General features: G+C 35.2%; 4 protein-coding genes, 1 long non-coding RNA gene and 1 pseudogene across 5 annotated transcripts; 4 read left to right on the forward strand and 2 right to left on the reverse strand.

The window, feature by feature from the left end:
- Positions 1–1,235: 1,235 nt before the first annotated feature.
- On the reverse strand, positions 1,236–2,968 carry LOC145960066 (uncharacterized). The gene is made up of 2 exons (XM_083079338.1): positions 1,394–2,968; positions 1,236–1,310 (listed from the first exon to the last, which is right to left on the reverse strand). Exons 1-2 carry the CDS (start codon positions 2,966–2,968, stop codon positions 1,236–1,238), a joined length of 1,650 nt encoding a protein of 549 aa, XP_082935464.1.
- A 22,081-nt stretch (positions 2,969–25,049) lies between these two features.
- On the reverse strand, positions 25,050–32,224 carry LOC145960067 (uncharacterized). Its single transcript, XM_083079339.1, has 3 exons — positions 32,049–32,224; positions 25,964–26,266; positions 25,050–25,812 (listed from the first exon to the last, which is right to left on the reverse strand). Exons 1-3 carry the CDS (start codon positions 32,222–32,224, stop codon positions 25,050–25,052), a joined length of 1,242 nt encoding a protein of 413 aa, XP_082935465.1.
- A 6,111-nt stretch (positions 32,225–38,335) lies between these two features.
- LOC145960789 (uncharacterized) lies at positions 38,336–39,374 on the forward strand. The gene is made up of 4 exons (XR_014435468.1): positions 38,336–38,419; positions 38,523–38,607; positions 39,012–39,108; positions 39,199–39,374. It is a non-coding gene; the product is annotated as an uncharacterized LOC145960789 (long non-coding RNA).
- Positions 39,375–52,414: 13,040 nt separating this feature from the next.
- On the forward strand, positions 52,415–54,376 carry LOC145960068 (uncharacterized). The gene has a single exon (XM_083079340.1). The coding sequence runs from the start codon at positions 52,415–52,417 to the stop codon at positions 54,374–54,376; it is 1,962 nt and encodes a 653-aa protein (XP_082935466.1).
- Positions 54,377–55,152: 776 nt separating this feature from the next.
- On the forward strand, positions 55,153–56,751 carry LOC145960069 (uncharacterized). The gene has a single exon (XM_083079341.1). The coding sequence runs from the start codon at positions 55,153–55,155 to the stop codon at positions 56,749–56,751; it is 1,599 nt and encodes a 532-aa protein (XP_082935467.1).
- A 4,433-nt stretch (positions 56,752–61,184) lies between these two features.
- On the forward strand, positions 61,185–66,560 carry LOC145960070 (uncharacterized; annotated as a pseudogene).
- The last annotated feature ends 5,529 nt before the right edge of the window (positions 66,561–72,089 follow it).

The raw sequence follows: 72,089 nt of genomic DNA on the forward strand, positions 1-72,089 counted from the left end.
CTTTTCTCTTCTTCCTCCCAGTATTTTCCTTCCTTCACTTCATTTCCCAGTCTAAATCTCGCCACCCTCTGCCATCTGCTTTCCCCCCAGTCCTTCTTTAAGTACTCCGGTATCCCCTTCCCTTTCACCTTTCCATACTACTTGCTATACCTTGATTCTCTTATTTTCCCCCATCTCTCCTTCCTCTGCTTCTCCTTATCCTTGCCTTCTAACTCCCCAAACCATCCTTCTTCCTCCCCTCTTCTTCTTTCCACTTCCTCTATTTCCATCCCTCTGTCCTCAAAGAATGCCCTCCTTTCCTTCTCCCACTCCGCATCCCCCCTCCCCATCCTGACCTCTTCCCTCATTTTCTCCCAGCACCTTCTAGCCAGCACACTCCCCTTACCTTCCTCCAATCTTTTTTCAAATCCCCATGTCCGTCGCCCTGCTCTTCCCCTCAGCTTTTCTCTCTGCAGTTCCTCTCTTACTAAGTAACCTGGCGTTCCTCTGTCCACTCCTAACACCCATCTCAAATACCTCTCCTCCAATTTCTCCATTCCTTCTCTCTCCCTCCATCCCCACACCTCTACTCCGTATCCTAACACCGTCCATACTAACTTATCAAACATCCACAATCTTCTTCCCCAATCTTTCCCAAATCTTCTTTTCCCTATTCCCCATACCTGCCCCATTACTACTGCTGCCCTTCTCACCCTCTCCTTTACGTGCGCTTCCTGTCCTCCATTTTTTTGTAGCGTATACCCTAAATACTGAAATCGTTTCACCTCCTCAATTACCTTTCCTTTCCACCGCCAATCACTTTTCTTTATCCTCCCTCCCCCCTTCCTAAATCTCATAATTTTTGTTTTATTCGGATTTAATTCCAATTTCTTCCTCTCTAAATATCCCTCTAATCTTTCCATCATGCTCCTCATTTCCTCTTCCTTCTCCGCCATCAATACTACGTCATCCGCATACGCCAATGTGTATATTATTCTCTCCCCCAGTTTAACCCCTCCCCATTTTACCCTCCCCATTTTACCCTCCCCATTTCCTCTTCCAGATCCGCCAATACTATATTAAACAACAATGGACTTAACGGACACCCCTGCCTCACCCCCCTTGCTGTCCAAAAACTTTCCCCTATCTCCGTTCCTACCCTAACCCTACTCCTTGTCTCCCTCACTATCTCCTCCACTCTCTCTATCAATCCCTCCCTAACTCCCCTTTCCCTCATTGCCTCTACCATCACCCCCCTATCCACCGAATCGAATGCCGCTTTCAGGTCTATGAACATAGCCACCAGCCTTCCTTTCTTTCTGCTCAGCTGCCTATTCACCAAATAATTAATTATGTATATATTATCCATAGTCCCCATCCCCTTTCTGAATCCCGTCTGATTTTCCGACAATACCCTCTTATCCTCCATTTCACTCCTCAGCCTTTCCGCTAAAACTGTTACATATACTTTGTAAATCGCTGGCATTAATGTGACTCCTCTATATTCCTCTGCCCTCACCCCCTCCCCCTTTTTTCTAATTGGTACTATTACCCCCTCCTTCCATCTTTCTGGCCATCCCTCTCCCTTCCACACCCTATTACAAAACCCCCACACCCACTCCTCCATTCCTTCTCCTCCATATTTCCATGCCTCACTTGGTAGCTCATCTATCCCTGCTGCCTTCCCATCCTTTAACATCCTTATAGCTTTCCTCACTTCCTCCATACTTAATTCTTCCTCCTCTTCCCTCTCTTCTTTTCCCCTCTCCCTTTTCCTTCCCCTAACTACTCTCCTTTCCACTCCCCCCAATAACCTCATAAAATGCTCCTTCCACTCCTCCATCTCTATCCCATCGTTTATTCCTTTCCTCTTTTTTCTTTCTCTATTGATAATCTCCCATACCTCGCTTTCTCTTCTTGCCTCTGCCACTTGCTTCTCCCACCTATCGTTTCCCTCTTTCTTTTTCAATTCACATAGTGCCTTGTATTCCCTCTTTATTTTCCTGTATTCCCCCCCATTCCCTCCCTTTCTCCTCCATCCTCTTAGCTTCCTTCTTACCTCCTCCTTTTTCTCAATACATTCCTCGTCCCACCATCCCCCTTTTCCCTTAGTTCCTCCCTTTAGCACCCTTTCCGTTTCCCTTATCGCTTCCTTTACTTTACTCTCCATCTCCTCCCATTCCTCTCCTATTTCTTTTTCCCCCATTTCCACCCTTCCCAGCTTACTCCTGAACACTTTGCAACCCTCCTCGTTCCATACTCCCCTATTACTCCTATACTTTTTTTCCTTTCCTTTTCCTCTTTTTTCCCCTCCCCTTATCCATACCTCCAACGGATGGTGGTCTGACTCTACTCTGTCTCCCACCCTCATTCTCTCCACTCTTTCCTTTACATCTTCCTCACCCAATACATAGTCTATTACCGTATTTCCCCTTCCCCCTGTAAAAGTAAATTCCCCTTCCTCATCCCCTCTCACATTTCCATTAAATATTCCCCATCCTCTTTCCTCTAAAAAATCCACCAATTTTCTTCCTTCCCCGTTTATTTTTCTATCCTTTGACTGCCTCTTTTCCCTCTCCCCTCCTTTTCCTTCTTCTTCCTCCACTATCACCACTCCCCCTCCTTCCCTCCCCGTCCTTGCATTAAAATCTCCCCCCACTATTGTTTTTATTCCTTCCTCTTTTTCCCCTATCCAAAACTCCAGCTTCTGTACCATTCTATCTATCCCTCCACTTGCGTATACCCCTACAATTTTCCATTTTTCCCTTCCCTGCCTTACCTCTCCCACTATGATCCCCTCCTCCTTAACTTCCATCTTTATTCCCTTTTCCGTTAATTCCCTTCTAATTCCCATTAGCATTCCTCCCATTGCTCTTCTCCTCTTGTTCTTTCTACTTGCTAACTGCACCCCCCACTCATATCCTCTTGGTAGCCTTTCTTTTATCTTCTCCCATCCCTTTTCGTCCACCCACGTTTCTGATAATACCATTACGTCCCATTCCCTCAAATCCCTCCAAAAATTCCTGTCTTTATCTCTCAACCTCACCACATTCCAAAAAACTACCCTCCATCCACCTTTTTCCCTCTCTTTATCCTCCTCCCTTCCCTCCCCCATCCCTTCGATTCCTTCCTTCTTCTCTCCTACTTTATAACCCCTTTCTCCTCCTCCTTGCCTTCCCCCTGCTCTATTCCCCTCATGTTCCCTCTTCCGTCTTTCAACACCTCCTCCTTCTCATCCCATCTCCACCAATATCCATCTATCTTTACTCTCCTATTTCCAACCCACACTCTCTTCCCTTTTTTTTCCTCTATCCTCGCAAATTCCTCCAGTCTCCATCTTAGTCTTCTCTTCTCCCATGTTAAGTCCTCCATTATCCTTTCTCTCCTCCCTTTTAAAAGCATCTTCTTTCCTAGTACCTCCCACCTCTGCTCCTCATTTTCTAACCTAACCAAGACCATCTCTCTTCCCTTTTCCTTATCCCCTCCTATTCTAATTACTTGTCTTACCACCACTCTCGCTCCAATCATCCCCAATATTTCCTCCACTGTCTCCCTCCTTTTTCCCTCCTTTATTTCCAATTCCCTTATTATTATGTTCTTCCTTCTTTCTTCTTTTTCATTTCTTTCTAATAACTTCTCTACCTCTTTTAATCTATTCTCTACTCCTTTCTTTTCCCTTTTTTCCTCCCCCTCCCCCCTTCTCTCCCTTCCTTTCCTCTAGCATTTCTATCCTTCTTTCCATTTTTTCTATATCCTTCCTTATACCTTCCCTCTCCTTTTTCCCTTTCTCCATCTCCTCCCTAAATTCTTTTCTTACCTTCTCCATCTCTTCCTTCCACATCCTCCCTTGCTCCTTAAATCCTTCCCTCATCTCCTCCAATTCCTCCCTTAACCTTCTCCCTTGTTCCTTTACTTCCTCCTTCACCTCCTCTATCTTTCTGCTAAACTCCTCTAATATTCTTTTAATCCCCCTTTCCATCCCCCTCTCTTCTCCCCCCTCATCCTGGCGATCTAAAAGTTTTTTTACTTGATCTAAAAACTGCCTTCTCCTCCTCCCTGCTCCTATCCATTTCCTCCCTTTTCCTTTTCCACATCTCCTCTATATTACCCATACTTTCACTCCTTTCCCTTCCTTTTCTTCCCCTCTTTCCTTCTGTCCCTAAATCTCCCTCCATACTTACCACTCGTAATCACTCCCCCTACTCAAGTTTCCTCTCTATCTACTTTCTACCCCGCGCCTAACCTCTAGTCCGCTCCCTACCGCGCGCTGCCTGTCTATACAATCTATGCCCCGCGTGCTACCTCTCTACACTATCTATACTTCGCGCCGCGCCTGTCACTGTTACTTCTCTTTCCTCTCTCCCTTATCCCTTTGTCCTTAACCCTGCCTAACTCCCTTCACTCTCACTCACACCTTCGCACCTCCACTCTCTCCTCCGCCCACTCTCACCTTCTCCACCCCTTTCTTTCACTCTTATCCCGTCTCCAAAAATCACGTCTATACAACCACGTGTCACACTCTAACGCACCGGAAACGGAAGTCTCCAATATTTTATATTTATAGATTATTCACATTGGTGGTGCGAAAGCAAAAAAACCAAAAATCACAGATTTTAATATTGGAACATTACCATACGAATTATTAATACGATCTAACACTATTATAAACAATTTAGGCATATTTGATTTGAAAAAAAATATTAATAATATAAAACCAAAATTAATAAAAATAGAGGATATACCAGAAAATTTAAACAATTATATAGGTAAGAATTATTTTAATATACTGAATTTAAACATTATTTAATAAATTATATCAAATATGCAATTAAAAATTCTTAATTTATTATTTATTTCTATAATTAATATAATTAATATAATATAACGTAATTAATATAAAATATGTTTTAGCTGTACAAGGCTATGTAAAAACAAATTTTAACACGTTCTCTAATAATTTAAAAACATATGGCTATGGATCCATTACCGATGGATATTACAAACTGGAAATTCAAGTCATAAATTATGAAAATACTAATTGCTTTGAAAAAGGACAAAAAATCGAGGTCAAAAGATATGTGAAACTTTCAAGTTGGTTATAAATTTAAATTATAAAAATATAAATTTAAATTTAATTTTTATATTTAATAAAATTAATTTAAGATCATATTTATTTTACTTTTTATAAACTTTTTGTTTTCAAACGTTTATTTAATTAATTTATAATATTCTTTATCTTTTCCTCTTTCACGTTAATATTAAAATTTATTTTATAGATAATAATATTTTCCACTTAGAAGTCGATAAAACTTCTGATATGAAATTAACAGAAATCTATGAAACGATAACTTTCGCTCAATGTTTACAAGGATCGAAACCAATTATAAAAAGGACACAAAATAATATTGAATCGGATTTACCAAACAAAATTTCTCGAATTTAATAAGTTAAAAAAATTAAAATACGTTGTGTTTTACACGTAAATAATTTATTATATATAATCATATATAAATTGATTAATATATAATTTATACAAAACTATATATAAAATCTATCCATATATATATAATTGGATATAATTATATTCCATATAACACAGAAAGATTGCAGACATAATTAAAATGTTAGTGATGCAATTTACATATTGTAAAATGATCTCATATATAATTATAGGTTATATATAATATACAAGACTATACTTTATAATATGTTGCATCACCGTAACATCTTAATTATGTTTGCAATCTTTCTATGTTATATGGAATATAATTATATCTAATTATATATGGACAGATAACTCTCTCTCACACACACACACACGCACGCACGCACGCACGCACGCACGCACGCACGCACGCACGCACGCACGCACGCACGCACGCACGCACGCACGCACGCACGCACGCACGCACGCACGCACGCACGCACGCAATACAAAAATGTCGAAGCTACAATAGTTTTCAAACTAGAAGCAATTATATTTCACGAATGATAGGGCTGAGATTTCGCGCTCTCAGGTACACATTTAATTTAATTTTTTTCTCTTATTTTTAAAGTACTATTATAATTACATTAAAATTATATTTATTTGTTACGTTTTTTATTTATTACATATATATTATAATTTATTTATTACATATATATATTATAAGTAATCATTTACGCATTGTACCTATAAATATCACTTTATTCTATTATACAAAATCTAACAAATAAATAATTTATTACAGTTATAAGTAAAAAAGCATAAAGAAAAGGGTTTGAAAACCATTAAAAGAGAAAAATAAAAAAGAAAAATAAAAAAAGATAAAGAGAAAAGAAAACAAAGAAAAGAAGATTTTCATCAAGAGAAGAAGATAGAGAGTGGGAGAGTGAGTGAGAAGAGAGAGAGAGAGAAAGAGAGAGAAGATATAAAAAAAATAAATATCCCTTTTATTATATCTTTCTTTATAGCAAAATTATGTCATACAGTTTATTCCAAATAATTATTTAAATTTTATTATGTTTAAAAATGTATTATTCTGCTTTTATATTTATTATGTTTATTAATATATATATTATCAAATTTAAGTTGATTTAGATTCAGTTAAAAATACGTTTTTTTAATTTTTTGTTATTATACTAAAATCGATTTTAATATTGATTATTAAATTAAAATTAACTTAATAATTTAATTGTTGGATTAATTGCAATTGATTTTAATTAAACTTACAGATTAAAATTTATTTTATTATAAATTAATATATTAAAAATAGTTTAATTTTAAATTATATTGAAATTAGTTGCGATTAAACTTATTGTTAAATTGATTAGTTTTGATTATAATTATTTAATTAAAATCAATTAATTATAAAATTTAGATTTAAAAATAAAAAAATTAAGTTAAATTAAAAATTAAAAAATATAAAAGTAAAAAATAAATTAAAAAATATTAAAAGTAAGTAAAATAAAAATATTAATATTAAAATTTTAAAAAATTATAAAACGATTTAATTAAAATTGTTTGGTTAGGATTGAACTAATTTTTATTTTTACCAAAATTGAATTTTATTTGATATAAAATTGAATGAATTTGACATTACTTGAATTGAAATTGGTTGTGACTTGGATTGTTTGACTGAAATTAATTGTGACTTGGATTGTTTGATTGAAATTAATTGTGATTTGGATTATTAGATTGAAAATAAACTTGAATTGAAATTGGTTGTTATGGATTTGAAATTATTATTGAATTGAAATTTGACTTGTGAATGGAAATTGGTTATTACTTGGATTGTTGGACTGAAATTGAATTGAAATTGGTTAAACTTGAATTGAAATTGGTTGTTATGGATTTGAAATTATTATTGAATTGAAATTTGATTTGTGAATTGAAATTGGTTATTACTTGGATTGTTGAACTAAAATTGATGATTTGAATTATTTGATTGAAATTTGATTGAATTAAAATTAATTGTGATTTGGATTAGTGATTTGTATTAAAATTGATTGTGAGGTTTGGATTGTTGGATTGAAGTTTGACTTAAATTGAAATTGATTATAATTTGAATTGTTAAATTGAAATTGATTATAATATGGATTTTTTATTAGATTAAAATTCGACTTAAATTGATATTAATTTTTACTTGATTCAAATTAATTGTGATTTAAATTATTAAATTAAAATTAGCTTTTATTTAAATCGCCGCGCGTGCGTGTTTCCAAAGATTCTTTACAGCAATCTATCCCATTAGTTTCCTTTAATTTTCTTCTCGATATAAATATATATATATATATATATATATATATATATATATAAATAATTACTTCTTCAAATTGTGATCGGATATATTTCAAATGAAAGGATTGAACGATAAATAAACCTTGAAGATCATTTCTTGATAGAGACCTAATATACCTGATCGATCATCTGTCTTCATTAATAATTACCGTATCTAAATTGCGTATCTTCAATTTTATTAGTGTCGCCTCGCAATTCGCGGTCAAACATAAAGCGTTGGCGGAATCGCCGGGAATCTCCGTAAGACGATTCGCGAACAATTCCTTATTTCTCTTTATTAGCTCTTTCTGATTTATTTACCGAGAATTTATATTGTTTTCTATCTTTATATCTCGTTTCAGCCCTTCTTTATATACAAGGTGAGCCATTTTAATTAACGCACGCAATTATTTCGGAAACAAAGCATTTTAGAGAAAAATGTTTCAGACAAAAGTTTTATGGTTTCAAGGGGGCCATAAGATGGTATCATTGGTTTGACACTGAAGAGTCATTTGAAGGTCACGTGAAGGTCACTTCAATTTTTTTAAATGGAACATCCTATATATTTTTGCACACTCTTGTAGCTTATCTCGAGAGCTTTCCAAAACACTATAATTAAGTACCTTTTCGTTAAGTACTTTTTGAGTTATGAGCTTGAAATAATTTCTTAATTTTACATAAACCGTAAAATATCTTGTAAAATATTCATTTTTCGATTATCTTACCTTAATACTTTTACGTACAAAATAATGAGAGGAATCAATTGGTCTAAAGAAAACACATAGTTGTTTTGAATGAAAAATATGTAATTTGCAATTAACAATTCCATATTTTTTCTTAAAAACAACTATGTGTTTTCTTTACACCAATTGAGTCATCTCATTATTTTGTACGTAAAAGTATTAAGGTAAGATAATCGAAAAATGAATATTTTGCAAGATATTTTACGGTTTATGTAAAATTAAGAAATTATTTCAAGCCTCATAACTCAAAAAGTACTTAACGAAAGGTACTTAATTATAGTGTTTTGGAAAGCTCTCGAGATAAGCTACAAGAGTGTGCAAAAATATATAGGGTGTTCCATTTAAAAAAATTGAAGTGACCTTCACGTGACCTTCAAATGACTCTTCAGTGTCAAACCAATGATACCATCTTATGGCCCCCTCGAAACCATAAAACTTTTGTCTGAAACATTTTTCTCTAAAATGCTTTGTTTCCGAAATAATTGCGTGCGTTAATTAAAATGGCTCACCCTGTATATCTTTTCATTTCTACTTTTTCTTTACTCCCTTTCGTTTTCTTTTAATTTCCCATCCTTATATTATTATTTTTATTATTATCTTTTATTTTCTCTTTATATTATTTTCCTTTGAATTATCATTACTTTTGGGAGAAACCGTTGAAATAGATGAATAATTTTCGAACTTAGACTTAGCGAATCTCTTATCTTGATTTTATTATTGTATTTTAATTTACACCTGTGTTTCAGCGAATTTAGAAAATTTTAATTCTAACTATAACACATATGCGCAAGCGACGAATTCTATACTTCCCTTAATGAGTAAGCGTTATTCATATTTTTATTACACATTCACTTTTTACTTTGTTTTATTTCTTATATTATATTAATTATATGTATATTGTATTAACCAGTCAGAATTTAATTCTTAACGTAAATTCTTCCCTGTATATTCTGACTGATGACCTCCGAACGATTGTAACACCCGCGAGGATATATACATACACACACAGATACCTACTCACGCATACCTACAACTGCTAAGATGTATTTTTCTTTCATTATTTTTTTTTATAATATATGTATTTTTAATTTAATGTATAATTTAATTATTTAACCCGTTCTCTTCCCTAAATCCTGAGATCGCACTAGGTCCCATCCCGCGTAACAAGGATTAAATTCCTTTGCCGAAAAGGGACCACCGAACGAATAGGCTTAAAAACGCAGCGTTAAAGAGACCTTCGGTCGCTGACCTGTGTCAGGCCCTTCACATTCGTTCGACCCGATCCATACACACGCCCGAATAAAGTGTGTCACGGGGTAAGTAAGTTGCGTCCTTCCATACGGCCCATCCATTCCAGGGTCTGGACGTAACATAGAAAAGCATGTAAAAAAATTTTAGTATCTTTTTAATTTTAAAATATAAGATATAATATATCATATTAAAATTTTAAATTTTGAAACCATTTTAAATTTAATTATTGTAATATGTAGTAATCTACGTAAAATTAACACCTAAAATAAATGCTAATATAATTGTAGTATTAGCAAGAATTATCTTAGCACATTTATTGGTGAATACATTTTAGAAACTAAGTTTGTACTTGTGAAAATTGTTATAGCATAAAATTATACAATTACACAGGTCTACAAAAAATGGGGTCATGATTGTTGTTGGGCAGCTGGGGATCATTTCCGAAGTAATTTTCTGCGTAGAATCCGAATCCGAGGTCAGAATTGGCCCATCACGTCAGGATTTCGAGATATTTGAGGTTATACAGGGTGTCCTAGACCACCCGTACACCCCTTTTCTTTCAAAAACTAAGCATTTTAGAGAAAAACGTTTTCGACAAAAATTGTATGGTTTTGAGGGGAACATAAGATGGTGTCATTGGTTTGACCTTGGATGGCATCGTTAAGGTGAGGTCAAGGACACCTTTAATTTCTTAAATGGAATCACCTATTTTTTATTGCATATTCTTATAGCTTATGTCGAGAGCTTTCCAAAACACTATAATAAAGTATTTTTTTATCAAGTACTTTTCGAGTTATAAGGCTTGAAATAATTTCTTAATTTTACATAAACCATAAAATATCTAGTAAAATATTCATTTTTCGATTATCTTACCTTAATACTTTTATGTACAAAATAATGAGAGGAATCAATTGATGTAAAGAAAATACAAAATTGTTTCGAAAAAAAAAATGTAATTTGCAATTAACAATTACATTTTTTTTTCGAAACAATTATGTGTTTTCTTTACACCAATCGATTCCTCTCATTATTTTGTACATAAAAGTATTAAGGTAAGATAATCGAAAAATGAATATTTTACTAGATATTTTATGGTTTATGTAAAATTAAGAAATTAATTCAAGCCTTATAACTCGAAAAGTACTTGATGAAAAAATACTTTATTATAGTGTTTTGGAAAGCTCTCGACATAAGCTATAAGAATATGCAATAAAAAATAGGTGGTTCCATTTAAGAAATTAAAGGTGTCCTTGACCTCACCTTAACGATGCCATCCAAGGTCAAACCAATGACACCATCTTATGTTCCCCTCAAAACCATACAATTTTTGTCGAAAACGTTTTTCTCTAAAATGCTTAGTTTTTGAATGAAAAGGGGTGTACGGGTGGTCTAGGACACCCTGTATACTCGAAAAATGGCTTTTTGGGCTACTTTTGAGGTTATGTACAGGACGCACAAAATTTTTTAGCTTTTTTCTTCTAGTTGCATCATTTAGTACTACTATTTCCCTTCAAAATGAGCTGTCGAATGGTCATCTACGATTTTTCCTTGCAAAGTTACGGCCATTTTAAGATGACATGATGAATTCCAAACCCTGCGCCGTTATAGTTCAACAACCTCATGAGCATTCACATTAAACCTGTAAACTTTGAACTATAAACCCGAAAACCTAGACTGAAAACTGTATATATGGGTTTGATGGAGAATCTGAAATCAGATTTTGAAAATTCAAGATGGCAGATCCAATATGGTGGACAAAAATTTTAATTTCGCTCAAATTTGAACTGAGAACTGAAAACATGGATTTTTGAATCTGGAATCTGATTTCAGATCAGCGATCCCAAAAATCCATGTTTTCAGTTCTCAGTTCAAATTTGAGCGAAATTAAAATTTTTGTCCACCATATTGGATCCACCATCTTGAATTTTCAAAATTTGATTTCAGATTCTCCATCAAACCCATATATACAGTTTTCAGTCCAGGTTTTCGGGTTTATAGTTCAAAGTTTACAGGTTTAATGTGAATGCTCATGAGGTTGTTGGGCTATAACGGCGCAGGGTTTGGAATTCATCATGTCATCTTAAAATGGCCGTAACTTTGCAAGGAAAAATCGTAGATGACTATTCGACAGCTCATTTTGAAGGGAAAGAGTAGTACTAAATGATGCAATTAGAAGAAAAGAGCTAAGAAATTTTGTGCGTCCTGTACATAACCTCAAAAGTAGCCCAAAAAGCCATTTTTCAAGTATATAACCTCAAATATCTCAAAATCTTGACGTGATGGGCCAATTCTGACTTTGGATTCGGATTCTACGCAGAAAATTACTTCGGAAATGACCCCCAGCTGCCCAACAACAAAACCTTGTAGACCTGTGTTATTATTGAAGTCTTCTTAAATGAAAATTTCGAAAAAGAAATTTGAAGATTTTATCTCGGAAATAGAGCATTTTAGAGAAAAATGTTTCAGATAAAAGTTGATTGATGATTTCTAGGGATATATAAGGTGTCATTGATTTGATCTTGCATAGTTGTTTGTAAGTCATATAAGGTCATGATGATTTTTTTAAATGGAACACTATTTTTGATTGCATATTCTTGCAGCTTATTTCGAGAGAGCTTTTCAAAATACTATGATAAAATATTTTTTTCATTTTATGATTTTCGATTATAAGGCTTCAAAATTGCAGTATTTTTAACATAAAATACAAAATATCTTGTAATATACATGTTTCGTATTATTTTCAATTTGCTTTCATATATTTCATCATGTATTTATCATCCTTATAAGCCTCTAGAACGAGCTATTGAAGATAAGGTGGTCTAAGAGGAAGTCATAAACATATCGAATATTGATTTCTCGGAGATGTCAACCGACACCTCCGATGAAATTCACGTACTACTCTTTGATCATCGCCGCGCTTCTATGAAAAAGATATATATGTCAAAACAATTGATAAGTAATTCGGCAGTGCTTCCGAGAATGACGTGGTCCGATGTAGAGATCACCTTACTCGAGGATTCCTACGGCTAAAGATCATGCAAGGAACAAAGAAATCGCCAGTATATAACCCCGGATTTTAGGCGAGAGCGATTCATTCAATCATTAATAACACAGCCCCACAAAAAAAAAAAGTTTCTGACCTGGAGGTCTCACTATGCTAATTATATGTTTTTGGGGTCGCTGAATCCGAATCCGAGGTCAATTCAGCTCCATCGGGTCTGGGTTCAGCCATAACCTCAAAAAACCCACTAGTATAGGCTTATTAGTGTTAAAAAAATTTTTTTTTTGGTCCGGGGATCAAACTATGCTTATTATATGTTTTTGGGGTCGCTGAATCCGAGTTTGAGATCCATTTAACTCTGTAACGTTAAGGCTTAGCCATAACCTCAAAAAAACCTAATAATGTAGGCTATTTAGCACTAGAAACATTTTTTCTGGTCTGTGGATCAGACTATGTTTATTATATGTTTTTGAAGTCGCTGAAACCAAACCCTATACTCCATAATGCTATACTTCATACAACTCTGATACTCCATATTTTAAAATATCACGATTGCACTAAAGCTTTTTTGGGCCAGTTTTGTCTTAGCTAGATTATTTCATCGTCACATAACTGTTCAGCCCAAAGTACTCAACAGTTCATTTTTCAATCGATCCATACAATGTGTTCCGTTTATTCTTGAGCATCCAATATGTTTCCTTTCTCAAAGACAAAAATGACGCAAGGAAAACTTTGATGCAATTAAGATATTAGAATCTTGAGTATTCAGGGCTATTATTAGGTTTTTTTGACGTTATGGCTAAGCCTTAACGTTACAGAGTTAAATGGATCTCAAACTCGGATTCAGTGACCCCAAAAACATATAATAAGCATAGTTTGATCCCCGGACCAAAAAAAAATTTTTTTAACACTAATAAGCCTATACTAGTGGGTTTTTTGAGGTTATGGCTGAACCCAGACCCGATGGAGCTGAATTGACCTCGGATTCGGATTCAGCGACCCCAAAAACATATAATTAGCATAGTGAGACCTCCAGGTCAGAAACTTTTTTTTTTTTGTGGGGCTGTGTAATTAGCCAATATAGCAGACTCGCTGTTAGTCGTTATTTTAGTAATCACTTTATCGTTATTCTTTACTATTCGTTAACCATTCATTATAACTAAAAATTAATACTTTGTATCAATCTGCTATATCGTTCAGTAAAATTCAAATAAAGAAGTTATACTTGTGCAAATTCACTGTGTCAATCCTTGGAGACTCCAAGACGAAGGCGATCGAGACCAACAGAAATCGACATCTGAGTGGTAAGTACCAGATTCTTTTATGTCCCACTTCATTCTTGTATATTCAATATTCGTGTGATAATATTCACCTTCCTTGCATTCACAACATTTCCTGAAACAAGACATCGAGGATTAAATAAACAAGCATACTGTCAAGCACTAGCACGTCGCTGGCAGTATTCCTTCCTCTTACTCCAGCACAAATTGTTTTAGCTTGTTATTCTATTCTGATAAGCGTCAAAGCAAAAATTAATTAGAACTCCAAAAATCGCCCTCATCAATTGAGCGTCGCAATTTCCCTTCTCCGAAGATTCCTTCATCTCCAGGCATCCTCTGCTATGCCGGAGAACTCCTCACTCTCCAATTCTTATTCTTAAAAATTCATTACCACATTTTAACCCAATCCCAGATTTCCATCGTCTCCGGGCATCCACTGTCATGCCGGAGGCAACCGACATCCTAAACCAATTCGCTTAATCGACGCTTCATTGAATATACCAACGATATTTGGATTTGCATAAATTTCTAACGTTGCTATTAGGATAAAACGTCTTTCCACACACATAGGTATAGCATCTTCGCGGTGCTGTACACAGATTTTATTATCCATTCACCCATTCTTCCGTCGCTGCCGGGCATCCACTGTCATGCCGGAAGCATCCTAAGTTCCCTACCCTTATACGCAAATTCCGCTATCATAACTTTATTCTGCCCTCAAGTTTCCATCGTCCCCAGGCATCCACGGTCATGCCGGAGACATCCACATATCCTTATAAATTATTCCTTCATTGACGTTTTAGCTGAAACAAAATTACAAGAATAAATATACAACGCGCTAATGTGCATCGACGCTGATTCAGTCAAGAATAAATAAAATACCAATTTCCTTAACCAATACTATATTCTACCTGCCTGAAAATATATATATTGACATTAATATTACCTCTTTAAATGGTAAACCCACCGTCAGAATTCAAAAGAAAAAGGCATAGAGCAGGAAAAATAACCCGCGAATATCGTGATGCTTCTCGATTCCGTCGGATCAAGAGATTAGAATTAAACTCAAGGCGTAATCTTGTCAAATCAGATATAAGGGTTTTCCTTCCAGAAAGTTTTATCTCCGCTTTAAAGGTTAAGGCTAAATTCCTCTTTTACTTACCGGAAAATTTTACTTCACAGAAATTTCCTCGAATAGTTACCTCAACCATAGAATTTGACTCTTTCTGTAACTACTATTTGGAAACTATAAAAAATAAAGATACGATTGAAAACCCTTCATTAAAATCAATAGATCTGATAACTCAACTAAAATCTCAATTACCGGAGAATCATTGTGAAATAGAGAGTTACTTACAGACTCTACAATGAGGCCTTCTTGCAACGATAAAGATTTTTTCGCCTTAACAGATGATGAGCAAACTCGAATTCTCAATGTACTCTTGGAATTCATAGATCAATATATCGCAGGTAATATCGATATTGACCAGTTAATGGATTTGATAGAAAATATCGAAATTCCATTTTAATAGATTTACCCTTTACATATACATATATATAAAAATATTTCAATAGTCACGACTCATTAAACATTATCCCATTATAGAGTTTCGCGGCTTTCTTATACAGGGTGACCCATTTTAACTTAGGCAGCCAAATAACTCGAAAAATAAGCAAGATAGAGAAAAATGTTTTAGACAAAAGTTGTATGGTTTCGAGGGGGCCATAAGATGGTATCATTGGTTTGACCTTGAAGAGTCATTTGAAGGTCACGTGAAGGTCACTTCAATTTTTTTAAATGGAACATCCTATATATTTTTGTACATTCTTGTAGCTCATCTCGAGAGCTTTCCAAAACACTATAATTAAGTACATTTTCGTTAAGTACTTTTTGAGTTATGAGGCTTGAAATAATTTCTTAATTTTACATAAACCGTAAAATATCTTGTAAAATATTCATTTTTCGATTACCTTACCTTAATAGTTTTATGTACAAAATAATGAGAGGAATCAATTGGTGTAAAGAAAACACATAGTTGTTTCGAAGAAAAAATATGTAATTTGCAATTAACAATTCCATATTTTTTCTTAAAAACAACTATGTGTTTTCTTTACACCAATTGATTCCTCTCATTATTTTGTACATAAAAGTATTAAGGTAAGATAATCGAAAAATGAATATTTTACAAGATATTTTACGGTTTATGTAAAATTAAGAAATTATTTCAAGCATCATAACTCAAAAAGTACTTAACGAAAAGGTACTTAATTATAGTGTTTTGGAAAGCTCTCGAAATAAGCTACAAGAATGTACAAAAATATATAGGGTATTCCATTTAAAAAAATTGAAGTGACCTTCACGTGACCTTCAAATGACTCTTCAAGGTCAAACCAATGATACCATCTTATGGCCCCCTCGAAACCATACAACTTTTGTCTAAAACATTTTTCTCTATCTTGCTTATTTTTCGAGTTATTTGGCTGCCTAAGTTAAAATGGGTCACCCTGTATATTTCCGTAATCGATAAGTCAGATCTTCGCTCTCGGCATCCCCAAGGTATAGCCGGTGTAAGCAGGTTGCCTTGAAAACAAAGAGAGCGCGCTTTTCTCTGGAACCGAGGCATCTAGGGGAAAAGTTGGTCACTGAGACGTGATCAAAGTTATCACTAGAAACCGCCATATTGGATCTGCCAGTTTAAATTTTGCAATTTTGTCTATAGATTCATCATAAGAGACTCGAAAAACGCGAACATATCGAATTTGATCTTCTCCATAATGAAATAAAATTAGTCCGCCATATTGGATTCGCCATTTTGAATTTTGAAATTTCGACCCTTGATTCGTCACCAGCGACACAAAAAACCCCTTATAGATAAACTTTCATGTAAAATACGAATTTATTTGCTCTCACCAGTTTTGGCACAAAACGTTGATTTCGGGTGTACTAGTGAACTGGTTAATTGTGTGGTGTGAAATAAAAAATCAGAAAAATACAAAAAAATACGTGTCGTGTAGAGTCTCTGTAGCTATTAAAAAACTGTCGTTTCCTTGTCCGTCGCGCTCGTTCAAATCCTGCGCTGTCGCGACAAAACCGCTTTCACCCGCGAATAATATCACTTTTTTTTATAGTATATGTTAAATATCTTTAAATAAATAAGCAAAGAACCCGCTACCACCCCCATCGTATTTTATTAAAATACAACGGTCTTCTTTGCTTAGATAGAGAAATATCTTTATACTTCTTATACTTCTTTTGTTAGTTTTATTTTCAGTACAATACAACAATAAACACTGGCGCCAAAAGATATTACCATGGTAACTACATCTAAACTATAGGCATATATTTTACAATTCGTCTAAATAGGCCTTTAGATTGGATGCCATATCATGGTTACCACATTTTCTCTAGATTAATACGTAAGCTGTGTTCCGAAATGCACTACTAGTACTAAAAATCTATAATATAAGTAATATGTATTATAAATTTTCAATATTGGCAGTGAATTTCGGAACGCAGCCATAATCTCGATATCTTTCCCAGTATAACAAAGAATGAAGACTTCTTATAACGAAGAAAATTTTCCAGCTCATAATAAAAACGACAGTAACATAACATCGATATTATGATAATTTTCCACTCAGCAATGTAACTGTAACTTGTATGTAACGGTTACATTATTGAAAGGAAATAATACATCAATGTTATGTTACTACTTTTTTATTATTTCATTATATAGGGAAGATTTTTCCTTTGTTATAAGGAAGAGATTGTCGAAAGCGCGATTAACCGCGTATGTGCTGCTATGTACGGCAGTGTCAATGATAATAATGCTTGCCGGTAATAATGAAATAATAATGCCGGTAATATCGTAGAACGCTACTAGCGTTATCTATCGTCAAACGAGTGTACTGTACAAACAGGCGCATCCCGTTTGGACACGTAACGATTGGACACGTAATATTGGACACGGAACGATTGGACACGTAATATTGGACACTGCACGATTGGACACGCACTCTGCACGATTGGACACTGCACGATTAGACACCGTTCCACATGGGTTTGCAATATTCCACGCGAAACGAGGTTCAACACACACCGCCGTGTGCTTTCAGTATTAAACGAGGTTTATTATTGTACGGTTCCACATGGGTTTGCAATATTTCACGCGAAACGAGGTTCAACACACACCGCCGTGTGCTTTCGGTATTAAACGAGGTATATTATTGTACGGTTCCACATGGGTTTGCACCAATCGTGCAGTGTCCAATCGTGCAGAGTGCGTGTCTAATCGTGCAGTGTCTAATATTACGTGTCCAATCGTTCAATGTCCAATCGTTACGTGTCCAAAGAAGTGTCACCCGTACAAACTGCATACATTGCTATTTATTGTGTAAGTATATACGTATGTACGTGTGGCGCAATACTCTTATATATTTATGAATGTGTGTGTACATGAGTATACGTATTGCGTTGATGATAATGATGACATTGGTGACGTTTCTTACATAAAAATTTCCACATTTCGACTTTACGTCATGATTTCTCCGTTTATAGGACACGCAGAACAAAAATAAAGATACTTTCATTATATAATTCGCCAAACTATCGATTAAACCTAGTAAGAATTCGATTCATTTAGCCGTTATTAAGGACTGATAATTTAAGGTATTCTCAACTGGCCGACTCACGTATAGATACACGGGGTACATCGCTGTTGCTGCGCATGAACTTGGCGCGAGACACTACCGTGTCTCTTGATTTCGTAAATATCCACTACTACGTCGTGTTTCGCAACTGTAGTAGTAGTAACTGGTAAACGCGATAAGCAATCCGCGTTACAATGTAGTTTTGTGCTTTTGTACTTTATTTCGAATGAGAACCCTTGTAAAAATATTGCGTAATGCTGCATACGCATAGCTGAATATGCAGGTAATGCTTTGGACGGCGAAAAAATCTGTACAAACGGTTTATGATCCGTATGTAATATAAATTTATTCCCGTAAAGGTATTAATGAAATTTTTTTACTCCGAAAATTATCGCGTAAGCTTCTTTATCGATTTGAGCATACCATTGTTATGTTTTGGAGAGAGTCTGCGATGCATACTGTAATATGCGTTCTGTGCCGTCGGGATAGCGATGCGACAATACCGCGCCTATCCCGTAAGGACTCGCATCCGTAGTAGCTAAAATCAACGGTAGTTTGGAGTCAAAATGTACTAATATCGTATCGCTTTTAAAATTCTTTTTCCCGCATTGAAATGTTTCCTCGCATCCTCGAATCCATTTAAAAGGAACTCCTTTTTGTAATAATTCGTGTAATGGCGCAAGTATCGAACTCAAATTTTTAATGAATCGCCCGTAATAATTTACCATTCCCAAGAACGAATGTACTTCTGTCATGTTTTTCGGTCGGGACATAAAATCAATCGCTTGAATCTTTTCTGCTATCTTATGTATTCCCGACTGGTCGATTCGATAATCGCAATACTATATGCTGTTTTGTAGGAACTCGCTTTTACTTTCATTTATTTTAATATTAGTATCCTCTAGACGTTGCAAAACTTGTTCAAGGTGTTGAAGGTGGATTTTATCGTTAAGTCCCGTGAATGTCCTCCAAGAATACTGATACTCCCGATATATCTCGTAATAAATGCTAAATTTCACGTTGTCAAATAGCCGGCGCCGACGCGATTCCATACATTAAACATGTACTTCGGAAAAGACCTCTATGAGTGCTAAGCGTAAGTAACTCGCGATCTTCTTCTCGGACTTCTAATTGTAAATACACTTGTTGCAAATCAATTTTGGTAAATTTTTTTCCTCCCGCCATGGTCGCGAATAATTCATCAATCGTGGGCAAGGGCTCATCAATTAATAAATTCGGATTGATTGTAACACTAAAACCTCCGCATATACGTATTGTGTTATTTTTTTTAACACGAGTACAACGGGTGTAGTCCATTTTGCAGTATTCACTTTCTCAAGAATGCCTCTCTAAACAAGCGACTGTAACTGATCAACTAAATGGCGATAATTTAAACGGAACTGTACGAGCTTTTAGGAATACCGGTTTAACGCTTTCTTTTAGTGTAAGCTTAGCTTGTAAGCCTCGAACCTTTGTCGAATGTAATTCTTTACTTCGATATCGTTGTAAAAGTTCTGTAACTTTATCTTTGTAATTACACGGCGGATTTATTGTATTAACTCGGAATCGGTTAATCGTATGTGCAATTATTGAATCCACTCGCGGCCTAACAAAGGTTTGTGCTTGTTATTTGAGATGTCTAAATTTAATTCAACTCTTTTCCCCTGCTAACCATCACGGGTACGACGTCTACAATACTAATTTATGTTTTGCAAAATGTAATTAATTGTAATGTAGTCGGTTGCAATTGCTTGAATGGAAAATATTTCTGTAACGTGTGCGTACCCACGATGATTACGGCAGCTCCGCTGTCAATCTCAAAACGTAATCGCTCACCTTCAACTGTAATTGTCTCGAAAAACTTATCTCTAAACCTTTGGTGTTCCACGATTATTTCTTCAACCTGATTTGCCGGGACTTGCTTAGCTTTCATGCATACTTTTCGTAGGTGGTTTGGCGTACCACAATTATGACATTTAACACTTCTATCTTGTTCAAAAAACAAGCGAAATATCTGATCGCCAATTAATGTGACTATTCGCGCAGTAGATTTCGCGCGATAACGCTGATGCCCGCGCTGAGACCGCGCGAACCGCTTCGCTGCGTTTACCTCGAATTCAAAATTCAACCGATTCAGAGAAATAACAAACACAATCGACCGCCGACTTTCGAGAAGATTTTCTGTTTTCATCAATTTAACTCAAAAGTGATTTCTCACTGTTAAGAATCTTCTCGAAGGACGACGATATAAAATCACGCACCCGATGCCTTCTCGAACCACTTCACGTTCTTTCGTCGATCTGAAACCGCGTCGCGTTAGAAACAACAAGTAATCGATTTTCACGTTTGTATCGCACTGAGTCGGCTACTCTCGCTACTTGCACGGCTGTGCACTACTTGCATCGCGTTTGTTCGCTGCCTTCTTCTATATCTTCTTTGTACTTTTTTTGTGGAGCAAATATAGTCTCGTGAACTAATTCGCTTTCTTCTCTTCCACCTCTGACTAAACTACCCAAACCGAGGGTGCCTATTCGTACATATCTAGTGTACATTTTGTTACTAAATAACTACTGCCGCACCTGAAACAAGATAGATTAGAAGGGTGGTTTACATTAGTTTTGTTATTCTTATTGCTTAATCCGCTTTTCCCCTTTGTATTTTTTGTTGTAGATTTTCGTTTTCGCAATGCTTTTTTCTCTATCCGCTTGTCCTTGATACCGATGTACTCGACGGTTGTTGTGGTTCCGTTTTGTAATTGTAAGGTGTCCTTTTCCGATAATTCCATCGATGTAGCTACTTGAATTGCCTTTTCGAAGGTCAAACCCTTCATCTCCAGTAACCTTGATTGCGCACGGCTGCTCGCCAATCCAAACACAAATTGGTTTCGTAATGCAGTCTTCAGATATACGCCAAAGTTACAATGCTCAATTTATGTAGTGCGGCCACAAAATCTTTAACGTTTTCCCCCTCTTTTTGTTTTCGCTGATGGAAACGGAAATTTTCTGCAATCTCAAGAGGTTCCGGGGTGTAGAATTCTGCTAGAGTTGAAATCAAGGTATCGAACGTGGCGGTGTACGGGTCTGTCGGCGTTAACTTATTGCAGATTACATCGCGGACGCATCAATAAAATGTAGCAAATACAAGACTTGATGCTCAGCCGGTATCTTAAAAATTTTAACCGCCACTTGAAATCGTTGGAGCTACCTCGTCCACTCCGTAGTGGTAGGATCGAATACTTCGATACTGAAATTTCCGTGTAACACAATCGACGCCATGGCAGGGGTCTATATTCGTATCCTATGTACTATCTCGAAATTTCTTGTCGGACTAATGTCTCTCGTCGTAAACGAAAATGTCCACAGTGTACCGTTTCAAAACTTCTTGAACACCTTCGAATCATGTATCTCATTGTAAACGGAATATCTCGCGCCATATATGACTAGCACAAAAACATCTAGCACGTAGAAAATGTATTATCTAACACGTGAGAAATGTGCCGGTACCGTTGAAACGGACGCCACGTGTGCACCGCGTGGTGATACTTTGCTATTGCTTTCACGTGTTTCTTACCAGCCGAAATTTTTGAGATAATTCCATCCTCGTCGCCAATTCTCTGTGGTGTAGGAGGCTGATAAGATTTATTATCTTTGTAACAATATATATATAGATATACTATACAATATATATATATATATATAGATATACTATCACACGAACTTGCGTACTAGATGCATTTGCTCTCGACGAGCGCTCCGATCAGAAGGAAGGGGCGAGCCGCGATATCAAAACACGGCCACCTGTGATTACCGCGCACTCGCATTCACGTATGACTCGGAAGGGATTCAGTATAATATCCGCGACTAGGCGCGATTTGAAAAGCGCGAACATAACAATATGTATAATAATATAATTCAATATATGTATTGTGACATGGCCGTCCCGACGCGCGTTCATCCGCCCCGAATATCTTGACGGGGCGCGAGCCGAGCGGCCGCGCCAGAAAAGAGATAGCGAGAGCCGTATCGAAATCTCCGGAGAGACGAGCTATGGTTATACTTTGCGTCATTACTAATTATTTTTATATTATTTTGTATGTCGGGCAACCCGCCGGAGAAAATCTAAAGAAGAGAACACCGGGAGGAAGAAGAAGAGGGATCTTTTTTGCGACAACCGACACGGCGCTCCCAGCCTTCGAGTCGAGAGCGGAGATAGCGCCCGAGGATCAGGACAGCACAGAGTCGCGGGTGGAATTCGCCTCAGCAGCAAGAGGAGAAGAAACTTTAAAGAAACCGCTGTCTTGGACCGGGATAACAGGGCCCAGTCGGCGCTACCCTCCGAGAACGGAGGACGAACGATCGGCATCAAGAAGACCGCCGATAGCAGGGTCGCCGAAATTCAGATTTTTAAATTATCGGGGCCGTTCCGACCCCCGATACGGCGTTGTCGCGGGGCGCAGTAATACCTCGCGTGTCGCGGCCATAGACTTATACTAATAGACTGCGCAACCCAACGGCCGCGCTGTCGTCGGGACCAGAGAGAGAGAGCATGAGCGATCGGGGCTCTGTCCTTGTCTAACGGTGCGAGTGGTGGGGATGACGATCACTCGGAGGAGATATCGTGGAGGATTGACGCCGCTATCGACCCTGGATCGCGAGATCCAAGGAGACACTCTGGTGCGGGCGCTCTTAACGAGTAGTTGTGTCTCGTTCATTTTTTCATTGTCGTTAAGTGTGTCGCAGTCGAGATCCGAACGAGAGGACGAGACCGAGGATCGTCCCCTGGTCACGGGAGCAAGAATCGGTGAGGTTGCCCATCGCTAAATTGTAAGCCACGTACGCGATTCCGTCCGTAGACCGACCGCTCTGTCGCCGTCGTCATTTTTCGTGTCTCGTTGTCGCTCGGGCTTTGTGCCGAGCTTTCGTTTTCCGTGTATTTCGGGCGACCGGAGACAAGCGACCGAGGCATCAAGGACGATTGTAACGTCGTCCGTAGTCGATAAGGAACCGTTCGTCTCTCTCCGGGATCGGGGTGTCGTGAAACGCGTAGCGATTGGCTCTCGTATATCGACCACGTGCGCGGCAAATCGCGGGGAATGCGTTCGCTATTCGTGCTGTCGAAAAGAGTTGTCGAAGCCGCGTAAGGCATTCTCGCAATCGATCTTCGGGCGATTTTCGTTATTAATTAGCGTGTAGGTGTGTGTGTGTGTGTGTGACCGTTGTGTGTCGTGACTTTGCGAATATCGTGCTGTCTTTGTCGCGCTCGTTACGTGTATGATTTGCGCTTATTTCAAGATATTTGTCGTGCGTGTGAGTGTGTCGCGGTGCGTAATAGATTATAACGAACTAAGAAATTGCCGAAATTCGAGAACTGCGCGTGAGTATAGAGCGTTACGCCGAAGGGAATGTAAGCGGCGTCCGACGGCTGTCGAATATCGATCGCACTGAGCTCGTCGCAAGCGAAATTTTCCGTCTTCGTAAATTCCTTAATTATTCTCGCACAATTATTAAGCCTCCTGTCGAACATATGGCTGTCGATTAGAATAGCGAGCCAAAGATTACAGGGAAAAGACCGATACGATAAGTCGACGATTTGAATGCCGAAATTCCGTTACATTTTCGAAACGCCGTTCGGCCTCGCAGAATCTAGCCATAAAAACGGGCTCGAATAAATACCAGAAATGACTTATCGATTTCGTGTAAACATTCGATCCATCTGATTTATTATTATTACCGTTATCGAATTGATATTTGTTATATATTTCGTTATTTCAAATTTCCGAACTTATTGTTAATATTCTTTCTTTCTTTAATTTGTTATTAATTTTATTTTTTTATATTATTTTCTTTTTAATAAATGTATTATATTTTTCTTTATTAAGTCCGCGTAATTTATTTGAGTGTTAGCCTTTCGTGGTTGTTAAATTCCGTTGTATTTGTCGAATTTCGAAATTGCCAAAACCTCGCATAGAACAAATAACTTTTCCACAGACCCTGCCCCTCTACCGTTAGGTGAGCTAGTCGGCCCGTGGCGAATCAGGTAAGCGTTTTTCGCTTTATTTTGGCGTTTAGCGAACTGATACGTGAAAGACCGTATCTGGCGCCCAACTTCGAGATCTCGAGACGGCCTTCGCTTCACCGCGGCTCGCGCGAGAACACCCTCCATCCCTGTTCCTCCGAGCGCGAGTATTTTCTATCCGCCTTGTGTTTTTGACGACGTTTTCGCTTCCCCTCGCATCCTTCTCTCTAACACCTCGAAGAAGAATATTGTATAAAATTAAAAATAAAACGTCGCAGTATAATTCAATATATTATTTAATATACAAAATTTAATAAAAATAAAGTTCTTTTATATAATCAATATATTCTTCTTCTTCTTATGCATATCCACTAATGGATGTTCGCGACCACACTTTCTATCTCTTCCCGATTCCTCGATGCGTGAATCAGATCTTCCACAGTGCGCAATCCAGTCCAGTGCCTTATGTTGCGGAGCCAGGACATTTTCTTTCGTCCTACTCCTCTCCTGCCCTCAACCTTTCCCTCAATGATCAGTTGTAGCAATCCATACTTTGCGTTGCGCATAATGTGCCCCAAATATGCTGTTTTCCTCCTTTTTATTATGGTCAGTATCCCTCGATTCCTGTTTAATCGTCTCAGAACCTCGTCATTGGTTATCCTCGCTGTCCATGGTATTTTGAGGATTCTGCGGTAGACCCACATCTCGAAGGCTTCCATCTTGTTCATCGCGGGTATCTTCAATGTCCATCCCTTTACGCCATACAGAAGCACCGACCATACGTAGCTTCCGATGAACTTCATTCTAAGATTGAAATCGAAATCCGTGTTCGTGAGGACCCTTTTGAGTTTCGTAAATGTCCGACGGGCAGTTTCTATGCGGCATTTTATCTCCACCTCCGATGTCCAATCCTCGCATAGCCATGTTCCGAGATATTTGAATTTGTTCACTCGTTCTATCGGCGAGCCCTCGAATGTTAAATTGGCGTTCCTGAACGTATTTGGTTCCCGAGTGATGACCATGAATTTCGTTTTCTTAGTATTGATGTTCAGTCCCACATTCCTGCTACTCTGTCCTACTGCTGAAGGAGTTGTTGAAGATCGTTTACATTGTCGGCAATCAGCATTGTATCGTCTGCATAACGAATATTGTTCAGCCATACCCCGTTGATCCTTATTCCCTTCTCAACATCTTCCAACGCTTCTTGAAAGATGCTCTCCGAGTAAAGATTAAACAAAAGGGGCGAGAGAATACACCCCTGCCGAACTCCCCTGCAGATTCTCACCGTGTTAGACATTTCTCCGTCGATCTTGATCTGTGCCTCTTGATTCCAATATAATATAAATTTTCTATGCACCGGATGTCCTTCTGATCTATGTCCATTCTTCTGAAAACATCCATCAGTTTATGATGCCGCACCCTGTCGAAGACCTTCTCGTAATCTATAAAGCATAAACAAACGTTTTTCCTCTGATCGTAGCAGTTTTGCACTAGGACTTGTGTCGCAACTATTGCTTCTCTTGTGCAATCCCTGTCTGAATCCAAACTGAGAGTCGCTGATGGTCCTCTCGCATTTCTTGAATATTCTCTGGTGTAGGATTTTAAAAAATAGTTTTAGAGTGTGGCTTAACAGTCTATGGTCCTCGCATTTTTTCGCGTTGGTCTTTTTCGACAAAGGGACAAAGACCGATGAAAGCCACTGAGTAGTGCCCCGTATCATAGATTTTATTGAATAATTTGTGGAGGGCTGTTATGCCTCTTTCATTCAGTAATTTAAGAAGTTCTGCCGGAACTTCGTCTGGACCTGCCGCTTGTCATCAATCAATATATTGAACTAATTATTTGAATGATTAAAATTTTCAGCACGTTATAGATATATTCGACGACTGAAAAAGTATTTTGTATAAAATTTGTACATCATATATATATGGATAATGGATAATGCATTGGAATAAACAATAATGAATAATTATAACAATTCAGTTTCATTACTCTCAATAATTTATTTATCAATTAAAATTATATATATTCAAAGAATTAAAAATTATATACACTTTTTACATTAATATTTAGATATGAAGAGCAATAAATAATTACAATAATTCAGTTTTATTATTCTCGATAATTTAAATTGTTTATCAATTAAAATTATATTCAAAAAATTCAAAGAATTAAAAATTATATATGCTTAAAATTATATATATTTTTTACATTAATATTTAGATGCTCTTGATAATTTGTTTATCAATTCAAAGTGTTTTATTTTTGTCATTTAGATTTATCTTTTATGCAAATAAATATCAAACATTTCTCATCTTATCAACATTATTATTATATTTCTTAAACTATTCTAGTTATATTTCTTTCGATCATTTTTAGGACAGAAATATACAATAATTAATTAATTTTTACTTTTAATATTGAATTAAATAATAAATTTATTTTTTTCTCAATACTTATACAGGGTGTCCGATTAATGAGTGATCAAACGAAAAGTAGTGGTAGATTGGATCAAATTGAGAAAAAAAGTTCTCTACTATTTTGCAAAATTCACAATAATGATTAAGTTATAGGCAAAAATGTCTCAACGCATGAGAAGCGATCTGTCTACCGCTTCTTATACTCTGAGACATTTTTGCCTATAACTTAATAATTATTGCGAATTTTGCAATATGGTAGAGGAATTTTCTTTTCAGTTTGACCCAATCTATCACCACTTTTCGTTTGATCACTTAATAATCACACACTACAAGCGGTTTACCGCTTCTCATGTACCGAGATATTTTTGCTTATTTTTTAATAATTATTGCGAATTTTGCAAAATGGTAGAGGACTTTTCTTCTCAGTTTGACCCAATCTACTACTACTTTTCGTTTGGTCACTCAGGAATCGGACACCCTGTATATTTTACCGTCATCAAGAAAATTCTATTAAATCAATTGTCAGATCAATTATTATAAATGATTCTGCATGTTGATTAGGCGAATTTAATAAATTTTATTAGTTGAAGTGATAATATGTCAAACGTGACAATCACATTAACAATTAATATGTTAGACGTTGGATCTCTGCCATACATTAAATTATTTATATTAAATAGAAAATATATATATATATAATCCTTTCAATAATATTTTATTAATATAAATAACTGAAACTAAATTATTAAAGAAATTGTTACGTCCCGGACGTTCAGGCCCGGAAAAGGATGGGTCAAAGGAAGGACGTAACACAGATGTTTTTTCCCGAGTAGGAGGTAAGCGACTCGGGTCGAACGAACTTTGAGGCTCGAAAACAGGTAAACGACTCTCGTTAAGTCGCTGTTACTCCATTTCGAGCGTTCGCTCGGTGGTCCCCTTTTCGGTAAGGGAATCTAATCCTTTTTACACGGGGCGGGACCAATGCGCGACTTGTAATGACTAGGAATGAGTGCAGGGTAATTAATTAATAGAGAAATTTAGTTACAAATTTTTACATTTATTTATGTAAAAATAGTTGATTAAATTTAGAAATAAGAAAAATATGATATAAAAATTTTTTATAATTAAATGCGGTATATCTTATGTGATAAGAGTGTGTGAGTGTGGATGTATGTGTGTTTTCTCGCGGGTGTTACATGAGTACGGAGGTCATCAGTCGAACAGATTAAGGGGGAATGCTATTTTTATCTTTATGCTCGACTGGAGGTTACAATAATTTTCGTTCACCTTGAATAACAAATCATAATTAATTGTGGATGTGTATAGAAGATGGAGAGAAAGAAGGAGGATTTCATTGAGAGTGTCGATGTCAGATTTTAAAATATAAAAATTATAAGCAAAGAAGAGGGAAAAGAAATAAATTAAAGATCAGATTGACTTACAGTTTTGCAATAAAAGACGTTAGTAGTGGTTAAGTTTCGACTCTCAGTGGACTCCTGGTCTTCAGCATCGAAGATGATACGATGCTTGTGGCGCTTGTTCGATGACCGAAAGTGTATGTCCGCATCACGCAAATTGCATATGGACTGTTAAAAACCAATGACGAACTGAACTGACTGATATGATCGATTGAACTGACTGATCTGAAGTGATTGACTGAAATAACTGACTGAAGTGACTGACTAAAGTAACCGATTGAAGTGACTGACTGAAGGGACTGACTGAAGTGACCAACTGAAGTGATTGATGCTTCTTGAGAGCTTCTCTTTTTATACCCGATTCGATTTACTTTTCGGTACGTATCTTATCCTTCGATTAGATTTTAGATTTACAAAATTTGTTCAGGTGTCTGAGATTCCGAATTTTTATAAGATTTATCTAGCTATTGTTGATTAGATTTGTCGGTTTAGATCGGCTAAATTCGTCATCGATTTCTTATTTTCCTCCCTGATAAGTTTCGAAATGTTACTATTTCTATTTACAGAGGAAGATTTATGTTGTTTTATCGTCGATATATTTCTCTATTGCCCTGCCTGTATTTTTTATATTCAGATAATTATTTGTTAAAGGGATCGGTGTTGCTTCATTGTTAGCATTTCTTGCGTGTTGTTTCATGAACTCATAGATATTAGATAACAAATATAGATTATTATGAGGCACGAGAGGCCCTATTTGATCAATGATTTTGCTTATCATTAATCGAACGATCGTTGCTGCAACTTCGTGAAAGGAAGGAATCGTGGAGTCAGCTGGACGTAACAAAATAATAAAATAGATGGAAGAAGTTAGAGATATGTTAATATTAATACAGTAATTTTTTAATACTTACATATAATTTATATAAATATTGCAAAAAAAACTTGTGATTTTAAAATACACATCCACTAATAAATTATACTACTACAACAATAGATGCTTATTGTAATTAGCACGATTGACTAATCACGAGATTCTAGTACTTAATTGGTCAATTGGTAATATGGACTACCGCATCCCTCCTTCAACAACCAGAGGACAGCTGTTATCGTTGAATGATTGTCGGTTAAATACACAACTTAATAAACATATTTATTAATTATAAATAATTTAGAGAAACTACAAGTTTTTAGCGTTATTACAAAACTACAAACAAAATACAATCTATTAAAGAAAAATTATTTTATAATACTTGTCGGCTAGTTTCATGGTTTCTTAATTAAATAAATAATTAAAAATTAATTATAAACTAACAAACGAAAATGATTGCACTACAATAATCTACAAATGAAGTACAATCGATTTCATAGTTTATTTTTTAAAAATAGTGTTAGTCGTTGGCAAATTTCATACGAATAAAGAAAGTGTTGTGATATGCAACATCTGACTCCGCACAATAGGCAAAATATAGAAATATACTATTATCGCATTAATTATGTCTCAATCAAACGTGCGAAAGAAGAAAAACACCTCCGAAAAGCGACAACTTAGTAGTGTATCTAGGAGAGTTCTAACCCAGGTCCTCTTGGAGGGGGAAGGGGGGTGACGTCACACGGCGCAGGTAGTGATGTCACGCGGCGCGGGGAATGACGTCACGCGTGGGACAGGGGGGAACTGCGATGTGTCCGGTGGACGAGAGGTCTGCGGAGAAGGAGGAAAATAACGGAACTTATCCATAGGCGCGAGAGAGATAGCACGAAGGATGAAATGATGAAAGGAGCGTGTAAATAATTAGATTTTTTTTAATAAATTAAAGATATATAAATATATAATTTATTAAAATGTGTGTTATTATACATTTGTTTGTGTGTGTATGTGTTAATAATAATGATAAAATATAAAATTATAAAATTTAAAAATATAAGAAAAATATAAAAACATAAAAAATGAATAATATAAAATAAAATATAATAAAATAATAGTAGTGATACTAGAAGGTTTCTAACTCAGGTCCTCTCAGGGGGGGTGAGGCGCGCGGGGAACCGCGGCGCGGGGGGAGTGACGTCACGCGCAGGGAAGGAGGAATTACGGCGCGCGGTGAGTAACGTCACGCGCGGGGAAGGGACCGATGGACGAGGGGGTCCGCGCGGGGAAGGGGGGATCCGCGGCGCGACCGATGGACGAGGGGGTCCACGCGGGAAAGGAGGATCCGCGGTGCGATTGATGGACGAGGGGATCCGGGAGGAGAAGGCGGATCCGCGGAAAGAAGACGGTGCGAAGGTGTGAGAAGGATAGCGCTACGTGTGGGAAAAGGACAGTGCGACAAGAATGGCATCAACGTGTGACAAGGATAGCGTCAACGTGCGACAAGGATGACATCAACGTGGGACAAGGACGACGCATTGTAAGATGGCGCATAGGTGGGAGAAGGATGACGCAAAGGTAAGTGAGTGAGTGAGTGATAGCGACGAGCATATGAAAGAGAGAGAACGATAATATCGCGAACAACGCGTGCGAGAGAGACAACGATAATATCGCGAGACAACGCATACGAAAGAGAGAACGATAATATCGCGAGAACAACGCGTGCGAAAGAGAGAACAACGCGTGCGAAAGAGAGAACGATAAATTCTTATAACTAGCGCGAGAGAGATAGCGCAAGGGATGGGAGCGCAAGGGAAAGGTGTGTAAATAAATACATTTTTTTTTTCAATACTAAATATAAAATTTATTAATGTGTACATTTTTTGTGTCATAGCGCGTACGAGAGAGATTACTTATTCTAAGCGCGAGAGCAAGAGATAGCGCGAAAGAGCAATGACGAAGATAGAGAGAACTTAAGATTAACGTGCGAAAGAGAACGCAACGAAGATATCGCGAGACTTACAGCTAACGCGCGAGAGAGAGATAGCGCAAGGGATGGGAGCGCAAGGGAAAGGCGCGTAAATAACTGCAATTTTTTATAAATTACAAATATAAAATTTATTAAAAATGTGTGTTATACATTTGTGTGTGTGTGTGTGTGTGTGTACTTAAAATTAAGAATAATAATAAAAAATATAATGATAATAATAATAAAAAATATAAAAGTAATAATAATAAAAATATAAAAATAATTAAAATTTAATATAGGGGGAGGGGGCGATGCGCCGGACTGAGGGATGCCGCTCCTAAAACAGAAAAGACACACATTTCATTAGATTTAATAATTTATTTTAGGATACTTTTGATGTATTATAAATTGTAAGTTACTTACAATGTTATCCATATATTTTAATTTGTGCAAATGGGACACATATTGCGTGGTATTATTTGGTGCAAATTTTTCCTGCACTCTTTGCAATAACTGCCTATTAATAGAGCACAATAATCCGTTTTGTGTTTCCGGACGGAGTATACGTTTCGACGATGCCAATCTCAGAAAACAGTCTGAACAATACTTAATTCCTTCTTCCGCATCATAATAATAGTATGCGACAAAATTTTATGGTAACATCCAGATTATTTATTTTCATCGCGTTTAAATGTCTATACTTTTTCAGTCTTAATTCTTCATCATTATCACTAGCATAATCTGAATCCACTAATGATGATGTTTCTGTTACTGATGTCCTCGTCGACGATAATGACATTTTCGTCATCGATGATAATAACGTCGTCTTCAGCCATTCGTCAACTGTGTTTCGTCGGTCTTGTGTTTCGTTGGTCATTATACGTGACCAACGAAACACAAGACCGACGAAACACAGAACAACGAAAGAAATAATATTCTAATGCTGCAGACTCCTCTTCATTATATATCTTTTAATATCTTTTGTCTCATTCTAACTAGAGCATCACGTCTCATCTACCTCAGCATTTCTCTACATCTTTGGCGGAGCGTGTTAAGAAAAGTATCAACTATTCTTATTCGTATGGAAGAAAAGATTTAAAATCACAGATGGAATAAAAATAATTATTTATTGCAAGCATCGTAAAGAATATCATTTACAGCGCATGTTAGTAATTCACAATCAATTAATGATTCGCTGTTAAAGACATCACTCTCGCGTATCGTTTTTACAGCATCGCATACAGTAGTAATATTGTTACGTTGTAATACAGTTTCAAATTGTTTAAATTTTTCATTTACGAGATAGGTATTCTCGCATAACCAATTGTGCATATGATCGATACAATTTTCAAAATTAAATAAATGTAATAATGTTTGTGGTTTCATATACAAAGAATTTTCGCATAATGCGAGTTTTACAATTTTCGATTGATGCATTTCGATCGTTAGATCTCCAATCCTTAATGGGAGAGCAGTCGATTGTAGAAAACAGTCAATGTCTGCTTGTTTCTGCATCAACAAATTCCACGTTGAAAAAGGCAACACTATTTGATTGCCTCGATTATCACCGAGAATGAGCTCCACGTACGATACAGCTCCAACGCTTATTCCAATGTCCAAATATTTATACGACGTCGGGGTTAGAGCGTATCTTCTTCCAAGTATGCGAGCCGCACGACGAAGCTGAATGCTATAAAAATATATATAAATTAGACCAATATTTAAGAAAATTTTAATATATAACAAAATTTTTAAATCTTTTTTCTTACATGTCGCATTTTTGCTTCTTACACGGTGGAGTTTCGCCGTTTCGAATCGGAACGTAAAAATTCATATCGATTTCTTCAGCAGTGAACCTTTTACACGCGCGATTGATGTAATACTGATCGTAGAATTAATATCAATTCAAATAGTATCTCAAATTGCGATGTAGAGGGGATTATTGCCGACGCATCATTTTAATTTCCTCTAAAATTTTGTCGCGCCGATGTACGGCTGCGATGACATCATCCTCAGAACAAAGATTTAGCTGAATATAACAAAAATTTTCAAGCGCCGATGCACGGCTGCTCCTGATGCAATCACGTTAGATTTTTCAAATGTACGTGACAAAAAACGTGAAAAAAATAACCGTCAAGGTTAAAACGCACATCACCTCTAGACAAAGATTTAGCTGAATGCGCTAAAATCGAGCGCCGATGTACGGATGCTTCTGATGCAACCACGTTAGATTTTTCAAATGTACGTGACAAAACATGAAATTATCAAGGTTAAATTGCACACGCTATTCCGGGGAATTTTTTAAGATGAAATCATTCTAGATGTTCGATGATAAAACAATGTATGAGACAGTATATAAATCATGATAAAGAGGCACACCCCGCCAGTATTTTCACTAAAGTACATCAGAACAGTCATTGGAAACGCTAAATTTCGCAAGTGTGTTACAATATGGAGGAACAAAATTTGCGAGAGTAATCTACTTTGGTGAATTCATTGGAAGATTACATTGTGTGGGAACAACGATGTGATACGTATATCGAGTCGTTGGAAGAACAAAGTCGAATCAAACGACCGCGATTATCGATCGGAAATCGACAATCGCTGATTGCTCGGATCGCGTGCCTCGAAGGGTTGAAAAATTCGGTACGTAGACGTTTCGTACACACGGGTGCCGGATGTAGCGCGCGTCAAAATGGACTTGTGTGGCGCGAGATTGATACGGCGTTCGAGAGTCGCGTATCGACTGGTGCGGTGATAAACTATAATCACATCGAACCTCGTCAATTTCTCGAGGACGCCAAAGACATTGTGATAGAACATGTGAAGAACATTATGAAGAAACGTTATAATGTGAAAGTGAACACTATATTTAACGGTGAATTCGTGACCGGAGATAAACGTGCCAACAAAAGTATCAATACGAGAAACTATGAACTCTTTCGCACGTCCGATTTACGCGAGTGGTACGAACGGTGCGTTATCGAACCCACCCTAGCATCGCTGGAAGAGTTTCAGGAACGCGATAGTGGGTGGGCATTGTCGCGAATACTAAATTTAACTGTTAATGTAAATAAGTATAATCCTATGTGCGCGGGATGTCATGTTAAATTGCCGCGGGAGATTATGATGAAGAGAGCGGTGATTAATGTGCAATCAAAAGACAATGCGTGTTTCGCGTGGGCAGTGGTCGCCGCACTATACCCCGCAGAAAGGAATGCGGAACGGGAATCATCGTACCCGCATTACGCGACAGTGCTGAATCTCCGGGACATTGAGTTTTCAGTGACTGTGAACCAAATAAAAAATTTTGAACTTGTTAATGACATTTCTATAAATGTGTACAGCATCGAAGACAAGAACAGCATTGTCCCGATACGTCTTTCGCAGCAGAAGCGGGACAAGCATGTCAACTTGCTGTACATTGAAGACGACAACAGCGTCGGACATTTTGCGTGGCTCAAGAATTTATCCCGGCTAGTGAGCTCGCAATTGAGCAAACACAAGAATCCAAAATATATCTGCGATCGGTAAGTTTAATTTATATTATTTGAATAATTATAGGTTATACACTTTGTTATATAAATCTTAATTAAATTTTTTCTTTTACAGATGCTTACATTGTTTTAATTCGGACGCCAAGTTGCAGTCGCATACGGTCGACTGCGGAAAGATGAACGATTGCGTTGTCCGATTGCCGAGCGATAAGGACAAGTGGTTATCGTTCAACAACTTTAATCGGAAGGAACGGCTTCCATTTGTGGTCTACGCTGACTTGGAATGCGTTCTGGCCAAGACGGAGGAAGAACAGCGAAATTTGTGCCAGCATCACCAAGTATTTAGCACAGCTTACTATGTACATTGTTCGTTCGACGAATCGTTATCGGCATATCATTCGCGTCGCAGTGCCGATTGTATAGTATGGTTCGTTGAAGATCTTAAAAATTTAGCGTTACGTGTAAAAAATATTTTAAAAACAAGTGTCCCTATGGTAGATTTGACGTCCGAAAAGTGGAAGAAATTCCATAGCGCCACTCAGTGTCATATATGCGAAAAATCGTTCGCGAAAGACGATACACGCGTTCGCGATCATTGCCATCTGACCGGACGGTACAGAGGTCCCGCACACTCAAATTGCAATTTAAATTATAAAGAATCTTTTTGTATTCCGATAGTTTTTCACAATTTATCCGGTTACGATTCGCATTTCATTATTGAGGAAATAGCTACAGCATTCGAAGGAGAGTCGAGTTACTTCCGATAACAAAAGAGAAATATATTTCGTTTACCAAAAATGTTTGTATGGAAGAAGAATCAAAAATTCATATAAAATTATGTTTCATCGATTCATTCAAATTTCTCGCATCGAGTCTCGACAAATTGGCATCATTTTTGGACAAAGACAAACTTAAAATTTTAAAATCAGAATTTCAAAATTTATCAACAGAAAATTTCAATTTGTTAACGCGAAAAGGTGTATTTCCGTACGAATACATCGATTCTGTTGACAAGTTGCAAGATACGTGTTTACCACCGCGCGAATCATTTTACAGTTCCTTGACCGGTGACACTGTATCCGAGAGTGATTACACGCACGCTGAGAACGTCTGGAACCGATTCTCCATTCGGACACTAGGCGAATATAGCGATTTGTACCTCAAAATTGATGTCTTGTTATTAGCTGACATTTTCGAAAACTTTCGAGATAAATGTATCGAAAGTTACGGACTCGACCTCGCGTATTACTATACTCTCCCCGGATATACGTGGGATGCCATGTTGAAGCATACGAAAATTACGTTCGAGTTGCTTACTGACATCGACATGGTTATGTTCATCGAACGTGGTATACGCGGCGGTCTGAGTCAATGTTCCAACAGATACGCTCGTGCTAATAACAAGTACATGGAGTCGTACGATCCATCGAAACCATCGTCATACTTGATGTATTTCGATGTAAATAACTTGTACGGATGGGCAATGTGTTAACCGTTGCCTTACGCCGATTTTCGATGGGTCGATGACGTGACCAATTTTAACGTATCATCGATCGCGCTAGATTCGCCTACAGGCTATATCCTCGAAGTCGATCTCGAGAATCCGCAACATCTTCACGATGCGCACACTGACCTACCGTTTTGCCCGACACGCGACAAACCACCTGGCAAGCGAGAGCTCAAACTGCTTGCAACGCTATACGATAAGAAGCGTTACGTGATACACTACCGCAACCTGCAGCAGTGTACGCGTCATGGTCTTCGCGTTACAAAAATACACCGAATTTTACAGTTTTCTCAATCTCCATGGCTTCGAAATTACATAGAACTAAATATACATTTTAGAACATTGGCTAAAAATGATTTCGAAAAAAATTTATACAAATTGATGAACAATGCGGTATTTGGCAAAACGATGGAAAATGTGCGGAATCGTGTAGATGTTAGGCTCATAACGCACTGGGACAGGCGGTACGGCGCAGGGGCAATGATCGCAAAGCCAAATTTCCACAACAGAAACGTCTTTTCGGAAAACTTAATAGCTGTGGAATTGCGCAAACTCGAGATGAAATTCTACAAACCGATTTACGTGGGTATGTGTATACTCGACATATCCAAGACATGTTTGTACGAATTTCATCACGAGTATATGACGCCAATGAATCGCGACAAATGCCGGGTAATGTACACCGATACGGATAGTCTCATATATCACATTGAGTGCACGGATGTGTATGAGAATATGAAGTGTGATATCGTCAGATTCGACACGAGCGATTATGCGGTGGATAATGCGTACGGTATACCGCTTGTAAATAAAAAGGTACCGGGCCTGATGAAGGACGAAAACAACGGCGCCATAATGACCGAATTCGTCGGGCTCAGAGCAAAGATGTACGCGTTACGAGTGAATGGGAAAAAGGACACGGAGAAAGTTAAAGGTGTCAAGAGTAACGTTGTCGCGAGAACGATAACATTTGACGATTACACGCAGTGTTTAAACGAAGGAATTGAAATGACGCGTCAGCAGTCGTGTATACGATCTAAACTGCACCAAGTATACACGATCTGCGAGACGAAAATTGCTCTGAGTCCGTACAACGATAAGCGGTATATCGTACCCGAAACCACCGATACGTTACCGTGGGGACATTATAGAATACCTTTGTAAATAAATGTATATTTTGTTTATTATTAATTGTATATTTTGTACATAACCATGTATATATTTTTATATTTTATACATTTTATATATTTTTATATTTTAATAAATTTTATATTTTTTATACACATATTTTATATATTTTAATGAAGAGACACGGTAGTGTCTTGTGCTAAATCCGCGCAAGCATCAAGACGTGCTCCGTGTCTCTTTACGCGAGTCGGATAGTTGAGCGTACTTGATATTTTCATTTCTTATATATCCGCTGAACGGATCGAGTTTTTACTAGACTTAATCGATAGCTTGAGTCTAAATTATATAATAACGTCTTTTCGGAAATAAAAGTGTTTTTGTTTTTGCGCTACGTGCTCTAGAAACGGAGCTATTACGACGCAAAATCGAAATAGGAAAATTTTCATTTAAGAAACATCTCCTTGGTCAACGCTCAAATCCCCAATGCGCAAGCGCACAATTCAAAATTTGTACGGTTGACGCAGTCGACATAAGATTGCGCTAGCGATGCTCCATGGTTGTTTACTGCTCGCAGTTTATAACCTGGTTTTGACAGTATCATAGGTTAATTATTATTATTTTATTATTAAGAACTACATTGAGTGTTGAGTGAAAAAAAGCAATATTTTTTAATATTAATATAACAAAAGGATAAGTATTTATAATGAAATTATATTTATTTGTATATATTATATATTATTTATATTTTCTGTTCTGAGCTCTTCGCAGAATAGATATTATTCTATGTATGTATCTATGTATGTAATTATCTCGATTTTTCAGGTGACAAACATTGAAATTAATATTTATTTGCAACAAACAGGTTGACAAATATTGAAATTAATATTTATTTACAACGAACATATAACAGCAAAACTATGTCAGCGATGCTAATACACAAGTAAGTGTCATTATATACTTTATACTCTTATAATATTATATTAATATATTTTTTATAAATAGTGTAAGAAATAATATTTATCTTTTATTTGCCTTTATTTCAGAATAATTAAGAAGCTGTGTTTCGTATAACATAAAAGAGATATATTTATATCTGACCTCTTTCTGAACTCTTCGCAGAATACATATGTAATTATACATATGTCATTATCATTATACTTTATATACTTTTATAATATTATATTAATATAATCTTTAAAAATAGTGTAAGAAATATACAAATTTGATAATTCTGTTTTCTATATATTATATATATATATATATATATATATATATATATATATATATATATTATAACATTGCTGACATATTTTATTGTAGTATCTTGTTTTTCTACGTTATATCAAACGCTTCTTAATTATTCTAAAATCAAAACAAATAGAAGATTATAATTTCTTACATTTCTTACATTTCTTACACTATTTTTAAAGATTATATATATACACGCACACACACACAAGTAATTGTCAACATTAATATACTCTTTTAAAATCATCAAACATATTTGATAATTCTGTTTCCTTTTTTTTCAGAGCAATAAAGAGGTTGCATTTAATGATTTTAAAAAAAATTATTATAATTGATGTCGCAGATCCTGATCCTGATGCAATGAGAAAGTATATCAATGATGTTAGTATATAATAGACAATTGTCAATATTAATATATTTTTTAAAGATAATCTAAATAATATAATAATTATTTTTTATATTTTCTTCCAGGGCACTCATTGGATTTGTAATGATTGCAAGTCTTATAATCAAAGAAAATTGGATTGGATTGCATATTGGATTACATATCAAAAGAAGAGATTTGAATTACATATTGTTAAATAAAATTAAAAATGATAGTAAAAGTGTATAAAAAAATGTAGTATATTATAATTATTATATATTATGTTGTGCTTAAAAATGAATGTATTATAAATATATATATATATATAGTTTAATATACCTTTAATTAGAGTAATGTCTAATAATTAGTAATAAAACATATTTATTGTATCATATATTTATTATATATAATTTTTTTAAACGCAAAGTTTATATATTACATGTGTATTTATTATTATAAACGCAAACTTAGTTTTCTATATATCACATGTACTTATTATAAATTTAGTAATGCTTATAATTAATTAAACATTATATACGCAAAAACAATTAATATTCTGGCATTTTTGTGTTCTCCTTATTCCTATTCACGTTTTATATACTACATTATAAAATATATATAATAAAAAAATAAAGAACATTATACTACATTACATATAATAAAAAAAATAAAGAAACAAAAATAGCGAATTTTTATCAATTTTCAAATTAATTTTATTTCTGTTAGAATAAACGTAAACGCAATTTACGTGACGTAAGAATCGTCTCATCTTAGCTCGATAAGATAATAATAAGATTAAAATGTTTGAATGTTAAATTCCATGTGTTTTTTGGTATTGCTTAGTTCAAAAAGATGACTCAATTAGTATGTATAACGGATGCTCTTAAATATACTCTGTGTACATGGATTTTTATATTAATAGATAAATGCAAAAAATGGAAAGTTAAAAATAAAATAACAAATTGGCAAAAAATTAATAAAAATTAAAAATAATTAGCAACTGCCGCTTTTGCAAATTATTGCAGTATATACGCGCTATAATTCAATGCGTATGTTTGAATGTAAATTTTATGTCGTTTGGATTTGTCATTGTGTTCAAAAGTCGAATCTTTGAGTCGACTTAATCGATTATTTCTTCTCGATCCGTGTTCTGTAACATTAAAATATATTTTTTTACACATACAAATTATTTTTATTTTAAAATTATTTATCTAATTATATAATAAATAATGTTTTTTTTAAAGATATATAAAAATAAAATAATTTTTTTTTTTAAATGACTTACTACATATTAATAGTTATGCTGTTGTTGTGCCCGCGCCGTGGGGGGGCGGGCCTTCGAGATTATTCGCCCAAAGGATTAGAACCCAGGCAACAAATGTAGACACTCCGCACTTGATAGTAAAGGAATATATTTCGGTCGTTCTTCTTACACTGGCCTTACACTACTCTTGTGTTTGTCTTATACGCTAGGGCTAGGCGTAGCGAGCTTACTTAGTCAATGCGGCGGCTTGTATTGTTGATGACTTCAGGTTTTCTTCTGCCACCCCGTCGTGGTGATCGGTTTATATATCGTTGGGTACAGAAAGGATGAGGTGTCCCTGGGCCGGAGCGCGGTTCGTGCTCCGTTTTGTTATGCTTATTCAGCTTTGACCGTGACTTGCTTTCTTTTCGTCACGTTTTTTTATTTTTATTTCTTAATATCTCTTACTTTTAGTTTAATTAAATTATTATTTCGTCGGGTTAGGACACTGTTCTGTTTTCCACGATAACTTCCTTTTCGACCTCGACTGCCTGCTCGTTGCCAGCGAGCAGGTCTTTGTTTCACTACAATAAAAAATTAATATTAAAATGTTACATATTTATAATTTATTTTTATACTTACATTTTATTTGTTTTATTGATTCTGACGGTTGTGTTAGAGTCAGTGAAGCATTTGAGTGCGATGGTTGTGTCGGAGTCTGTAAAGAAGTTGGTTGCAACGAAACTGGATTTTCTTGTGGATCCGATTGTTCTGGCGGATTTTCTTGTGGAGCCAATTGCTTATGAGCTACATGAGAAGAAGTCGTCGGTGTTTCTTTTTGTGCAGAAACCGATTTTGAAACAACTGTCAATTGTTTCTGCATATCTAATAACTGTTTTTTCAGATCTGCCAATTCGCCTTGTGAAGAAGCTGATTTGGATTTCTCTTGCAATTTGTTTGCAGAAACAGCAGCAGTTAGGTGTTCTTGCATGTCTGCTAGTTTTTGTAGCTGCGCCATTTTGAGTCTCAACATTTCATTTTTTGCATTTATATTAACTGTTCCACTAAAATCCTGAAAAAGTTATAAGTAATTAATAATATTATACAGTGTATAAGTGCATACTACTATGAGCTATTAAAATATATAATACACTCACCCGCAAAAAAAGCGGTACACCTAAAATTTGAGAAAATTTCATCAAATTTTAAATGATCATAACTTGGTAAATAATGATGATAAAAATATGTTTAAAAAAACAAAATGAAGGCTGTAATGTCCACTTTAAGAATATTTAAGTGGCAATTATGCTCAGCCATTGTTTTCAAAATGGCGGATAAGGAAGTGAAAGGATGTAAAATTGATTATTAAAGGATCGAGTTTGGGACGGTGCACGGCGTAAATCAGGTAACGCAGCCCAATGAGACCAAATGCTCGTGAAAGTGTGGAGTGTTATCTTTAAAATGTTTTTTTACCGAGCTCGATACGATGATTTTTCGCTGAGTTATTCCGAATTTAATTAAAAACGCTCTTTTTTCTTCTTCAATTTGCAGCTCAGCGAATAATTATCGTATCGAGCTCGGTAAAAAAGCATTGTAAAGGTGATACTCCACACTTTCACATGCATTTCGTCCCATTGGGCTGCGATACCTGATTCACGCCACGCACTGGAGCAAAGCGGGAACCTTTATTTATCGGTTTTGTATGCTTTCATTTATCCGCTATTTTGAAAAAAAATGGTTGCACATAATTTCAATTTAATTTAGGTGTGTGTGTGTGTGTGCTCGTTTGTATACCACAAGGATAAGGACCCCGTGGTTCGTCAGCTCCACAGTATTTAAAGACTCCAAACCCTCCTTGTGGCGTGTGTGTGTGTGTGTGTGTGTGTGTGTGTGTGTGTGTGTGTGCTCGTTTGTATACCACAAGGATAAGGACCCCGTGGTTCGTCAGCTCCACAGTATTTAAAGACTCCAAACCCTCCTTGTGGCGTGTGTGTGTGTGTGTGTGTGTGTGCTCGTTTGTATACCACAAGGATAAGGACCCCGTGGTTCGTCAGCTCCACAGTATTTAAAGACTCCAAACCCTCCTTGTGGCGTGTGTGTGTGTATGTGTGTGTGTGTGTGTGTGTGTACGGGCGCACGCATGTGTGTATTAATAGTGGGTATGACCTCCTCGTGCGCGTATTACCTCATTCATACGATCAGGCATACTCTGTATTAGTCTTTTTATTTCATCCTGCGTAATTGCATCCCATGCATTTTGAAGAACTCTTTGAAGTTCTTGCAGTGACTGAGGTGCAGGTACGTGATTTCGTACTTTCTTGCCGAGATTGTCCCACAAATGCTCAATGGGATTTAAATCCGGACTACTTGCTGGCCAAACAAGTCGATTTATGCCAACTTCATCGAGGAAATCAAACACTCTTCTCGCAGTGTGTAGTCGAGCATTGTCTTGCATAAACAAGAAATTCTCTCCGATAAAGGGTGCATACGGAACAACATACGGAAGGAGTATGTCTTCCACGTATACATCTGCGTTCATGTTCCTGTCAAAAAAGTGCAAATCTGTATGAGCGTCCGCTGAAATACCTGCCCAAACCATCACAGAGCCTCCATTGTAGCTGTACCTTTCACTTACAGTACAATCTGCAAATCGTTCTCCACGACGACGATAAACTCGTTCTCGTCCATCTGGAGAATAGAGACAAAAACGAGATTCATCGCTAAAGAGTACTTTGCCCCAGTCTGCGTAATTCCAGTCTCTATGCGCAACTGCAAAATTGAGTCGAGCTACGCGATGACGACCTGTAAGAAAAGGTACAGCCGCTGGCCTGCGCGAAAACAGATTTTGTTCCGCTAATCTTCTCCGAACGGTGTCAACGGATACATTGCAATTGTGGACATCCCTTAAATTGTTTCGAATTTGAACAGCTGTTCGATGTCTGTCTCTTAATGAATTTAAAACAATAAATCGGTCATCGTTTTCATTCGTACGTCGAGGGCGCCCAGAACCAGGCCTCCTCTTGAAAGAATTGGTGTCTAAGTACCTGGCATAAGCACGTTGCACAGTTGACACTGACAGATCAAGTGCCTCAGCAACGTATCTTCGACTTCTGCCATCTTCAATTAAAGCAACAACTTGAGCAGCTTTTTCTGGAGTTATCGTTGCCATAATCGAGAAGTAATTTCGAGAAGAAGTAATTAATTATGGTTTCAATAGATGAAGTCGCAAGGAGCAACGCGTCTAGAGAGCTAGCAAATCAATCGCATAACTTGTACTATAGTCTTTCAATGTACCTGGCATAAGCACGTCTCAAACGGAAAAAACATTGAAAGACTATAGTACAAGTTATGCGATTGATTTGCTAGCTCTCTAGACGCGTTGCTCCTTGCGACTTCATCTATTGAAACCATAATTAATTACTTCTTCTCGAAATTACTTCTCGATTATGGCAACGATAACTCCAGAAAAAGCTGCTCAAGTTGTTGCTTTAATTGAAGATGGCAGAAGTCGAAGATACGTTGCTGAGGCACTTGATCTGTCAGTGTCAACTGTGCAACGTGCTTATGCCAGGTACTTAGACACCAATTCTTTCAAGAGGAGGCCTGGTTCTGGGCGCCCTCGACGTACGAATGAAAACGATGACCGATTTATTGTTTTAAATTTAAGAGACAGACATCGAACAGCTGTTCAAATTCGAAACAATTTAAGGGATGTCCACAATTGCAATGTATCCGTTGACACCGTTCGGAGAAGATTAGCGGAACAAAATCTGTTTTCGCGCAGGCCAGCGGCTGTACCTTTTCTTACAGGTCGTCATCGCGTAGCTCGACTCAATTTTGCAGTTGCGCATAGAGACTGGAATTACGCAGACTGGGGCAAAGTACTCTTTAGCGATGAATCTCGTTTTTGTCTCTATTCTCCAGATGGACGAGAACGAGTTTATCGTCGTCGTGGAGAACGATTTGCAGATTGTACTGTAAGTGAAAGGTACAGCCACAATGGAGGCTCTGTGATGGTTTGGGCAGGTATTTCAGCGGACGCTCATACAGATTTGCACTTTTTTGACAGGAACATGAACGCAGATGTATACGTGGAAGACATACTCCTTCCGTATGTTATTCCGTATGCACCCTTTATCGGAGAGAACTTCTTGTTTATGCAAGACAATGCTCGACCACACACTGCGAGAAGAGTGTTTGATTTCCTCGATGAAGTTGGCATAAATCGACTTGTTTGGCCAGCAAGTAGTCCGGATTTAAATCCCATTGAGCATTTGTGGGACAATCTCGGCAAGAAAGTACGAAATCACGTACCTGCACCTCAGTCACTGCAAGAACTTCAAAGTGTTCTTCAAAATGCATGGGATGCAATTACGCAGGATGAAATAAAAAGACTAATACAGAGTATGCCTGATCGTATGAATGAGGTAATACGCGCACGAGGAGGTCATACCCACTATTAATACACACATGCGTGCGCCCGTACACACACACACACACACACACACACACACATACACGCCACAAGGAGGGTTTGGAGTCTTTAAATACTGTGGAGCTGACGAACCACGGGGTCCTTATCCTTGTGGTATACAAACGAGCACACACACACACACACACACACACACACACGCCACAAGGAGGGTTTGGAGTCTTTAAATACTGTGGAGCTGACGAACCACGGGGTCCTTATCCTTGTGGTATACAAACGAGCACACACACACACACACACACACACACACACACACACACACGCCACAAGGAGGGTTTGGAGTCTTTAAATACTGTGGAGCTGACGAACCACGGGGTCCTTATCCTTGTGGTATACAAACGAGCACACACACACACACACCTAAATTAAATTGAAATTATGTGCAACCATTTTTTTTCAAAATAGCGGATAAATGAAAGCATACAAAACCGATAAATAAAGGTTCCCGCTTTGCTCCAGTGCGTGGCGTGAATCAGGTATCGCAGCCCAATGGGACGAAATGCATGTGAAAGTGTGGAGTATCACCTTTACAATGCTTTTTTACCGAGCTCGATACGATAATTATTCGCTGAGCTGCAAATTGAAGAAGAAAAAAGAGCGTTTTTAATTAAATTCGGAATAACTCAGCGAAAAATCATCGTATCGAGCTCGGTAAAAAAACATTTTAAAGATAACACTCCACACTTTCACGAGCATTTGGTCTCATTGGGCTGCGTTACCTGATTTACGCCGTGCACCGTCCCAAACTCGATCCTTTAATAATCAATTTTACATCCTTTCACTTCCTTATCCGCCATTTTGAAAACAATGGCTGAGCATAATTGCCACTTAAATATTCTTAAAGTGGACATTACAGCCTTCATTTTGTTTTTTTAAACATATTTTTATCATCATTATTTACCAAGTTATGATCATTTAAAATTTGATGAAATTTTCTCAAATTTTAGGTGTACCGCTTTTTTTGCGGGTGAGTGTAGAATAACTATTTCAGAATAATATTATTCGCTACTTTCTTATTATACTACTTTCCGCTGCTCTCTTTTCTACTATTTCTTTAATAAATTATATATATCCATACACACACGCACACGCACGCGCGCACACACACACGCGCGCGCGCGCGCACACACACACACACACACACACACACACACACACACACACACACACACGTGTATATAATACTACTATTTCTTTAATAAATTATATATATCCATACACACACGCACGCGCGTGCGTGTGTGTATGGATATATATAATTTATTAAAGAAATAGTAGTATTATATATATATATATATATATATATATATATATATGTATATATAATCTTTGGTTGCGTTTCGATATTCACTGCCAGTACTGAAAATCTATAGTTTACGTCACATACTATAGATTTTCAGTACTGGTAGTGAATATCGGAACGCAGCCTTTAATGATTTTTTGATTAACGTAATACTTGGTAGATAGAAGATATGTATAAACTTGATATTTATTTTAAAGTAATTATTATTCATAACTGCTTTCTTGTTATGCTATTATCTTTTCTCTAGTGTTTTTAATAAATACATTATAAATTGTTGATGTAAAATGAAAAAGCAAATAAAAACTAATAATTATTAAATATTACATAAAGAATAGTAGTTCTAAAAATTAATAATAATGTATATAATAGAAAAGAGATAGTGTTACAGGAAAAATGTTATATATTAAATATTTTAGAACAAATACTGTAAGTTCATATATAATTCTATCAAAAATGCAAATGTCTTGTATGTATTTATAATTTCATGTTTCTACACGAGAGCTGAATAATGAAATAATTAATGAAAAAGTGGAATTATCAAGATACAATAATGTTTCTCGCTAACCTCCAAATGTTATAATAGATGATAGTAAATATATATATATACTTACATTATTCCATTCTTCAGTATTTTGTCTTTTCTTGTGTTCTCCTGTATCCTTCGAAGTCTTTGATTTGCTTCCAGAATTTGACTTGTCCATTTTTTCTTACAACTCGATACAAATGTGAAATAATGAAGAAATAAGCCATAGACAATAAAAATAAATCTTTATAAAATCGATAATGTAGTGTGTAATTTCAATTATGGATTTACTTATCATTCGGATTACCGATCGATAAATTATGTAGTTTTCCATGTTTTACATGTTTTCGGAGAAACGCTATTAGCGCTGATAGCGTCTCCCTAAACGCATCCTAACAGAGACGATAATTTCGCGCTAATTTAGTTATTAACCTAAAATTGAGACTCGGTATCATTGTATGTGATAAATATATTGTGATAAAGTGCAATAGTGATCAAAAGTGAAGAAAAAACAAGGAACCTAACAAGAAAATAAAAAAGAAAGGTATTAAAATTATTATCAAGAGACGCGGTAGGGTCTAGTGCTAAGTCCGCGCAAATAACAAGAACACGCTCCGTGTCTCTTTACGCGAGTTGGATAGTTGAGCGTAAAAGTAAAAGTTTTCTTGAATAATGTGCATATTTTTAAAGCAATTTGTTAATTATTTATTTTTTTAGCTACTTAAAATTACTTAAAGACGAGAAAAAGAGAAAAGGAATAAATTGAGATAGAAGAACAGGAAAGAAAAAGAAGATAAGAAGATATAAAACTAAAAAGAAAAAAGCAGAGGATAAGAAATATAATAATTTTTAAGGTATGTTAAATTTTTGATATTTAACCAATGCATTCTTGTGATTGCTGTTTCAGAAGTTGCGCTGTTACTTATTTTATTTTATATTTATATGTGTGATTATATTTGGGGTTTCGTAATATAATCTCTCATATATCATATTACATTATTAATATTTTAAGATCTATCAGAATATTTTAATTGTAAATTGAAGAATAATTCTATATGCGATAAACGTACTCTTAGAACATTATTACATTAAAAAATTATTTATGATAACGATTTAACAATGATGTGCTTTCAATGTTATACTATAAAATACAATTGTTTTTAAACAAATTAATGTTACAAATTAAGGTATTATAACTCTTAAATTGATATTTTAAAATCTCTATATTATATTATAAAATATTTTAATATATATTATTCATACAATGTAAACCTTTTTTTAGGAAACATAATATGTGAAGGAAATTATAAAAGAATGATACACATATAGTGTTATGGTGGTATCTAAAACAAACTATCGATTATTTCTATTGGACTTCAAATACGATATTAACGAAAATTGTTTAATTTGAAAGGAGATTATATTACAAAGTTTATTTATTGCAAAAGACATTCAAAATGTTATTTATCAATATCAATTCAAATCTTTAATTGCTGAATAAATGAATGATATATTCTTTGAATATCAGATATAACAATAATACAGTATTATAATTATATTGATAATACATTTCTACGTATATTGTGTAGTATACTTTCGTAAAAACTATTGTTGATAGATGATTTTTTATTGTAAACATTTTCATTTCCTAAAAAAATTTAAAAGTTATATTCGAATAATTATTATTAATGTTTGTTATTATTACAGTTAACATTGTTTAAATACATTATTATATTTATCCAGCAATTAAGAAATTACATTTTTATAGGTAACATTTTGAATATTTACTGCAATAAATTTTGCAAAAATAATATTAAAAATATAAACAGACATTATAAAGTACATTAGAAAAATATATTACATTAAATATATATATCTCATTATACACTTATACATATAGTAAATTTAATTTATACATATTGAATTTATCTTAAAGTTCTCTTTTGACATAAATATAAAAAGTTTTATTTAACTAATAGTTAATAACCTTTAAAGTTCGGAAATGACCTTAAGGAAAATTTTTCTTATATCATATTTCCCTTTAAATTAAAAAAATTTTTGTTTCTAACATTTCTTTGTATTTTAAAATCCAGATATATGTTACTGTTTTGATTTAGGCACCACATCTTGTGCACTTGGCAACCAAAATGCCTCAACATATCAATTTGTGCACATCATATCAATACTTTTATGTTTTGCATATACATATATAGAAATGTATGTTTTGATATACATAAATTCATGTGTTAAGGTATTTTAGTTGCCGAGTGTACATTATTCAATTTTTTCAATATAATTATTATAATATATGCGCTGAATATAATAAATCTATTAAATATATAAGGTATTTAGGTTATAATATATGTGAAATATATCTGAAAAAATAATTTCTTTATATAAAACACATATACGTATGGATGTATATATATGTATATACAGGGTGTCCCATTTTACTTTTACCCTAATACTTTTATGCACAGAATAATAAGACAAATAAACTGATGTAAAGAAAACACATAGTTGTAAAGAAAAAACATGAATCTTAAAGATATCTAAAAGACAATAAGATATCTTTAAGTCGCCTAATAGTCATCTTTTAGCGACATGTGTTGTCTGGGTTCATTAAATATATATATATATATATATATATATATATATATATATATATGTATATTAGGTTGGCCAATAAGTCCGTGCGGTTTTTTTACATGTAAATGATGAATATGATATTTGGAATGATATTTGGAGAACATCTGCAATCTCTCGCGTCGTATAGCGTTTATTGGTATCGATTAACGTCTTTACTTTGTCTTGATCAATCTCAACTGGCCGGCCCGAGCGTGGTGCGTCTTGGATAGAAAAATTTCCGGAACGAAATTTTGCAAACCATTTCTGGCACACACGTTCTTTCACGGCATCCTTACCATATACCGCACATATCTTCATAATTCCTCGCTCGTAGAACTTCTTGTCTTTTTTGTCGAAAAACTGTTTTAAGTGCCGTTTGATGTCTTCTTCGAAAGTAAAGCGCCGTCCATTCAAGGAATTTTGTAGGCAGCGAAACATGTGATAGTCCGAAGGAGCAAGGTCTGGAGAATATGGAGGATGCGGTAGGATATCCCAGCCCAGCTCCAATAATTTTTGCCGTGTTTGTAAAGACGTGTCAGAAAAAACCGCACGGACTTATTGGCCAACCCAATATATATATATATTATATATTATATATAATATATATATATATAACATATAATATATATATATATATATATATATATATATATATATATTATATAATAAAAAATAGTAGTTTTCATTTAAGAAATTGAAGCTGACTCACGTGACCTTCAAACTATCTAAGATTAAACCAATGGTATCATCTTATAGCCCCCTTGAAATATCATACAACTTTTATGTGAAACATTTTTGTCTGTCGAGCTCAATTTTTGAGATATTCAGTTAGGTCCTTTAAAATGGGACATCTTGTGTATGTATATATGATGTGTGTGTGTGTGTGTGTAATGTTTATTTATACTTAATAATATTTTCGTTACAATTGTAGATATTCAAAATATCTTTATTAACAATGCATTAATTTTTAATTGTTGAATTAATGAACAATATATTCTTTAAATGAGTAATTCCATTATATATAATAGTGGCACAAGCATTGATAACCTTCTTGCATATATTGTGTAGTATTATTTTATTTTATAACAATACTACACAATATATGCATAATATATATTTTAACTTTCTGTATTGATATATTAATGGACAATGGTTTTCCTCTTCTTCTCATTTTTAAACACATAAAAAACAGAATAAAAAAACTAATTGCCACAAAATTCAATAAAAATTCGATGGAAACAATTACAGAATATTGTATATTTATATATTGTGTAGTATTTATATATTGTTTCTATATATATTGTATAGTATTTATACAGGGTGGGGCAATAACTCTGTCCACCTGGAATATCTCCGACATTTTTAGAGATATCAAAAAATTGTACTTACAAAAGTTGTACGGCATGAAGAGTGCTATAACATACTAACGATATTTTTTTCTGGGTGGAGGCGCTTTGGAGATTTCAAGGTCAACCTTGTTTTTTTAAATGGGACACCCTATATATTATTGCATATTCTTGTAGCTGACCTCGAGAACTTTCCAAAACACTTATGATAAAGTATTTTACATTAAGTATTTTCCGAGTTATGAGACTTGAAAGTTACAGTATTTTGAATTAAAATACATAATATCTCGTAAAATATTCATTTCTAGATAATCTTACCTTAATACTTTTATGTGCAGAATAATGAGAAGAATCAATTAGTGCAATTAAAACACACAGTTGTCTTAAATAAAAAATACGTAACTGCTCGTTGCATATTCATATTTTTCACTCATAACTCGGAAAATACTTAATGTAAAATACTTTATCATAAGTGTTTTGGAAAGTTCTCGAGGTCAGCTACAAGAATATGCAATAATATATAGGGTGTCCCATTTAAAAAAACAAGGTTGACCTTGAAATCTCCAAAGCGCCTCCACCCAGAAAAAAATATCGTTAGTATGTTATAGCACTCTTCATGCCGTACAACTTTTGTAAGTACAATTTTTTGATATCTCTAAAAATGTCGGAGATATTCCAGGTGGACAGAGTTATTGCCCCACCCTGTATATATTGTGTAGTATTGTGAAAATTGCAATGTTATGATAGGACGTGGAAATTAATCATTCACTCTCATGGAAGTTATAAAATAATTGGTTACCGCGTCTTTTCTGCATCTAGTAGGCAGAAGCCTTCAAGTCGCTATTTTATGTATTTCTTGAAGTTATAAAATTATTGTTTGATATTTGCCTAATAAGATTAAAATAAAACACTTTGTATAAAACATATTATTGAATTTGTCTTTAAATTCTCTTTATAATAAAATCAAGAAACATGGTAATGTCTTCTAAAAAATATAATAACTTTTTCTGCAACCTTTTTATTGCAATTTATCGCATTTGAAGGTATCCATTTATACTAAATTATTATTATTAAGATACAAGACGTTTTAATTTTCTGCACAGAATTAGGTTCAAGATTGACGGCGACTTTTGAAGAAGAGCGACTTTTCAAGCGGAGGTAAGTTAATTTTAATTTCAAAAATCGCAAAGGCTGCTGTGCGCCTGTAAAAAACAACGGCTGCTGTGCGCTAATACAGAGCTGCTGTGCGCCTGTAAGAAACGGCTGCTGTGCGCCGATACAGAGCTGCTGTGCGCCTGTAAGAAACGGCTGCTGTGCGCCGATACAGAACTGCTGTGCGCCTGTAAAAAACGGCTGCTGTGTGTCGATACAGAACTGCTGTGCGTCGTAATAAAATTGTACATTGATATAGAGCAACTGCCTAGAGAGCAATTTGTTGCATATTTTAAAATAAAAAAGTTACACCTAATAATTATTTATTTATATTGTATTTATATAAAATGTTTACAAACACAAAGAATATAACTCTGCCATCTAGAGAAAAAGAATATAGATTGTAAGAATATAGATTAGGTTTTTTTGTAAACTATAAACTCAATTTTTCTCTAATGTAATTTTTTTTTTAATTGGAATATTAACATTACCTTGTCCTACTTTCGCTCGCAATATTCTTTTTTTTGTTTGTGTCAAGCACGTATACAAAATTTTCTTTTCTTATCCATTCAAAAGGTTATTTAACTTTCAAACATTTTGGTCCTTCGAGCCGGATCCTAGTGAGCGACAAGAAGGATGAGGCTCAGTCACATTTATAATCATATCGAGTCACAATTTGCACTAGCTGATATTGTCAGTCAATCTTATGACAATTTTATTAAGAGTGGATTAAATAATGTAACACCTCAGAGATTGCATGCTCGCCTCTCTACATTAAAGGATGATTGGGAACGTTTTGTTCTTGAACATAAAGCCATTACTATCGCACTAAATGAATTGAAAGATGAGGAAAAAATTACATTACAAGGTCATTCTTATTTTGTAAATAATCTTTTCGCAACGACTCACGAACAATACGTTGAAACTATTGAGAAATTGAATTCATTGACTGAACATGACCAAGTAAGCAAGCATCCAAGCACTTCTTCGCAATCGATAGCAACTTCATCAAGACTCCCAGTTTTTTATCATCATGCTCGGCTTCCACGAATTGATTTGCCAAAATTTAATGGCACACCATCCGATTGGCTGTCATTTAAAAACCTATTTAATTCTCTTGTAATCTCTAATCCTACTTTGACATCAGTAGAAAAGCTTCAATATTTAAAAACCAGCTTAACCGGTTCCGCGGCCCCTTTACTAAAAAATACGATGTTATCTGCTGATAATTTTCAAAGATCGTGGGAAGCTTTAATCTCGTTTTATGAAAATAAACGTTTATTAGTCAACGCAGCATTAAATTCATTATTATTTCTCAAACGCGTTAATAAGGAATCCGCAGCGGAATTAGAAAAACTTTACATGCACATCATGCAAATTTATAGAACCTTAGAAAATCTACAACGTCCTGTATCGACATGGGATGATTTTTTAGTCTTTCTCACTGTACAGAAACTCGATTCTGAATCTGTTAAAGCCTGGGAGCAACATCTTGGCTCTTCAAAGGAATTGCCCACGTGGGCTCAGCTTCAAGAATTCCTCGTAACGCGATTACTGTCGTTACAGGCTTATGAGAAATCACGCAATATGAAAATCATGTCTTCTTCACACCAGAGTTCTATTAAAGCGCACTATCATAGTAAATCGGGAGAGAGTAGTGCTCTTATTCAGAAACAATGTCCTATCTGCACTGAGAAACACTACGTGGGAACGTGTCCGCAATATTTTAACAAAACTTCACAACAGCGTATCGAACTCATAAAGAAACACAAACTTTGTTATAACTGTCTAGGGCCACACCGGGCCCTTCAATGCAAATCTACAAAACGATGTCAAAATTGTGCAGCGAAACATCACACCACAATACATCAAGCATACAATCTGAAAACGAAAGCCAGAAATCCCTCCAAGGAATCTCATGAAGCAACCTCTCAACAAGAGGATAAACAGGTATTGCATTCGTCAATTAAACAGAAAATTAATATGCCAAGTGTGCTGTTAGCAACCGCATTGGTAAAGATCATAACAAAAACAGGTATGACATCAACAGCAAGAGTCCTTATAGATCCTGGATCTGAAATATCTTTAGTGGTAGAACGACTTGTACAAAGACTACACTTGCCTCGTAAACAATCTCATATCCCTCTTTTAGGAATAGGAGCACAGAAAGCCGTCCGAACAAAAGGAATAACCTCCATTATGTTTACCTCACATTTTGAGTCTGAATTTAAGTATACAGTATCCGCTCACATTCTAACTAAATTGACGACATTTATTCCTTCCGTTAATATTAAACGATGTACATTAAACTATTTAAACGGGTTACAACTAGCAGATCCATGCTTCTATACCTCCAGCAATATAGACATGATATTAGGAGCTGATATCTTTGGACAATTGATCGACGAAGGAGTTAAAAAAGGACCGATAAATTCGCCCATCGCTCAACAGACGAAACTAGGCTGGATAGTTTCTGGTCCCCTTCAAGACACAGCTATAAAGACGGCTGCACACGGTTTTCACATTACTGTTAATGATGATCTTTACGAGCTAATTCGAAAATTTTGGACTCAAGAAGAACAATATTTTGTACAATAAGAACACGCCTTTCATTAGCGGAACAAGAATGTGAAAATCTCTTCAAGGCTACACATTCAAGGGATGAAACTGGAAGATACGAAGTCCAGCTTCCTTTCAAGCAACCAGTTAGACTGCTTGGAGATTCCTATTATAAGGCCTTGAGATTAATTAAAAAACTATGTCAACAATTTCAGAGCAATCATAATTATGCTCGCTGTTACACGGAATTCATTGAGGAGTATGAACGACTTCAACACATGCAAATGGTTGCCAACGATAAAATACCCCCTCCGCATGTTTACTATCTTTCACATCATGGCGTCTGGAGGGAACAAAGTCTCACCACTAAATTAAGGGTAGTATTCAATGGTTCCAGTCCCACGACATCGGGATATTCGCTGAATAAAATACTACATACAGGAGCTAAATTGCAAACCGAAATTTTTGAAGTTTTTATATGGTTTAGAAAATTTCGGTACGTCTTTTCTACAGATGTAGAAAAAATGTTCAGGCAAATAAAGGTGCATCCAGACCATTGGGCCTTTCAGTGAATTTTATGGATGGATCCAGTGAAAGGACTTCTCACTTACGAACTGACAACAGTTACCTACGGGTTAGCTTGTTCTCCCTATTTAGCATTACGAGTTTTCCAGCAACTCATAGAAGATGAGGGTCATAAATATCCTCTAGCAGTTCCTATACTCAGAAAGGGAAGATATGTAGACGATATTTTTGGTGGAGCTGACACTATTGAGGAAGCTGAAGAGTCTATTAGTTAACTAATTCAACTGTGCATGGCGGGCGGTTTTCATTTACAAAAATGGACGAGTAACCATTCTGCAGTACTTCAATCAATTCCATCAGATAAACACACATCCTCTGTGACTATTAATATTGATGACAATTTCATAGTGCATGCTCTTGGATTGTGTTGGCAACCTAACACTGACATGTTTCAATTCTCCACAAAATTCAACATTACTGGAGCAACAACTAAAAGATCCATCTTGTCAAACATAGCAAAATTATTTGATCCTTTGGGATTTCTTTCTCCTATTATTGTTACTGCCAAGATCCTTATCCAAGAATTGTGGACTCTCAAATTGAATTGGGATGATCCACTACCGGAACCTCTAATAAGGAAATGGAGAAATTTTGTCAATAATTTACAAGATTTAAAGAAGATTACCATTCCTAGATGGATGGGATATCAATCCGATTGCGTTATTGAAATGCATGGATTTTGTGACGCCTCCCAACAAGCTATAGCTGCCGTAGTATATTTACGAACTATTAACAATAAAGGAGAAGTGACCGCTTTACTTTTGGCTTCAAAAACAAAAGTAGCTCCACTTAAACGGCTTACTATATACCGCTTGGAATTATCCGGAGCTGTTTTACTAACGAAACTTGTTTCACAATTATTACAACTACTAGAAATAAAAAACATCCCAATCTACATGTGGACTGACTCTTCGATTACTCTTACGTGGCTATCTAATCATCCATCAAGATGGAAAGATTTTGTGCACAACAGAGTCTGTCTCATCCAAGATACTCTGCCTCAAGCAATGTGGAGATTTGTGCCTGGTCCCGAGAATCCATCAGATATAGCTACTAGAGGATTAACTCCGTCTCAACTTTCAGAACGCACTGATTGGTGGAATGGTCCATCTTGGCTAATTCAACCCTCAACGGAATGGCCTTCCAATCCTTCACTATTTCCTCAACAAGAGCCGTTAGAAGAGAGACCTGCTAAAGTTAACGTTATACACAATTCACCGAAACAGTGGGACCTTGTATATAGATACTCAAATTTAAATAGACTTCTTCGCATTACGGTTCAATGTCAACGAACTGTCTCGAGATTTAAAGGAGTTTCAACATTTCCATCATCTCCAATAACTACTGACGAATTAGAAAAAGCTAAAATGCTTTGGGTAAAATCAACTCAAAGATTATATTTTTGTCATGAACTCAACACTCTAAAGAATGGTAAATCGTTGCCCGCTTCAAACCCACTTTTAAGACTCACACCATTTGTGGACTCCGACGGTCTTCTACGCTTAGGGGGTAGACTACAACGTTCACTATTACCACCATCAGCAAAACACCCTTTAATTTTACCGAGAGAGTCCCCTTTAACCAATCTCATTATTGCAGATGCGCACTTACAAACATTACACGGTGGAACGCAACTAACCTTGACATTCCTACGAAATGATTACTGGATAATCGGAGGTAGAAACCCTGTAAAATCCTTTATCCTCAAGTGTGTACCATGTGCCAGATATCGAAAAAAAAGAGCCCAACAATTAATGGGTCAACTGCCAACCGAACCATTTACGCATACTGGCATTGATTACGCAGGCCCATTTGTCATCAAAACATGAAGAGCCAAGAATGCAAAATCATACAAGGCTTACATCGCGTTATTCGTTTGCTTTTCGACTTCGGCTGTTCACCTAGAACTTGTGACGGACTACACTGCTGAAGCATTTATAGCTGCGTATAAAAGGTTTACAGCTCGAAGAGGTATCTGCGCTACACTGACAAGTGACTGCGGTACGAATTTAAAGGGTGCTGACGCTGAACTACGTCGACTGTTTAACTCATCGACTCAGGAAGCAGAAAAATTGGCTACCTTATTAGCTAATGACGGAACTCAATGGAGATTTAATCCCCCCTCTGCTCCACACTTCGGTGGAAAGTGGGAGGCAAGTGGGGGTTAAATCTGTAAAATACCATCTGCAAAGAGTAATTGGAAATACACTACTTACATATGAAGAGTTCAACACTCTTCTAACTCAAATTGAAGCGGTGTTAAACTCCAGACCATTGAATACTTTAACGGATGATCCAGATGACCTTCAAGCGCTAACATCCGGTCACTTTTTGCTGGATTGTGCATCCACTATCATTCCCGAACCTTCTATTGAACATCTCAATATATCACGATTGTCGCGATGGCAACTTATTCGTAAGATGATAGAGAGTTTCTGGAGCTGTTGGTCTAAAGAATGTATACAACGTTATCACGCAATCTATAAATGGAACAAGGCACTCCCGTCGCTAATAATTGGAACTCTGGTACTAGTAGTTGACGAACGCCCCCTCAAAGTGGCCACTTGGACGCATAGTTCAGACACATCCTGGAACTGATGGACTCACTCGCGTTGTACGCACTCAAACTTCTACTTTTAAACGTTCCATCCACAAAGTATGTTCACTGCCTGTCAATCAGGATTCTTTGTAGTTTATTCGTTAAAAGAGTTTAACGAAGGCGGGCGGAATGTTTAAAGTCGATAATCAAAAGATCACTGCGTCGGTAATAACTTTACCGCGCCGATAATCTAAAGCGCAGGGCTCTTTCTGGACACAGAGGGCCACACAGCCTGTTGACAAAGAGTGGGGATGAGTTTCCTGCTTCCTGCTCGCATTATCTTTTTCCTTTTGTGTGAAGGAAGAGTGATATCACGTCATCCTTGCGGATTAACGACTTATTAGTGATTTAACTGTGTCATATTTATTTTCTCAGATGTTTTCAGCACATAGGTGCTTTCAGCACATAGGTGCTTTCAGCACATAGGTGCTTTCAGCACATAGGTGCTCTACAGCACATCGATCGCAACGAGTTTTAGATCCATTTTGCGGTCTTGCGACCAAAAAATAGGTCCGATGAAAGATTACACGCAGTTTAATACGCCCCAGCTGCGACATCCAAGATACTCTCAGAGACCACTATGCATAACACATACTCTGTAGAAAACGAGACGAGGCTGGAACATTGGAAGCCTGCACTAGATGGATTACTATCCTAGAAATTTCTGAGCATGAAATTACTGTATGTATTTGCATTGACGATGACTAGAAAACGACGCCATCTTGGTAAAGTATAAGATCTAATCGAAGATCTACGATACAGTGATATTAGATATTGGTTCTGGACCTCGTGCTAGGTCATTTTACTCTCTCTCGAGAGTCGAGAAAAAAACCAGCCTTATACTAATCTATTCCTTTTCTTTCAGCGTAATTAAAATAACTCTTTTTTTTTGTCCTTTATTATTATTATACAGTTTCCTCTGTTTAGTATATATTCTCGTTTTTTAATTTATGTCGATTTATTTTGTGCTTTAGTATATGGATCTACATTTTCTCCTTTTTTGTCTTTTTTTCTTTTTTAATTCTGGACGGAAAAATGCGACTGAGTTTTCTTGTATTCTATTAATAGTCAAGTTAATATATAATAAATTAAGTAACATAATCAAATAAGATTATTTAATCTAAGTTACATTATATCAATATAGTCTTTAAACTTGTATTAATTATTCGTTAAATTAAGAATGAATAGCTAACTTGTAAGAATATAGATTAGGTTTTTTTGTAAACTATAAACTCAAATTTTCTCTAATGTAATTTTTTTTTAATTGGAATATTAACATTACCTTGTCCTACTTTCGCTCGCAATATTCTTTTTTTTGTTTGTGTCAAGCACGTATACAAAATTTTCTTTTCTTATCCGTTCAAAAGGTTATTTAACTTTCAAACATAGTTCATCAGGTCCATATGATGGACATTGGGTTTGTAGCTATTATGACAAAAAGAACATATTTATTTATGATTCATTAAATTATAAGAAGCTACATAAACATCACGAACAATTCTTAAAAAAATTATTCCCAACATATGATTTTAAAAAGCACCCTGTCAAGTTCCCAACAGTACAGCATCAACCAAATAATAACGATTGCGGTGTTTTTGCAATAGCTTTTGCAATTTCATTATTATTTAATATTAAACCTGAAAAAATGACATATGATCATAGTTTAATGCGTTCGCATTTGATAAAAATTTTTGAATCTAATTTAATCGAGCATTTTCCACAAAATAAACGTTATACTTTTCAAAAAATACTCTCATTAGCAGTAGTTAAAGCGAGAGAAGCTGAAGCAATTCGTATAAGTGTGATACGTCAACATAAGACAAAGCAACAAAAATTGAATCGTTTGGAAAAAGCTGATAATAGTCATTCTGAGAAAAAATTACATAATAATCAATTATTAATATTAACGGACAATACGCCAAAAGAATTTATACAAATAACGAATGACAGTAAACAAATAAGTAATATTGAAGAATTTATAAAACTAACAAATAATTTTAAAGAAACAAATGATATTGAAGAAATAAATATTCCAAAAGAATGTGTACAAATAACAAATGACAGTGAAAAAACAAATAATATTAAAGAAACTAATAATATTGAAGAAATAAATAATATTGAAGAATTTATAAAAACATCAAATAATATTAAAGAAACAAATAACATTGAAGAATTTATAAAAACAACAAATAATATTGAAAAAATAAATGATGTTAAAGAAACTGATAAGTATTTTCAAAATAAGCATTATATTAAAAATTACACCGGTTACAAAATTATTGATAATAATAATGATTTATGTAGTAACAATAAAATAAGTAAAATCAAAATTTACCAACCAATCTATACAAACAAAGATTCTAAAAACAAATGTGCTAAGAAACGTTCTCGATGTGAAGATACTGTCCAATTAGAAGTTAATATAAAAAAACAATGTATGCAAGATTTAGAAAGTTCTCTTATACATTATACTAAAAATTTAGAAAATAATCGAGCTAAAAAACGACGTCCATGCGAACAAGATTTAAAAATCAACCGCGCTAAACAACGGTATAGATATAAAAAGAATTTAGAAGATAGACGCGCTAAGAAAAGAAAGCGATATGAACAAAATGTAGAACATAACCGCGCTAAGGAACGGTATCGATATGATCAGAATATAGAAAATAAACGCGCTAGGAAACGGGATTTATATAAACAGAATATTGTAAAACAACGTGCACAAAAAAACGTAAACGCTATTCCATAAACACTCAGCAAGAACGAGATAGACAAAAAGGATTAGATCCTGATCGCAAATGGCTTTACAACAGACGATATTATCAAAAAAGTAAAAAATCTGTACTTGTTATAAAAAATCACGATGTTGGAAAAAAAGTTATTAAAAAATATAATAAGTTTTGGTCGAAAAACACGATAAAATTTCATCATTCTTTAGAAATATTTATACAAAATATTATGAAGAAACTCACTATTAAAGGCCACATCGAGAAACGATTAAAAGCTGAAAAAATCGTACGTTGGTGTATGCATGTTAGAAGAAGTTATATACGTAATATTTACAAAATGTTAGCTTTGATTAAAAAGAAAACAGAAGCGCGGAGTTTAACTCAAATTGAAAAATGTTCTACAGTTGAAGAAAAATTAGATGCCTTATGTGGCGAATCTAGTCATACAGCCTCATCTGAAAATTATTTTATTGATTCTACATATCAACATGTAATTCCAAAAGAATCATTAGTAATAAATGGAGATGAGAAAATAAGAAACTTACCATTAATAAAATCTGCATTCGAACCTTTAGTAATGAATGAAGAAGGAAAAGTAGTAAATATATTACCGTTAATAGAAATAGAAACGAAAAAATCATGGTCGTGCAATTTTTCATGTAAAACTGACGATCCAATTTTAATTAGTCGTTATCAGAAATTTCTCGAAACTTTGAATTTCTGTACTTTAAAAAATGTACCTAAATTGATACAAGATATTCATAAATGTACTATGAAAACTTCAAATGAGAAATTGGGCCATACGCGTAGCTGCCATATTGATTTAATACTTTGTGAAGGAATGTTTCTTCCAGTTCAACTATTATCGCCTCATTTTCCACGAGTAAGATATATTAAGCGTTTAATTTATCAACTTACAGATTCTTATCGAAAGATGGATAATCTGGATGAAGCATTAACTAATGCTGATTTAAATATATTAAATGAAATTGTAACTTCTGCAGAAGAAAAAGCAGATATGTACAAACAGCAACAGACAGATTCAATTATGAGCGATGATGATATTATTTCTAAATATCATCAAGCGTTTAAGGCTTTGGTTAAACGATCAACAGACACGTCACGATATGTTTGCGTATCGTGCGAAAGACTGTGTTACAAGAGAAATGTTTCTGAAGTCAATATTCTTCGAGGATTAGACACTCAAGATTGGAAAAATTTAATGGCACATATATACAACAAGAAAGTAATGCGCAATATATATGTACTTATTGTGCAGGTAAATTTCGGAAAGGCGTAATGCCCGCATACTGCATTTTGAATAATCTCTTTACACAAGATGTGCCCGAAGCAATATCATCTCTTAACATATTTGAAAAAATTCTTATACAGAGAGCTAAAGCATTTCAAACTGTCGTCAAAATGGGAACTGTTATTAATAAAAAATTGCCTCAAAGGCAAATGGTACAAAAAGTTAAAGGCAGAACATTTCATTTACCACTTCCGTTACAGGAGACATTGAAGAAATTATGCTTGGATACTGATCCAATAAATGTTAATAACGAATTATATATTTTAGTTAGAAGTATCCCGAACAAATCAAAGATTATTTGGGAAGAAATAGTTAATGTTAAAGAAGTTTTTGATGCTTTAACATGGTTAAAGGACAACAATTCTTTATACTCTAACATTATATTGCCAAATGATCATAATAAATTGAACATTTTAGAACAATTAAAAAATTCAGAATTTCAAGTGGAAGAGACAGAAGCGATATTAGATGACGAACCTGACAATGAGATATTAGATAATTCAATAGATGAGACGAAAAATCGAAAATATATTAGACAATCAACATAAGGCAATGTTAACTCAAGTTACAGATGAAAAAGATGGTTATTATGAAGAATACACTATCTATCCCTTATATGAAAAGAAACCAAATAAAACTTCTACAGAATTGTACCAAATGTTAAAAGTTGAAAATGCACCTTTGGATAATCGTGAAAAAGATTTAGATTTAATGTGTTTTCCAGATTTATATCCTTTTAGTATTAATGGACAACGTGAAAGTAGAAAAGTGAAACTTCATGATCATGAATTTATTAATGTCGTTTGACATCTAAACATCCAAAATACAGATTAAACCAACAATATTTATTTTATTTATTGAATGATGCTAATATTCGTCAGTTAAGACGTGGAATTTATCATAAATTGAATATAACTAATCCTCAAGATCGTTATACGGCTGCAGAGTATTTAGAAGCATTGTCGAAAGAACAGTTGGAATCTGATCTAACAACAATATTTTCTACACTTCGAAATACGGAACAATATTGGCGTAAACCGAGAAGTAATCTAAGGTGTATGACGCAGCATTATGGACCTGCGACATGGTTTTTAACACTTAGTCCGAGTGAATGGTTATGGGAAGATTTAGGTGAATATTCGTGAAGTAAATAAATGGCATGATGTTTCTTTAGTTAGCGAACTTGTTGCTAAAGATCCTGTATCAATGTCCAGGTTTCTTGATAATAAGTTTCGGGCAATGCTCGATTTCATTAACTCCAAAGATCATCCAATTGGAGAAGTAACACACTATTTCTGGCGACGAGAATACCAAGGTAGAGGTATACAACATTTCCACTTATTAATTTGGATTAAAAATGCACCAATTTTCAATGAATCTACTGTTGAAGAAGTCTCTAAATTTATTTTACAACATATAAGCTGCAGAATGCCAGATGAAAATATTTCGCCATTATTGTACAAACGTGTTGATATGCATCAACGACATAAACACAACGATTATTGTCTTCGCTCTAAAAAAGTAGGCCGTAAAGTTATTCGTCGATGTCGTTTTGGATTTCCTCGTCCCGTTACTGAAACTTTTAACATGAGAGATGTAGCAACTTCAATAGCAGGTAGAAAACAATTGAAACAGAAAAGTAGGCTTTATGATCTTCCTCGAACGGAGAATGAAGTTAATATAAATGATTATAATCTTGTTCTTCTTACTACATGGGAAGGTAATATGGATATACAATTTATTGGTGAAAAATCATCGCTGCTTACTTCATGCATTACTAAATATATGAATAAAGCAGCAAAATATGAGTTGTCTGATTCTATTCTTAATACTGAAAATAATAATAATAATAATAATAATAAAAAGAAATTAGTGAGTCATCTTTGGAATATAAGTATGCGATTTGTGAATAATAGAGAATGTGGAGCTCTCGAAGCTGCTGATACATTGTTAGGTATTTCTTTGTATGGAACTGATCGAAATACAACTATCAGATGGTTAGATGTTAATCAAATACGACGTAAAAGATTAAAAAATTACAAGGAAATTGAAGCTCTTGATCCTGAATCTACAGATATATTTTATCCGTCTTTAATAGATGATCTTTATCCACATAGACCAAATGAATTAGAAAATATATCTCTTTATGAATTTGCACAGTGGTATGATGTCTCGAAGATCAAACCAAAAAATAAATATGTTGAATATTATAAAATAGGTGATGGTAAATATCTTAAACGACGACAGCGTGGATATCTTATTGATCATTATAAAATTAATGTTAATACACAGCCGGAAAAGTATTTCTTTGCGTTATTACTTATGTTTAAACCATGGCGAAAATTAGACGATCTTAAAAACGGAGATACATATGCCGAATCGTTTCAGAAAGAAAAATTGCATCTTGTAGAAGCGTTACAATATCATGAAAAATTAGAAGAATTGCAAAAAGCATTTGAAACTGCAAAACAGTTAGTTCAGCAGTGCCTAGATGACGATTTACAAAAACAACAGTCTCAGGATGATCCTGAAAATCCGATAGGTGTTCAAAATATAGAAGCTGGTGAAGCAATGCAAGATTTTAAGGATCTTGGTGATAGAGCGGTTCGAGAAATCGATATATCTGAAATGATAGCAAAATTAAATGCAGATCAAAAACGTGTATTCGATAAAGCTATCAATACTGTAAAGTCAGATGAATCAATATTGCGATTATATGTTAGCGGAGAAGGTGGAAAAAGTTTCTTAATCAGGACTATTACATGCTGGATAAAACAAAATCTCAACAAAGATACTGATGTAGCAGCACCTACTGGTATAGCAGCATTTAATATAGATGGTTTGACAATCCATAGATTGTTTCAATTACCCGTTGAACATGGTAATACTCCTAAGCATAAGCAACTATCTGATCATGTATTGGAAGTTTTACGAGAACAGCTTAATAATGTTATTCTTTTTATAATTGATGAAGTGTCAATGATATCTAATTTGACTTTAATGTATATAAATCTTCGATTGTCTCAAATATTTGACACTAGTGATTGCGATGATGGTTGGTTTGGTCGAAAGCACATTCTTTTATTCGGAGATTTGCTTCAACTACTTCCCGTACGCGATGATCCTATTTTTAAACATTTATCAGATGAAAAAGTTGCTAAATATCTTGGTTCCATAAATGCGGTTAATTTATGGACTACATTATTTGAGTATGATGAATTGATAATCAATATACGTCAGCAAGGAGATAACACTTATCGTGAGTTATTGTCAAGAATTCGTATCGGTTTATTAACAAAATCTGATGGTAAGATTCTCGAAAGTAAAAAAATTTGTTTTAAAGGTGATTCCTTCGAATCTAGACTAAACGAGTTATGTAATTTTATTAACAATCTATCATCAGACATCGTTTGTTTACTGCCCACTTGTCATATGTGTGATGTTCTCAATGATGCAATGTTAAGTAGCATTACTTCTAAAGAAATAATATTAGTTGCTGAAGATACAATTGAATGTATTCCATATCTAAAAAAGAAAGTATTAAAAGTATTATCAAATAATGATGATGATAATTCAAAAACAGCTGGGCTTTCGAAAAAAATCATAATTAAAATTGGAGCTAAAATTATGATACGGCGTAATGTTGATGTTAGTTTGGGTCTTGGAAATGGTACAATTGCTAAAGTAATTTCAATTGTACAAGATAATGATGGTCAGGTAGAAAAAATTAAATTTCTTTTATCATCAGATTTAGAATATTTAATTGAAAGAGTAAGTGTTAAATTTGAGGTGGTAGATAGAGCATACGTTGTCAGAAAACAATTCCCAATATGTTTGAGTTACGGCATCACTATACATAAAAGCCAAGGATTGAGTTTGCAAAGTGCTATTATGGACATTGGTAATTCTGTGTTTAATTGTGGCCAAACTTATGTTGCATTATCCCGATTAACATCTCTAGAAGGATTACATTTAATTAACTTCGATCCTTCATCAGTAAGAGCTAATGAAGATGCAATTATTGAATATAATCGTCTAAAACAAATACATAAACCGAAAGTAGAAATGATTGCTATGTTAAAGGAACAATATTACAAAGTAAAAGATGTCTTATGGGTGTTACCAAAAGTAATAGCTTCTGTTCAAAAATCAGGTTTAGATGAAAATGTTCGAAAAAGTACAGCTTGAGTCATGCATGGTTTTCAAAATACAGACAAGGTTTCATGCTATGCAAATGCAGTATTACAGTGTTTATTGAATTTAAATGCCATTAGGCAGCAATTGTCTAATTGTGATAAATCAGATATTTTACGTATGTTAATGCATCGATATGAAAATGGAATATGTAATTTAAATACATATGCAATACGACAATGTGTAGGAGAATATTTTTCAAGTCCTATAAAACGAAATGTATCTGATTTTTTTATAGCTCTTTGTGAAAAATATGAATATATAAAGAGTTTAGTGAGGCAACAAATAACTTCTATTAGACGATGTAAAACTTGTGATAATACAAAAACTACTGTTGATAATAATATTATTATTTCCATTCCTATTAATAATTTAAAGAAGAAAACTTGTAATCTTAATGAATTATTAAATATTACGTTTTCACATTGGTATCAGTCGCATAATGAGACGTGTGAATATTGTACTGGAAATGATATAATATTCAAAAAAGAAATAATATTATCAAAAGAGATAGTTGTTATTCGTGTAATATTTTCATCACAGGACAATAAATTAACGAAAGCAACACAAAACTTCAATTTGAGTGCTATTCCAACAACTAAAGTATTAATAGATGGACATTTATATAAAGTCATGAATGCTATATTTTACTATGGTTCAAATATTGACGAAGGTCATTATATAAGCATGTGTAGAGAAGGAACATCTAATATTTGGATTGAAGTTAATGATGCTCAAGTTAAAAAAAGGAAGTGGCCTAGAGGTGCTAAAGATGTTTATTTACTATTTTTACAGAAAATGTAGTAAATAATAAATATCAAATGTTATAAAATAAAGAAAAAAATTCCTTATTAAAATATATTTACATGTTTAACTTGATTAATACTTAATCATTTAATAATTGTATTTCGATCAGTTCTATGCAAAAAAAGGTGTTATGTATCAATTTCATGAACAATGCTTAATATTCTGTAATATTTATGTATAAAAAATTTTAATGTGAAAGAGAAAGAGAAAGAGATTATCAATTATATATTTTTATTATTAAATAGAATATTATTATTATTAAAAATAAAAGTTTGTAACTCACTCTTTTCCTGTTTTACTTATTCAAAGATGAATTAGATAAGCAGAGCAATGATTATTTATTACTAAATTTAGAAATATTGATTGAGTGAAAAAATAATTAACTTCTAATGACATATTAATTTGTTTGTATTTGTCTAGTAAGAATAGCAAAGAAGTTTGAAGTCTGGTTGTCTAAGTAAGCTCTAAGTAAGATCTAAAAATGACCGTCATATTTTAATAAAATATGATGGGGGTGGTGGCGGGTTCTTTGCTTATATATTTAATCATGTTTAATGTATCTATAGTACAAAAAGGAGTGATATCTCTACAAACATTACCCTTTTAAACAAAAGGTAAAAAAAGGTGCTAAGTCCGCGTAAAAACTGTTATGTGTTTGCAAAATAATGGTTATTATAACCCTCAAAAACTATAAAAAAACCTATTTCAAAAATAGTACCATTTCAATCTACAAAATTATTTTAATCTACAAAATAGTTATTTTAAACCGTAAAAAAACTAAGTTATTTTAGTTATACATTTTATTTATCTTACAAAAGTAATGATATCAATAAAATTGTGTTAAGTAAAAATAAAAATTTATAAAAATAAATCAAAAAACTGTATCAAAAAAGTTACAAAATACTATCAAATCCAAACAAAAAATAATATCGAAAAGTTGTGCTATTTGAAGATAAAAACATAATAATATTTTAATAAAAAGTTAGACATCATGTGTTTAATTTTTTACAAAAATATATTACAAAATTGCGCCAACAAAATAAAAACTTTTAATATAAAATATATATTTTTCTTAAATTTCTAGTATTAAAAGAAAAATATTAAATAAAAATAAAGTTGACAAATTTAATTAAAAAAAGAAAAACATAGAAAATATTAAAAATAAAATTAAAACTTATCAAGAAGATAAAAATTAGAAATTAATAGAAAAAAATACAAATTTATATAAAAATTAAAAATTAAAATAAAAATTAGAAAATAAAATTAAAAATTATTAAGAAAATAAAAATTAGAAATTAATAGAAAAAAAATTTATATAAAAATTAAAATAAAATTTTAGTTAAAAGACTTAGCGCTGCTATACGATCTAGAAATGACCGTCATATTTTAATAAAATATGGGGTTCTTTGCTTATATATTTAGTCATGTTTAATACATGTATAGTACAAAAAAAAGTGATATAGCAGCTCTAAGTCTTTTAACTAAAATTTTATTTTAATTTTTATATAAATTTTTTTTCTATTAATTTCTAATTTTTATTTTCTTAATAATTTTTAATTTTATTTTCTAATTTTTATTTTAATTTTTAATTTTTATATAAATTTGTATTTTTTTCTATTAATTTCTAATTTTTATCTTCTTGATAAGTTTTAATTTTATTTTTAATATTTTCTATGTTTTTCTTTTTTTAATTAAATTTGTCAACTTTATTTTTATTTAATATTTTTCTTTTAATACTAGAAATTTAAGAAAAATATATATTTTATATTAAAAGTTTTTATTTTGTTGGCGCAATTTTGTAATATATTTTTGTAAAAAGTTAAACACATGATGTCTAACTTTTTATTAAAATATTATTATGTTTTTATCTTCAAATAGCACAACTTTTCGATATTATTTTTTGTTTGGATTTGATAGTATTTTGTAACTTTTTGATACAGTTTTTTGATTTATAAATTTTTATAAATTTTTATTTTTACTTAGCACAATTTTATTGATATCATTACTTTTGTAAGATAAATAAAATGTATAACTAAAATAACTTAGTTTTTTTACGGTTTAAAATAACTATTTTGTAGATTAAAATAATTTTGTAGATTGAAATGGTACTATTTTTGAAATAGGTTTTTTTATAGTTTTTGAGGGTTATAATAACCATTATTTTGGAGGGAGGAAAGTGGCGAGGGTTGAGGTGACAGGTGTGGAGAGGTGGGCCAAGAGAAAAAGGAAAAGAGGATGGTTGGAAGAGGAGATGGGAGCTGAAAGTTGAGGAGGAGGTGGAGTTATACGAGGGAATTGGAAGGATGTGGAGGCAGAGATGGAGAAGAAAAGGTCAGGGAGTTATTCGAAAGAGAAAAGTCGACGAAAAGTGCTGAGTTGGATAGGAAGGATGGTGGGGGAGGCGGGAAGAGAGAGGTGAGGGAGAGTGAAGGTGGCGCTGGAGGCGGGAAGAAGGAGCGAGAGGAGCGGCAGAGACGGTGAGTGGAGATGGCGCTAGAGGATGGAGGAAGAATGCGGGCGGCAGATAGATGGCTCTAGTGGTGAGAAGAATGAAGCAGGGGCAGTAAGATCAATGCGTAGATCGATGAGGAGATCGATGAGGGGGGTTATAGTGGATGGAGTAGTCAGTGAGAAGTGACAGGGTCACAGTGAGTAATGGAAAGGAAGACAGAAGATGGAGAGCTGGTGGAGGAGGTGAGAGAATTAAGGAAAGTAATGGTGGAAATGGTGCTGGTATTAAGGAGGATGGTGAGGGGGATGGAGAGAAGAGAGGAAGCCGGTCGTGAGCACGTGGGAGAGGAGGTTAGAAAGGAGAGAGAAGGTGTGAGAGAGGAGAGAGGAGAGGAAGGAGAAAGGAGAGAGAAGGAAGAGAGAAGGGGAAGAGAGGAAGTTAGGAAGGCAGAGGAGTCAAGGACAGGGAAAAGGAAGATGACAGAGGGGAGAAGGGAGACAAGAGAGAAGAGAAGGGAAGGAAGTGGAGTGGAAGAAGAAAGAAAAGAGAAGGATGTGAAGAATGTGGAGAAGCCGAGGATGGAGAAAGGGAAGAAATCAGAGGGGAGGAAGGAGGCAGGAGAGAAGAAAGGAGACGGAGGGAGGGTGGAAGACAAGGAGAAGAGGAACAAGTGGAATGAGGGGGGGAAGGAAGGAAGAGGAACAGAAGAGAAGGAAGAAAAGGAGAAGGCACAGGAGAGAAGGGGGAAAGGAAAGAAACGGGAAGAGGGGAAGAGGATGAAAGAGGCAGGAGAGAGGGAGGGGGAGAGGGGGGCAGAGAAGGAAAGTGGAGGAGAGGAGAGTTCAGAGGACAGAGAGAGAGAAGAAGATTGGTGGAAGTTGGTGGAAGAGGAACAGGAGGAGAGAAGGAAGAGGAAAAAGGCGGAGGAGGGAAGAGGAGAGGAGAAAGAAGAGGCTCTAGGGGGGGAGGGCAAGAGGACGGCCGGAGAGGATGCATGGAGGAAATTTGAAGAAAAGAGGGAAAGAGTGAGGAGGGAAAGAGAGAGGAAGGAGTTAGAGAGAAAGGAAAGGGAGAGAGAGGTGGAGGCGGAAAAGAGGAGGGAAAGAAGGAGGAACATAGTGTGGAGAGGTGTAGAGGGCGACAGCACGGAGGAAAGGAAGAGGGTGATAGAGGGGATAGTGAAGGAGGAATTGGGGAGAAAGGTAGAGATTAGGGAGGTTAGGGAAAGGAGAGGGAGCGCGGGGATAGTTTTGATAACATGCATGGGGAGGGTGAGGGATAAGAAGGATCTGTTAGAAAGAGGATGGGAAATAAGGAGGAATTGGGGGGTAGGGGTAGATGAGGATTTGTCAATGGAGGAAAGGAGGGTAAGGTGGAAACTGGTGGAAAGGACGAGGACGGAGAGGGCAAGGGGGAGGGTAGTGGTTACGACTAATAGAAGGATCTGGATAGACGGATAGGCTTGGGGGTGGGATTTGTTGGGAGAGGAGTGGTATGAGGAGACAGAGGAGACAGAGGAGGTGATGGTTAGAGGGAAGGGGCGAGAGAGAAAAAGGTAGGAAACGGAGAGGAGGAAAGGAAGAGGAGGAAGGGAGTAAGAGTAGGGTCAAAAGGAGAGAATAGGGAGAGAGGGAAAAGAAAAAGGTAGGGAAAGGAGGTGAGAGGGCGGAAGGGAATGGAAGGAAGGGGAGGATAGGGGGGAAGTCGATAACTGCTAGGTTTATAAGAACGATTATAAGAATTTTTTGTCCTTTGATTATCTGATTTTGCAGTTAGTCCCGAGGCAGGTGAGATAAAGGAAAGGAAAAGATGAAGAAGGAGAGGAACGGACGTGAGGAAAGAAGAGGGGCAGGGCGAAGGAAGCATAAGCAGGGGAAGGAGAGAAGAGAGACTGATGGATGGACAGAGAAAAGGCAAGGAAGGAAGCAGGGTGTGGAAGTAGAAGGGACAGGAAGCAGGAGGAAGGAAAAGGGGGAAGGGGAGGGAGAGTATGGAGGGGGAGGGTGCGTTGAGTGGGAGGGGGATTGTAGATTGTAATGGTCGCACAAGGGCCAGGCCGGGGGGGTTTAAAGTATACGGTTGTAAGGGGTCGGGTACGCTCCCCGAAAAGCGCCATGGTGTAAGGGTTTGGGTACGTTCCCGGAAAAACGCCCTTTGAACCCTTAGGGGAAATAAAGTAACTATTACATACACACATAATAACCATTATTTTGCAAACACATAACAGTTTTTACGGGGACTTAGCACCTTTTTTTACCTTCTTTTTAAAAGAGTAATTTTTGTAGAGATAAATATTTACAATACATTATTTTTATGTATCCAAGAGTTGTGTGATTTATCCATTCCCAACCATTTCACGTATACGTCATCACCCTTTTCTCGCAAAATTTTTTCCACGAGATATACGTCGGAATTAGCGACGCGTTGTAACTCGTTTTCGTAGAATCCTCCAGCGGGATTTCCACGCGAATCTTCGAGTATGAATGTCGCGGGATTAGTTTTCTGCACCTCGACAATCTTAAACATTTCGGTCGTACAATTTGGTGTGGAACCTTTTTCAAAGATGACCTTGTACTTACTCACGCGTACCGAATCAGCTACATTGAATCATATTTTTTCTTACCGTATTATTTGGTTCGTAAAGCATATTTAAAAGTTTATCTGCGATTGCAGGAGTGACATCGACAAGTCTCATACCGATAGTGTGATGTTTTCGTATACAATACATAATTTTTATATATCTCCAAGAGTAGAACGATTTATCCATTCCTAAACATTTTACGTAAACGTCAGATATTACATTTCGGTACTACTACATTGCGGTACATGATAAAACATTTTAAATATTTAATAGATAATTGAATATAGTTTTACGTTGATAGTCGCTTGATAGCCGTTCAATGCTGTTCGGTAGCCATTCAACGGTAGTTCGATAATCGTTCAATGTCGTTCGATAGCCGTTGGACAGTCGTTCATTTCCGTTCAACAGTCGTTCGATAGCCGATCGATAATCGTTCAATATCGTTCAACAGTCGTTTATTTCCGTTCAACAGTCGTTCGATAGCCGTTCATTT

Source organism: Camponotus vicinus, unplaced genomic scaffold (genome assembly GCF_025532165.1).
Source record: "Camponotus vicinus isolate PSW18456_S1 unplaced genomic scaffold, iyCamVici1.0 SCAF_10, whole genome shotgun sequence".
Lineage (NCBI taxonomy): Eukaryota > Metazoa > Arthropoda > Insecta > Hymenoptera > Formicidae > Camponotus > Camponotus vicinus.

Bases quoted from the DNA above. Each gene is read 5' to 3' on its own strand.
- LOC145960066 (XM_083079338.1), bottom strand. From the start codon at position 2,968: ATGGTATTATCAGAAACGTGGGTGGACGAAAAGGGATGGGAGAAGATA. The intron at 1,311-1,393 runs GTATTGTCGGAA...TTTGGTGAATAG, and splicing joins GTGAAATGGAGGATAAGAGG to GCAGCTGAGCAGAAAGAAAG.
- LOC145960067 (XM_083079339.1), bottom strand. From the start codon at position 32,224: ATGACCAACGAAACACAAGACCGACGAAACACAGTTGACGAATGGCTG. The intron at 26,267-32,048 runs GTATAGACATTT...ATCCTACACCAG, and splicing joins GAAGAATTAAGACTGAAAAA to AGAATATTCAAGAAATGCGA. The intron at 25,813-25,963 runs GTGAGAATCTGC...TTCGTTATGCAG, and splicing joins ACGGAGAAATGTCTAACACG to ACGATACAATGCTGATTGCC.
- LOC145960068 (XM_083079340.1), top strand. From the start codon at position 52,415: ATGAGGCTCAGTCACATTTATAATCATATCGAGTCACAATTTGCACTA.
- LOC145960069 (XM_083079341.1), top strand. From the start codon at position 55,153: ATGGCGGGCGGTTTTCATTTACAAAAATGGACGAGTAACCATTCTGCA.